Source organism: Dermacentor albipictus, chromosome 8 (assembly GCF_038994185.2).
Source record: "Dermacentor albipictus isolate Rhodes 1998 colony chromosome 8, USDA_Dalb.pri_finalv2, whole genome shotgun sequence".
NCBI lineage: Eukaryota > Metazoa > Arthropoda > Arachnida > Ixodida > Ixodidae > Dermacentor > Dermacentor albipictus.
Genome location: NC_091828.1, coordinates 117,628,226 through 117,700,314, shown reverse-complemented (window position 1 = coordinate 117,700,314; position 72,089 = coordinate 117,628,226). Strand labels below are relative to the sequence as shown.

Here is a 72,089-nt window from a genome sequence, read left to right as displayed (position 1 = left end):
CCTCCTGGAGTGCCGGAAAGCCAAAACGGAGAGAAAGAAACAGTTTCCTCTTGCATACCGTTACTACATTCCTCTTCACCCGGCTATGTTTCTTGGCACAGAACCGCTTTTTAACATCAAGGCAGTCAGTCTTCAATTTCTTTAATGATGTTGTTCTGCATGTCATAAGCCCATTAAACTCGTAGCGCATCCTCTTTCCATAGGATGCCGCTGTGATAGTTGTTTTGTGTGGCACATGCCTCTAGGCCCTTGTGTTTTAAGGGCTCTAATGAGGCCGTAGTGGTCTAGTGAATTTTAGAATCTTATACATTTTTATATGGTAACATTATTTCGCAATGCACCTTAATGCTCACAGTACACGTCTTTTGTCATAGCAGAAATCTTATTACATGTAGATTTTACGCAATTTACAGCGACTATTTTAGGCCCTTTTACAGCCACGTCACATCAACTTTATAGGATTCATAACTCCACAGTAAACTCATCAACACTGGCTTGGCGCTCTTTGGACATACCTGGCCCTTGCGCCAATAAACACCACACATTCATTCAAGAGGTTGAACGTGTGGAATTTTCTTCGGATCTATCTCGAATGATAAGCCTCAAGAGGCTCTGTACAGCGCAGCCTCCTGAAAGCAACAGGCATAAGAATAAAATTTTACATGCCAGCACTGAAACCAGCTATTATTACTCTTTTGCGAAGCCTGGAGACGTATTCTCCAGCGATCCCTTTCGCAGATATAACTTTCATTGCACGTGGAGTGGCTGGTCTAGCAGGAGTGCTCGAATCATGGATCGCGCCAGTTTGCATTGTAGTAAATATTGTCACGTATGTTTACGACCATTTCTGTCGAGGAGTTAAGCAGCGAGACTTCGTTATCGCTCTTATGTTGCCGTTTGAGGGCCTACTAGTGATATTCGATTATGAATTTGTCTTGAATGTTGTTGTTTGTTTCTAATGGATACGGACTCGTCGTATCAATTTATGCGCGTGTCTGACTATTGTTTTGGTGTTTACTGTCGCGCTCAGTACGAGCACCAACGCGCAAACCCCAGGCTGCGCGAGGCTCCGGAAAAAGACAAAACAAGTGGAGAGGGCCTCGCCGTTCTCGCGCTGCGAATACCTCGAGCATTCCGTCGACTAACTCCTCAAGGGGATTTTAGAGACTGGCCTGTCTAACGTAGTGCGTTGCTTCATATATATATATATATATATATATATATATACATATATATGAAATAAGATCGTTAGTAGTTGTGGAACAAGGCCAGTGTAGTGCCATGAAGTTAGCACATTGCCATGACGGCGGACACCAGGCTTGCAGCTCGGCGGGCCACTATTATCGAGCATCAAAGAAAATAGATGGCGGAATGTATGGTGGTGCACGCATTGCTGGAATCGCAGAATCCCTCTCCACTTATTTCTAGAGCGTCTCGCTCAGGCCACAGCTCGAGCGATTGCATCTTAAAGAAATTCAATGAGAGGGAACAATCACCCAAAACTTGCAACAGGAAACACGACATGTCTAGTGTTCGCCCCAATCCGAAAGCTGACACGAACATAAAAAAACAAGAATGTGAAATGAACTTACGCACACTGCTTTTATTTTATTATTCTTTCCCGCTAAAAATATATAGTTTTGCGTGTTCGCCTGTGCGGCAACCCGTCATTTGTTTTCTGAATTTAGCCTGGTTTATTGGATTTCTGGCGTAATCTTGAGCTCCTTCTGGCACTTCAACAGGGCACCACAGCATTATTATACTACGGCAATGTGAGAAATTTTGTTTGACTCTCTGCGAATCATTTAAAGCAATTTATGCTTTTACGGCACTGAACCAAGACTTTTGACGTAGTTAGCGAAAAGCAGCTGAGCCATGTGACGCAGTTAGTTTCGCGTGCACTGAATCTTACGGGGACAAGTTCGGGACGCTATCTCTGACCACCCACCATTATTGTAATTTGTTTCTTTTTTGTAGTACTTTTGAGGCATGCTTGCAAGACTTGGCCTTGTAAAGCAATTAACGAAAAGCAGCTCAGCCATGTGATGCAGTTAGTTTCTCATATATAGAACCTTACCGGGACAAGTTCGTGACGATTTCTCTGACCCCCAACATTATTGTAATTTCGTTTCTTTTTGGAGTACTTACGAGGCACGCTTCCAGGAGCCTGCTTCGAGGCGCAATTAGTAAAAAGCAGCTCGGTCATGTGACAGTTACTTTCGCATGTACTGAATGCTACCGGGTAATGTTCGTGACGCTTTTTCTGGCCCTCCAACATTATTGTAGTTTCGTCCCCTTTTTGCAATACTTTTGCGGCACGCTGGCAACACCCGGCCTTGTGACGAAAGTACCGAAAAGCAGCTCAGCCACGTGACCCAGTTAGTTTCGCGTGTACTGGATCTTACTGGGACAAGTTCGCGACGCTTTCTCTGTGCCCCAACACTATTCTAATTTGATTTCTTCTTCGAGTACTTTTGAGGCACGCTTGCAATATCCGGCCTTGTGATGAAAGTACCTAAAAGGAGCTCGGCCATGTTACGCAGTAAGTTTCGCGTGTACTGAATGTTACCGGGTCAAGATAGCGACGCCTTCTCTGACCCTCCAACGCTATTGTAATTTAGTTTCTTTTTAGAGTAATGTTTGTTCGCTATATCCCCGAAACTGTAACTCCCTCGAAGCTGAAGTTTTATTTGCCATTTCTAATGCCGATGATCAAAAGGCAGATACAGGGCACCATGCATTTTATATTCACCTTTTGCGCTCAGACAGGGTTGCCTGGGGTGTTTTTGAACGTCAGCTGTCTGCGAGTTCCACTGCGAGTGTTTTGTGTTGCGTCGAGAGATGGCGCCACGCTGCGTGGCGCCTCCATCAGGCTCTTTTACTGCTTCTAGCAGGGCACTGCGCACTGTCTCCCTGACGCCTTTCGCTGCCCGTCGCGCCACCTTTAGCCCGATTTCTTCTTCCAGTTGGGCAGCGTTCGTATGGACCAGATCACAGTATGGCGTGATGCGGTGTGGTCGGGTGTGGTGGGTTGAACCATTGCGAACACGCACTACTTCCATTTTAAGATTGTTGCTAGTAGCACCTCCAACAAATCTGTTTTGCCCGTTGCCATTTTATGCTTACATCTATTCTCGATTACGCTAGAGCCAGCAATTCGTTTATTTTAATGTAGAGTTCTACAAAAGTACTTGAAATGTTTTAGACATGGAACAATGAAGCATTGAAGAAATCGGGCAAGTAATAAAACTAGAAAACTGCCAAACAATGCATAAAGCAAGAACATTGGACACTGCCACATGTGTTGCCGGAAAATTTGGGGTAAGATTAGGACAGAAAAGCACGAAATCTGTAGCGATTGTTACGAAGTATCAAAGTCAAAAGTTGAAGTAGTAGCTTAGCGCAAATAAAACCACAAACACAAGGAAGACAGACAAGGACAAGCGCTTGTCCTTGTCTGTCTTCCTTGTGTTTGTGGTTTTATTTGCGCTAAGCTATTACTTCAAATATGGACGAACAACTAGCCCAACAGTCAACTCTTCTAGAATTCAAAATTTAAGGCCGCTGTTTGGAAATCAAGGCTCTTCGCTTGCTACGACAAAGAAGCTCGCGAGCCAATTGTAATGCACAAGTTCAGCACACTTTCGAGAAGAATTTATGAAAGCAAAGGCAAGCTGACATGCATGCCCAAGAAGCCAGAGACGTTTACAAGATGTCCGACATGTTGTGTCCGCCAATTAATGTTTCTTCCTGACTGTTTTGTGAATTTACTGACCATTACATATAGTACATAATATGCAGCCTGTTACTGACGCTATAAGTATATTGTCATGTTCTGGATAACAGGCGATCTTGGAAGCGCTGAGCTCGCCTATCTAACCATCGACTGCACAGACAAAAACTCAATCGCCCGCACATAGGTCGAACAGTCTTCGTCTGCCTCTTCTCCTGAATCCATAAAAGCAGGTGTCGACGCACAGCGCGTAAACTGGCGCGTGCTTTCTTCTGGTTTACATTTCTGCGGCGCCTGTTGAAAGGTGTGGCAATAATTCCGCACCATAAGCTATAGAATGGTTTCGCCCCTCAGTAATGTTCACGCTCGTTAACTTTGTCATATAATTTTTCCTTTTTCACATTGTTTATATATACATAACATTTCTATAAAATATAGTTTTATAAACATACCAACTGCAAAGAATACCATGGAATGCAATCGTTGGTGTTTATTACTTCCATTGTTATCAAATTTTGATTTAGTTTAAGAGCGTGGGCATTAGGCACCCGTTCTCGCAGCGAGCGTCGACGTTATCCATCGGCGTAACCGTGTGAACGAGCACAGCAGAGAATGAAAGAACGAACGTGGAGCGCTGCGGGCGATGAAAGATGCGCACGCATCTGCGGTAGCGGCGGGGCCGGCCAAGCGGGAGCAAGAAAAATCATGGGGCTGCAAAATTTATATGGTCACAGAATATTAGCGCAGCTGTTTAGAGTGCGTACATGGGCTGCCTACATTATCAACTCATACATGTTTTTTTTTTTTTTGTATGGCACCACACTACGCCGACACAGGCGCTGCCGCTGCGCCCGCACAATGCATGTGCCACAACGGCTGCTGCAGACGTGCCGGCACCTGCGACGCGCGTAGCATTGTAACCACAAAAGCACAGGCCATGTGCAAAGGCGCACGTGGCCTGCATCTTTGTCTTCTGCATATTAATCTTCAACCCCACTCTTACATTCACTCTGTTATGGTCCTCAATCATTCGTTACCACTCGTCTGCATTGTTGCTAAATCGAACAATGTCCTCGACAAATCGAAGGTTGCTGAGGTATTCGCCGTCGATCCTTACCCCTAAGCCTTCCCAGTTTTAATATCTTCAATACTTCTTCCAAGCACGCAGTGGATACCATTGTAGAGACCGTGCCTCCCTGTCTGACCCCTTTCTTTATAGGTATCTTCCTGTTTTTCTTGTGTAGGATTAGGGTAGCTATCGAACCTCTGCAGATATTTTCCAAGGTATATGCGTAAGCGTTCCGTACTCCTCGATTACGTAATGCCGCCGTGGCTGTTGGTATCTCTACTGAATCAAATGCATTTTCGTATTCGACGAAAGCCATCTACAGAGGCTTATTATACTCTGCGGATTTATTCAATAACCTGTATAATGAAATGGATATGATCCATTGTAATGTATCCCTTCCTGAAGCCAGCCTGTTCCCTTGGTTGACTAAAGTCCAGCGTTGACCTTATTCTATTGGAGAATATTTTGTTAAATATTGTATATAATACTAGTTGTAAGCTAATGGGCTGATAATTTTTCAATTCTTTATCGTCTCCCTTTATGTGGATTAGTATAATTTTTGCATTCTTCCAGTTTTCTGGGACCCATGCAGTCGATAGACACTTCGTATGAAGAGCCACCAGTTTTCCAAGCATTATGACTACTCCACCTGTGATTAAATGTGCTGTTATTCCATCTTCTCATGCCGCTATTCCTGGTTTCATGTATTGCAAGGCCCTTCCGACATCAGCGCTAGTTATAGGAGGAGTTTCCAAATGCTGTTCATTACTGTTTCTACTTTAGGTATCCTGACTCCTCTGGCTATTGTACAAGTCACTATAGAATCCTTCCGCTGCTTTTACTGTATCTTCGTGATTGCTGGTGATGTCGCCCTGCTTATCTTTCAGTGCATAAATCTTGGTTTTTCCTATGCCAAGTGTTTTTCTTACTGATTTCAGGACGCGTTCATTTTTTACGGCTTCCTCAGTTTTCTCACGTTATAGTTTGCAATGTCACTTATCTTCGCCTTGTTGATCAGTTTTGACAGATCTGCGAATTCTGACTTATCTCTTGATTTGGACACCTTGATTTTTTTCGTTTCTTAATTAGGTCCTTTGATGCTTAGGAGCGCTTGCCTACTGGTTGCCTTTGTGCCTTGGGTCCCACTTCAATAGCTGCCTCTGAAGCCAACCTAGTTAGGGTTTTATTGATTAGCTCTATGTCATCATCATCTCTCTGTTCTAAGGCTGCATATTTGTTTGCAAGTACCAGTCTGAATTTTTCAGCTTTTACCCTTACTGCCTCTAGGTTGACCTGTTTCTTCTTACTAATATAGCTTATTCTTCAAATTGATGAGGATCCTAGGCCTCACAAACCTATTATCATCACACTTCACCCTCCCTATCACTTCTACATCCTGCACTCTGCTGGGATCAGCGAACGTATGAAGTCAATTTCATTTCTTGTTTCACCATTAGGGCTTTCCCAAGTCCGCTTTCTCTTGCTACACTTCCTGAAAAATGTGTTCGTTATTCAAAGCTTATTCCTTTCTGCGAATTCTACCACCATCTTTCCTCTAGCATTCCTAGAATTGACGCAGTAGTTGCCAATTTCTTGTTCAACAGCCTGCTTTTTCACCACTTTTGCATTGAAGTCGTCCGTTAGTACAGTATACTCAGTTTACACTTTTCTCATTGCTAATTCAACATCTTCATAAAATTGATCTGCTTCCTCATCATCGTGACGGGATGTTGGAGCGTAGGCTTGTAGTATTTTTAATGTATACCTCTTATTATGTTGGGTTATGACTACAGCTACCCTTTCATTAATGCTGTAGAATTCGTCAATGTTGCCTTATGTCAATGTCAATACGTCAATGTCCTTATGGATTAGGAATCCTACCCCTTTGTGCTTCTTATCTAGCAGACCTCTATAGTTGAAGACATGTCCGTTATTCAGAAATGTATAAGTCTAATCAGTTCTGCCAATCTCACTAAAGCCGATCATATCTCAAACAATCTCTGATAGTTCCGCAAAGAGTCCTTCTAGGCTATCCTCACTCGAGAGGTTTCGGGTGTTGAACGTTGCAAGGGCCAGTTTCCATTGGCGGCCTGTGCTGACCCAGAGATTCTTAACACCCTCTGCTGCGTTACAGGTGGATAGTTGAAGACATGTCCGTTATTCAGAAATGTATAAGTCTAATCAGTTCTGCCAATCTCACTAAAGCCGATCATATCTCAAACAATCTCTGATAGTTCCTCAAAGAGTCCTGCTAGGCTATCCTCACTCGAGAGGTTTCGGGTGTTGAACGTTGCAAGGGCCAGTTTCCATTGGCGGCCTGTGCTGACCCAGAGATTCTTAACACCCTCTGCTGCGTTACAGGTGGATAGTTGAAGACATGTCCGTTATTCAGAAATGTACAAGTCTAATCAGTTCTGCCAATCTCACTAAAGCCGATCATATCTCAAACAATCTCTGATAGTTCCTCAAAGAGTCCTGCTAGGCTATCCTCACTCGAGAGGTTTCGGGTGTTGAACGTTGCAAGGGCCAGTTTCAATTGGCGACCTGTGCTGACCCAGAGATTCTTAACACCCTCTGCTGCGTTACAGGTCTGACCGCCGCCTTGGTTAAGTGCTCCGCAGCTGCTGAGGACTGAGGGCCAGTGGGTTATTGAGTGAGCCATTTGGGAGGGGGTGGCCGAATACTGCATTAGGGAGGCCAATTCCTGTTCTGTTGAGGGAGTGTCTTGTTGAGGCCTAGTGGGCTTTGCTAATTTCGTTGTACCTGAATTAGTACAGCACACTTACTCTGGGCATCTTTTGCCGGGGACAGGCATCACTCTAAGCCGGCAGATCTGCACTGTAGAAGGTGAATGTCAAGGTCATCATAAAAAAAATAGAAATAAAAGGAAACATCTTATAGCGGGATTCGAACTTCAACTATGGCAACCGAGCATTCGACATAGCTCCGTCAGATATTCTTACAGGCGGTGAGGCTACCTTGTCACCGACAAGTAGAGCCCCGAGGGCTCTGCATACCTAAAAACTTATTTGATTTATCCGCAATAGAAGGAACTCCATATAATATAATATAGATGGGTAACTCAATATACAATGATTTCGAAATGGTTCTTGCTTCGTAGTTCCGGATTCGCACGTGCGCAGACGGCCGTGATCTCGGCTAGGTAAACCCTACAGGCGTACCAACGACAACACATATGGAGGCGGTCATGAATTCGGCTAGGCAAAAACTATACAGCCGACTCCGACTCCCGTTAAAACTAATATCTTGCACGATGCGCTAACTTCGAGTCAGTCAAAGTCAATATCGTATATCTCAAATGCTTGAAAACATGCTTGATATTCTCCGCGCAATAGCGGTTTTGCTAAACGCTGCAGGTGACACGGCATAGTATTCCTCAATGGTTCTAACATCAAGGTTTCGGAGTCACCCGTACGCATGCAGCCATGAATGCGGCTAGATATACGATACACGCAAGTCTATTACAATAAAATTAATTCTTTCACTTGCAAGCCCTCTCACATTGGATATTGTGGCTTTGTAATTTGTCAGGTTGCTGGGACGAAGTAAGCAGGTGCCGACTTGGTCGTCGTAGCCAGCGCGGTTCTCTCCCCCACATTGTCTTGTAGTTTTGTTTCGGACATTGTTTCGCGCAGAGCCGCAAAAGTGTGGCGGGATACTGTCGAACGTTTTGCTTAATATAGTCTTCTCAGAAAAAGAGGTCAAGAAAGCGTGATATTGCTTCACTTTTTTCTGGAATACCTGTCAAGACAAGAATACCTGATAAGAAGGGGTCTACGAAAGAACATTTAACTGCCGAAATATTTCAGCTATAATATAAAGTGGAAGGCATGCAGTACAGAAGAAAATGAAGTACAGTTTTATTCAGGCATAGAAGTTGAAGTTTGAAAACACCAATAGTGGTATATTGGATACTGCTCCATTTATATAGAGAAACATTTCTATACCTGCTCACACCAGCGAAACCACTTCCGATGTCTTCCTTCCCGGTAAAAAACGACTCACACTAAAAATGCAAATGAAGTCGTTGTCTTGATGGCGTGGAATAATACTTTCAAAGGCGTAACTAAACAACGTTAAGTATTTTTGTATTTCTTGGGCGAACCTGTGCTCACTAAAGCATGTGACACTCAAGGAACAAGACTAACTTCGAGCACAGTCGTCGATCGCTGAAGTGTGATCTACGGGTGAAACACGCAGGCATTTTTACATGGATCTTTGAAAGTTCTGGAATAAAGGCTGGTGTATGCGTGCCTTCCACAAAGTTCTGCACTATTCTTCTACCGCATACAATCTGATTGCACAAGATTCGGTGACAGAAACAACGAATAGAACAATCCATCACATTGCCGAAACTTCTCATACAGAAAGGTGCGTGTTTCACTAACTGGCAAACTTACAGCTTTTCACAACATTTGTTATCCGGTGAAATGCGGTCATTGGTAAAAGAGATGCATATACTCCTGTCAATATGCAGAAATTGGGACCATGTGCGTAACCTCTTCGTAAAAGAAAACGAAAAAAATTACTGACGATTATGATATTCCCTAATTCGATTTGTGAGCGCAGATGTTTAGGCATTTTGAATTCTCAATATATTCTTGCTATATAACGGCCGCTAAAGAGGCACGGCACAAAGAAAGAGGACGATGGGCACTTCGGCATGGCACGAGCTGGTTTCGATCTTGGTCTCTGGTTACGTTGCTTTTGTTGATGCATTGTAGTTAGCTCCTTTGTTTGTGTTACTTTCACGTAACGTTGTGGTGGAGGTGTGCGATCCCCGTCCTCTCCACGGAACTCTGCAGCAGTGGCTACACTGAGCTGTCTACCATACCTCCCGGAGATGAGACCCCATCAGTGTCGCCTACGACTCGTCAGATTGCTCTAGTTTCTAAAGTTTTCCATGCTCGTGACGCTGGTCTGTTTTTTTTCCGCAGTAGAGCTGTGGTTTCTGCTAGTTGGTGCATTCTTGAATACATACCAGGGCAGCGTGAAAAAACAGGGATGAATAAGCGAACATACATGGGATGCGCGCAAACTTTCAACTATGTTTCGGAACCTGAAAACGGACCTATATGAATACAGATCAGGTGAATGCCTGTCACACAACTTTGATAAAAGCCTCAAGCGCTTCCATATTATACCTATCAGAGACACAGACTCTATATCGAATGCATCGTGTCACAGGTATGTGCAGATACGTATACGAACCCATGGCATGCTAAAATTATAAATTGAACACTATATGTCAGGTTACAAAACCATCTAAAAACTGCAGCTCGTTTGCAAGTAAATTTGCAGAAGGCATGCTTCCACAATCGTCCTTATATTTAGCAATAAAATAAGCTTCTATTACTTCGTTTTGCAGTTCGTTGTTGGATCTGGACAGGAAGACATTCACAATACCTGCAATGAGTATTAAGGTGGTTGACAGTGTTACTGTGCACAGCCAAGCTATGCATTCGCGCCCTTTCATTAAAAGAGGGCCCCGTTTGCCCTGTGTATCTTTTACACAGTTCCAACGGATGATGCAAGCGAAACCCAAAGTACACTCTCTGGCCCGTTTGGCGCGTATTTTTGCATTCTGTTCCCACAGCTACTATTTTGTGCCGCCACTTTTATTCTCTTTTAGACAGGCGATAGTTCGCTGACCTTCAAGAGAGCACATAATCCCCCTCCTCCCCCTCTCCTCCCGTCGTTCAGGTTTCTTCTACGAAAAAAAAAAAATGAACCTACAATGACACGTCAACCGGCTAACACGCGATGGTAACTCACACTCCTCCACCGAAGTTGAATAGAACACCAGTCTTGTGAATTCTGAGCCCTCACCACTAACACACCCTTGCTCGTTGACTCGCCTACCCGCCTTGTACCCCTCTTTCCTTTAGAAGAACCGTACTTATGTATATTGCGCCCAGCAAAGCATGGGTCGGCTTGAAAAATACAAGTCCGCTTGTCGACAAGTACCGCTTTGTATAATATTGGACACCCACGGATAACGTCAGCACGTCTCGGCTATTCTCTGTCGTTGGGACCAGGGCACTTTTCTCGTACATTGTGGCTCGCGGTAAAACTGTCTAAAGTAGTGCCTAGCATAGCTTTCTCGAAATAAAGTTGCTAAGCAGCTTGCCTCAGCCGTGCTTCTTTTTCGAATACCTTTTCCAAGAAGTTGGAATAACTGTTCTGCGAAAGCGAAGGTAAAAGCCGAGATTTTACAACAATGGCGCAATGTGCAAGGCAATGTATAATACATTTTAGTAAAGCTAAAGGGAAGGAAAAAAAAAACGTTGGACGTCTGCTTTCCGCGAAGTGTACATTAAACATAGCAGCCTGGCCTGAATGGTAAAGTAAGGCTTTATCCTTTTTACCTATCCTTAGCTTGGAACAGAGATCGCCTCCGCACCAGTTCGCGCTGCGCTGACCAAGGTCATGTAGGACGCACGCGGAACCTCTTCCCTTAGCAACGGCTGATATATCCCCACAAGCTATGACAATGCAGCCTGGAATGACACGGGACTTTCTCTTCTTTTATTGCTGCTGCATTTTTTTAACCTGCTCCAGTTTCTGCACTTCATGCTTTTATCAAGTTCTTTCCTTTCACTGCTGAATGACATCTCATACCGATTTCTGCTCCTTTTATGACCAAATGCCTGCGAGGTGCAAATAACAGAACCAAGTGTACTGAGCATGTTTGTTTAGCTAAATGCTGCATTCATGAGTTTTTTGTCCAAATTTTCTCCGCATGAAATTTTCATAAGTGTCATCATTCCATAATTCGTCCTAATAGTTTATTCACTCATTCGTAGCCAGTTTTCTGTAATACACGCGGACATTATGGCAAAGAAACAATTTTGTTGTCGAATTGCTTTGAATACCAGTATACTTGGGCATTAGGTTGTTGTACAAACAACAGGCACATATTTGTACTCAAATTGTAACTCAATGTTTATAAAACTTGAACCTTGAATTTTACTCCTTTTATTTGTCACTCACTATCGCGTGTAAACATTATAAATAACAGTGGGATTCACTCGGTATCTTATGTATACTCCACGCGCTCCTGCAAACTCAGATAAACGTATAACACTAAATAAAATCGGCTGGAATTTTTTTTAAGTGTGTCTAGCAGACGTGAGAGTGCGGCGCTGGCAGAGCTCCTGCAGTGACGTCCACCTGCATGCACTCATATTAATATACTACACCGCAAAGATATACCAGGTGATATTACGTGGATGTTACGCAGACAAAGGCCGTCTAAAAATATTATTTTATTCAGTTTACAGAAGTTTCTACAGGTTGCAAACCCTTCAGTTCAATTATTTGTGTTCATTGAACGTACATACCAACATTATTCGCATGTCCTCACCTGGGTACCTTGTTTGCTATAAAATTTCGCTCAAGACCCCGCAGAATGACCCATGCGTGTAGTTGATTAGCCCAAGTAATGAAATCAGATGCTCTTCAGATATACTTTTTATCACTGACACTCACACTCTCCCCAATTCAGTGAAAATCACACAGACTAAGGTTCATGCATTTTAAATATTTGCTCGTGTCATTTTTGCACGGATTCATCTCTCCATTACTGAAACTTAGGCTTAACTAGACCCCGTCGATGCACTTTAAATAGAAGTCTTCCCGCCTCGCTTCCATGAAACTATTGTGACTTACTTAAACTAAGGCGGTAAGTGCGTCGGTGTGAATCTGGTCGGTCAGGCACTCACCCATACTCAGATTCCATGTCTTTTTATTCGGCACCTTCGGTTCCACGACGTTCTATGCCACCGAAAGTGGGTATTGTTGGCCCACTGTGCCCCAGCATGTGCGTAGTCAGACTCTCGCAATGTGAAAGTGTGTTTTAGTGTCAATTAAGTACTGGTACTGTGGGTTCGTTTTGATAGATACCCGAGGAATCCACTCTGATGTTTCGGCAAACTCATGGAACCGGTGGGGCCTACAACAGCAAATTCCAATATAAGGTAAATCAACTCGGCTAAATGGCATTGTCTTGCTTTGCTTGAGAGGCAAGCACGCTGTGGTATTTATTTTGGCTGTGCCTTTGTCTTTGCATCCACTGCGGTATTTTGGCTGTGCATTTTGGCTGTGCATTCCCTAGAGGACATGATTTTTCTTCGCTGAGGTGTCACTGCGTCACTATCACTACGCCACAACTCAACCACGCTGCAGAGCGCTGCTTGAGTTGTGTCTGCTTACGCGTGGTTCAGCGTATATTGTGGTAGTTTAGTGGTTCAAAAAAGCATAGCACATGCACAAGAAATCACCGCAAGATCTATTGAAAGAAGCACCAGGAGCATCAGTGGATGTGGTCCCACAGACCTACCAAACGCCTGAGTGGGTCGCAAAATTTCTTAATAATACGAGAACGCATGAAATGCAACAAGTTCAGGCGCAGATGCAAGTTATCAGACACAGCAAGTTTTAAGCAATGGCATCAAATACAACATGCACTGCAGGATATGATGCAACAGTTCATGCAAATTCTGCTGAAACAGTAGAATCAAACGATGGCCATTTTTCCCAGTATGGGGAGCTCACCCAAAAGCAGCAGTCACAATGCAGTGCCTGAACAGTCCCCGGATGTCTTGCAGTAGAGATGCCGCTCGCTCACCCAGTGCTCCGCCAAACTCAAAGCGCTTTCTGAACATATGGGCAAGCTGGTGGAGCTTCTCTTGCAAGAAATGAGGGGCTCCCCTCCTGGCATCCATGGCTACAAGCGATATTTTAAACCAAGCATATTACCCGTGCACACTGTAAAGTAAATTGGGACGAGCCGAGAGGAGAGACAGTTGAAGCACAGGCGGCTGCCTTTGCTTGCAGGTATGTGCCTCACGCAAAACTCGACACAGCTAAGTACTGTAGTAATATCCAAGAGGTGGTGGCAGTGTGGTGTAAACTCAGAGGTCGTCAAACATTATTTGTGTAAGCCTACCTTCGCTCAGAAATCAATTACTACAAGAATGGTCATGCGAAAAAAAGCTAATTTCGGATGGTTGCGTTAACTGCGAAACATTTACGTAGGGATCGAGTATTGGTTGGAGGAGTCTTCAATGCTCCGCATAGAAACTCGGGATATGAGAGGAATTCCGAGAGGGGACGTACACTTCTTGAAGAAGTTGGAGCAGCCGGGGTTGTCTTGGCGAATGACCTGGACTACCCCCCCTCCCCCCCCGTCCCGCACTTCATTCGGGGCTGCCTGACAGCACGCCTGACGTGACTTGGACGGCTCCTTGATGTGTGAATGACTGGAGGTGTATTGCCTACCCCATGGGCAGCGATCACTACTCTATCTTGATCGAAGTCGAGGCGAACGCCACCGGGAAGAAGAAAAGAAGGGCGTCAGGCGTAGATTGGGACTTACTCTGTTCCTACTTCGAAGCCTTCCATAGGAACGCACTGTTTTAGAGGACCTGTCAATTGTAGCTCGGGAAGCCACTAGAAATATTGAAGTGGTCGAGCATCTTTCTACACCTGGCCAACATCTCAATCTATTGGACACGCGAGCCATGCTACATCAGGCATACATTGAGAATGGGAAGCAGCAGATCGTCTTGCTCAATGTTTGTAACATGACGGCGCAGGCACGTTGTTTCGCTATGGAACTTGAAAAAGAGCAATGCTTCAACCACTGCGCCTCGTTTTCCAGACAGACTGGGACGTAGAAGGTGTGGAATACTTTCGAGGGCGTGTCATGAAAGAGGAAGAAGTACAATGCCGACAGAAATGTAAAGCTGGCTACTGGTTGTTCACCCGCCGAGTTCGAAGCGAAAGCGGCGCACACTTTCTTTCCTCCGCCAGACATACCACCTGATGCTAAATTAATCCAACGCATGGTTCCCACGTCAGACACATAAATCGAATCGTGATTTGCTATGCAAGAATTGATCCTTACTCTCCATTCTGTGAACGCCATGTGCGCACTGGGGCAGGATGGCAGTTGTTGCGGAATGTCAGTGAACAACAAAAAAGAAAAGCTAAAGGAAGAGCTTAACAAACTTTGGTTGTCAGGCGAAGTTCCTCCCGAGTGAAAGCACTACGTTGTGAGCCGTATCTCATTGACGTCTACACTTTGCAAGCTTCTCGAGCACATAGTCCTCACACGGCCCACCTACCATCTCGAGGAAAGTAATAGAGAACCCTACATTCACCCAAGTAAGACTGAATTCATACGAGGGCTCTGTACTCAGGACAGACTCTTTTTGATCCGCCGTTGTGACAGGAAGCCTGTGGGATAGGCAGAAGGTTCCTGGCATATGGTTCACCGTGGATCTACGGAAGGCATTCGACACTGCCACACACGAAACCGTACTCTCGGCGCTTGTAAGCCCGCCCCGAAATACGAATTGTTATTTTTTGAAAATCATTCCTAGAACATTGAACATTCAAGATCCGCAGTGGCAAAACGTATCCAAGGACATTCACAAACAGTGTAGGCGTTCCTCAGGGCGCAATTTTATTGCCTATGCTGTTTAATATAGTCATGCGAGGGCTGGCTTTTCGTCTCCAACAGCTTCACGGTGTCCGATTCACCATATATGCAGACGACGTGACATTGTGGATTGAACAAGGCGACCGTCTCAGGACAACAGAACTAGCTACTGAAGCAATGCAGAATGCGCTCGACACACTGACAGATTATATCTAAATAATAGGCATGCAGCCGTCTCCGGAGAAAACAAAATACATCCTTCCCGCTGGCACGGTGCAAGAAAAGGAACAAGTCGAGCTGTACCTGCTGGCAAGAAACTCGAAAGAGCTTCGGAACGCAACGTGAAAATACTCAGCATTCCAATGACGAGGATGGAGGGGAGCTACCTGGCTCAAACAACGGGAGCCTCCATGAAAGACACTCCTGTTCCTCTTGCAACGCATATCGCAGCAACGTGGAGGAGCTTGCACCAATACTGCTCCCACTCTGACATCGGCAGTGTTTACGTTGAGCGCTTGTTATGATGCGGTTCGCTTTGAACTCACCAAAGCACAATACAAGAAGCTCGAGCGGATGCACCGAGTGTGTCTTCGAGTGAACACGGGTCTTCCTCGCCACGCGCGAGTTCAACAGCTGCAGTGGTATGCAGGACTTCCTCCACTCAGGGACATCATCTTAGAACGCAAGGAGGTACATGACCGCCGCCGTCGTCACACACGCTCTGGACTGCAGCTCTTAGAGTTAGACGGAGAATGTTCGTCGAGCAAAGTGGAAGTACTTTCTGCTGTCGCTCTTTGGGACGATGTGCAGGTTCAAGCCACAAAATCTGTCACTAGCCGGCAAACGAAAGAGTACCGCAGCGATTATAGAGTCAAACTCAAAGAACGGGCGGACTTGAAAGAAAATGCCATTTTTGCAGATGATCGTGCTACCTGCGTAGCGGCACGGGCAGTCGTTGATGGTGAGAAGTAAGGTGTCCAGATCAGCTGGCAACAGCAAGAACCGACCATTGACTCCCTTGAACTTCAGGGTATCCTATTTGCCATGGAGAGAATTATGGGAAAGGCGGAAATAATTGCTGAAGACTACAGAAGCAAAGAGTTCGCAATATTCACCGTCTCCTGGGATGCCCTAAAGGCGCCCACGGTTAAGGTCGCATGCGCACCCTTTAATCGGGTTTATGGCAAGAGCGTGCGAGAGGACTGGGTTCCGGTGCACTCGGGCAGCATCGGCTACGGTGTGGCCCATAGTGCAGCGAGCGAGCTGTTATTTTCCACCTCATCTGCACCCCACCTCAACTCTGTGCACGTGGACCCGGAGGTGGAACGCAGCCGACTCAAGCTTCAAGCAAAACGGCAGCTGGAGGCGAAGGTACTACACAATGCCCAACTTTTGCCCAAAGGGATTCCTCGGGCCCCGCAAGTCCTGGTGCACAAAGCAAGCACGGGTGCAACACTCACCGAAGACGTCCTCACTAAGTGGCGCGCACACGCCGCTTCAAGGAACACGCCTTAGTCGACTGCCTCAGCCGACTGCGCCTGTCAGACATTTGCAACAACACATGCAGATATCGTTTCATGTTGTTTATTTGTCCGATTGTACCTGGGAAGTGTCTCCACAGGTTTCATTAGAAGAATGTTTCGACGGTGCGCCCCCCCCCCCCCTTCGGGGAGATATCAGCTAGTGGGGGACAAGAACTTTAGATAAATGCCGAATTTTCCGCGGCTCCCCCAGCGACCCACCATGGAGCCTAATGCGGAACGCTGCAGGACCGCGAAAAGACAGCATGCGAAAGCTGCTCGACACCAGGTCTGTTATAACCGAGGTTGGCTATTCCCCACAAGATTAATCCTTGCTGGCTAGAAAAAAGTGGAAGCAAAAGGAAGCCAAGAGAAGGCAGGAAAGGTGAAAAGTAAGAGAAAGTTGAAGAAGATAGAAGACGATAGGAAGGGGCAACTAAGCGTTTTCCCCGGTCTGGGTAAGCCCGGAGGTAATGTCTAGGTGAAGGAGAGGCCAAACAAGTGTGTTGCCTCCACCGGCAGGCCGCAAAGGTCCGAGCTCTTGGCATTGGCTCAACCCCCAGAAGGCCCTATTCGCCGGATACGGCCAAGCCCCACATGGTTATTTGCGGGAGGGTCCAACCCCCGTGTACTCGGGTACTTGGTGTAGCAACGCACCAAACACCTGCTTGCGCAAATGTCCCTGGGGGCATAGTTGTAAATCAGTACAATTATTAATGTAAATAATTATATAAGTCAATTGAATTAATAATTTTTATCAATTAAATAATTATATGCTATATATTAAATAATTAATAATTAATAATAATTAATTAAACAGTTAGTTAATTAATGTGTGAATAAGTACCATGTATTATGTGATACACTGACGCAGAAATGCTACGAGGACTAAGCGACCTTTAGTACTAGTCGAGTGAAGAATGACGAGGAGAGGTGCACACATGGAAATGTCTGGCATATCGTAAAAAAAACGTAAAGCCTCTAGAACTCTCATGTCACAGTAGCACATGCCCATTCTTTGGCGCTAAACTAAGGTAGGCGAAATCTAAAACCGCAGCAGATCCAGTGAGTTGGAATCTATCAATGTCCCGGGAGGCTTCATTTGAGTGCATAAAGAGTCGAAACACGAGTACACGCAAGCATATACACACGAAAACATGCATACACAGACACACACAAGCACGGGCGCACGCAAATTACACCGAAATTTTAAACGGGTCTCTACTAGCGACTGCAACGGGCACCTTGAACGCATCATGGTTTCAAACGCAGCATGTGCGTACCTACGTGGCGCGATTCGTATACATGATGTTTGCAAGGCTCTATTCAATGCAATAATGCCCTCGTGGCGCTGCACGTCCCTCTATAGTTAAAATAAAGAAAGTCTAATGGGGCATATTGAACAGTTTAGTTGATAGCGCAGGTCGCGCGGAGCAGAAACTGGTTGCCCGAAAGGCTCACACTCGAGCTATGCACTGACGATCCGGCTGGCCCACTGGTTGCACTGCAGGCACAGAACAGACGATCTGGCTGGCCTTGTCCTTGGGCTCTTCTTCTCCATTACAAAAGAAGCGTTTATTTCTTCCTTACACTGTATTCGAAGACGCGCGACGGCATGGTTTCTGCTTTTTTTTGTGTGTGTGTGTGTGTCTTTGCCCCATGTGGGCGCCTGCACCGCTGCCACGGATGCGCGGAGACCAGAACCATCCTGCGGTGACGCAAGGAACCCAGCGACGCTTATGGCGCCTAGTCCGCTGTGATTGGTTGGCTTATTAAGAAAGCCAAACGCTACGGAGCTCTAATGGGCACGAAAACTCAGCGATGTTCGCAAAGCTTCGGTTTCAAAACAAGATACAGCAACCATCTACGATACATCAAAATGTTAGTGTAGTCCGTAGCAACCAACTAATGTGCGATCAAGCGACATTGAGCCCTCGATCCTTGCCGTACCACTGCGCCTTCACTCTGTTCCCTTCGGCTGCTGCGGAGAATGAACACGTCCACTTCCTGCTCTCATTTGAGTCTCAGCGTCACCGCTATCAGCATTGGATGGGGAGATTGCATGTGCCTGCGGACTATTTTTCGTGAACGAGAATCCGTCATGGACAAGCAAGCGAGGGAGTGAACTAGGGAGCAGCAGCATCCCCTCACCTGCCTGCGATTGCTCCCGCCACTTAGATTGCCGAGAGTCCTCGACCTCTACCACGCCGTCTCGCGACAAAGGAGCAAGCAAACTAGTTACAGTGCACGCACCTGCTCCTTTCCATCCCTCCCTGGCAAACTGTTACGTGAAAGCTGCGACACGATGCCCCTTCACTTCCGTTTCCTTTTCCCCGCAGTCATTGCTCACAACTAGGCTGCCCTAGAGCATCCGCCATCCCCTTTGCGCTTTTCCTCGCCTTCCGTCTATCCAAGCCCCATTGCCGTCGTAAGACAGACCTGCCACGAATACGCCCGAACGACCCAATTCAAGCTATTCACTATAAGATCTCAGGAAATAAACAGAATTGTCAAATATTTTGCGGTTTTTCGTGAAGACATCTCTGCGTACTAGATATTTTTGCGGGCAAACGAAATATTTGCAAGTCTTAAGCCGGCGCTTAGTGTTTTTTTTTTATGCACAAGACACATGCGCACTAACAAATGCCACTTTCTCTATTAAATCTGCATTATATACGTTCTTTTGTTGTAAACTTTCAATCAAGGAATGTTTTAAAAATTGGAGGACGCTTAAGCTTCGCCTTCAAGAGTGGAGCGCGACAGCGTTCCCGTCGACCCGCCAAGGGGTGTAAGACAATGGGCTACAGGGCAGCCATCACTTACGAGGCGCCCCGCATCGGACGCGGTGAGCGTCGAGCCATATGGTCGAGCAACGCGGCGTTCGGCGCAGCAACGAAACGTGCGCCTGAGCAAGCGGAGCGAACCGAAGAACTCGGTGCACTCGGGGAAATGATGCACGCCAGCCAAACGTCGTGATCGGCACGGGCAGAGAGATAGACAGATAGTGATCTAAAGAAAGGAAGGACGCTTGATTCTGCAGAAGGAGCAAGGCGAAGCGTTGTCAGGGGAGAGAGTCCGAGCCGCGACAGCTCCAATGCGCGCGTGGCGCTATCTGTCGGGGCAGCGCCGTACATGGAGAGGAGAGGGTCTTCTGTGTTTGCCGCAAGATGGCTCTGCGTGTGCGGAAAGCGCAGAAGAAATGCAGCGAAACGCACTTCGCTACTCGTTTAATTGCGACTTCTGTAAGTTACATGTTCATAATTACCGATATACACCGCAGTATAACATTCCATGGCTCGTTTCGAAGGCAACACCGCATTCACTAGAGGCGCGTTTGTACCTCTTGGAAGCATCGAACTCGTGGCTGAGTGGTAGCGTCTCCCTCTCACACTCCGGAGACCCTGGTTCGATTCCCACCCAGCCCATCTTGGAAGTTGCTTTTTATTTATGGAGTGCCTGCCGTGATTTATCACTCACGGTCAACGCCGCAAACGCCGACACCGACACCGACGCCGACGACACCGGCTTTTCTGCGACACGAGCTCCTTAACGCTATCGCGTTAAAATTCCGTGCTCTAAACGGGCTGTGCGCCTGCGACCGCCCGCCCCCCGCTGCAGCTGAGTTCATGTGCAATTTAGTAGGTAATAAATAGTTTTAAGATTAACCGCGATCACTTTTATTCTCTCACCAGTCTTTAAAACTCGTGTGAAGCACCATTCAACATGCCTTCTTTTTAACGCGAAACCCTTATGTGCCCCGTGAATCGACACTTCTTGCGTGCCTCCGGTTTTGTCATCCGATGGTACCACAACTGAAGTGACCTAGTGATGACATCACATTCCCGGCACTGGACCTTCTGCGGCTTTAACTGCGAAATCAAGTGGTGAAGTAAATGACGATGAATTGATTAAAGTGGATGAAGGATGGCACAAATTCGATTAAGATCGACGAGGCGGATATACGTTAGTACAAATTAGAGCACGGTGGGCTAAAGTGGAGTTTATGGAGCTAACTTAGGCAAGTCCTCATGCTTTCGCCTTCAAATCACGTAAAGATACTTTTTTCTGATTTATTATCTGTAAATAAACCGCTCACGAGGTTCGCCACGAGTTGAACACGATCACGGAAAATTACTTAGTGACCATCAGTGCCCCCTATACCTAATGGAAGCGTACATTTTGTACACGTGGAAATTAAATAATGAACGCCGAAAGGCTACGCTGCGAAGGAAAATGTTCTCGCCTACAGTTGTCGTAAGAAGCGACACGATATTCCATGTTGCCTTCATGTACGGCTGACATGATGCAAAGACAGCATGGATGGGCATTGCAAGGCCGGAGAACGTTGTTTTACGCTCCCCACCAGTCGCGTGAAAATTCGCTGTCTCTTAACACAGAACAATACACTCACACTTCATGAACTCCGAAGCCATCCTATAGCGCCCGTCTTTGCTTGCAGCCCTAGAAATGCTGTGCATTTGGCAATGCTTTCTTCACATGCATTGTTCTCTTCCATGAAATATTCTGTGAAACCAACAATAGCCTAAACTGTGGAGGCCACACTATAAAACGTGACTTGAATCCTCAAAATAAATAATAAAATGAGCGTTGAATGGCTGCCCAAGCCAGCAAAACCGTTATTGAAAAAGAGGAGGAAAGTCAAACACGTAATATGTATCTTTAATCGACTCGTAAAGATTGTTTAAACAAGTATTTAAGGTAGCCTCCCCGCAGGGAACTAGACTAGTTCACGTGTGTTTGAAAGCTATGGAAAAGAGCCACACGTGGACTATCTTGGTCATTTTGACCGTATTGGCCCTTCTGCCCAGAGCTGAACAAGGAGTGGATGCAGGTAAGCTTCGAGGCGGACGTCGGGGATCGGGTGCAAACGTACTGGGAAACAACTCGCACTCTACTGCACGTACGACTTCTCTATGTAACACAAAGCGCACGTATTTCTTGTCCTCCTCGTTACCGAAAACTTTTTTTTCCAAACACGCGACTCGTAGCTTAATTGTAAACTTGTTTGATAAAGTCAAAACCATCATTTCTTTATTTCAAATCAACGAACTCGCGAAGTGGTAATCCTAACTTCTAGTATGCCGGATTGAGGAGGCGATTATGGTGATCTGGCTCCCGGCATGCGCCCGAACGCAGATCTATGCGCCTGCTTCTAGCTCAAGCAATCTTGCGTATTTATTGTTTTTTTAAGTTCATGTCTTCAATAAAGATAAAGCTTTCAGCCTATGCTCTTAGAGTGTAAAGTTTAAAGGCTTTTTTGAAGCAACACATAAGAAGATCTGAGCAAAGTTAGGCAAGGTCAAATTCAATTTTTCAGTTTGCTTCCGGATTTCCCGCAGCGAACCCTCATAAGTTCTAGATATCTTTAGCTTTATTAGGTCTACTTCCAAACTGTAGCCTTCTTTTCCGGATTTCCCGCATACAAATCCGGAAAAGAAGGCTACAGTTTCAAAATAGACCTAATAAAGTTTAAAATATCTAGAACTCGGGATGCTTCACGGTTTATGCTTTAGATGTTACGTTGGCTGGGATAACACATGAACAAAATAATTTTCTTCATTTTTCCTTTCAACGATCACTCCATAAAATGAGCGTTAAGGCTTTAAACGAATAACTTGTTCTCTTTATAAAAAAAAATATGATGCGTGGTAATGAAGAATGAAGAAAAATCTCTCTTGGGAGAAGTGTGGGGAGGCATCATTTTTCTCTAGAATCCTGGACTACATGCGAGCATCTAGAGCAGCTGTTCGTGGAATGACAACGGCGGCAAAACGATGTAGGATGACAAAGCTGGAATGCCGACGATGCAACGACCACGAGTACATAAATATCACTGCAATACTACTACTACTACTACTACTACTACTACTACTACTACTACTGCTACTACTACTACTACCACCACTACTACTACTACTACTACTACTACTACTACTACTACTACTACTACTACTACTACTACTACTACTAATAATAATAATAATAATAATAATAATAATAATAATAATATAATAATAATAATAATGTTAATAGCTTTATTGACAGTGACAGGTAAACATACATTTTAATAGCCAGCCCGCTAAAGCCTTAATGCTTATGAGCGCGGCTGGGCAGTAAAGCGTTGTCGAATCAGTTCAGAGGCATGCTCAAAAAGTCGGGTACAACTTCAAAAAGCAGCGGCATTTGCCCCTCAAGGCGGATACGTAAAGAGCCACCACCAATGGGCGCGCCCTGTTTATTGACGACGTGGCTCAGAGGGCCGGGGACTCCGCCAACTGAGAACATACCCGCCCGTGCTTCGAACTGCGCAGAGTCGCGTAATCCGTGTTCGTCTGCCTCTCGTCAGAGGGAATTCCGAAACTGTTTGCAGTGGTCTATCATGCCCGAAATATTATTGTGAGCTTGCGATGCACCATTTACGCCACTTGCAGTTTCCTCTGAGCTGTGATGTGGCAAAAGAAAAAAAAAACATTACACGCGAGCATCGGTCGCTCACGGTGTGTGGCCGTGAGCCACCACAGTGGTGTGTGGCCACGAGCATGCTCTAGCTCACGGCCCCACACCACTACAAACATCCATTCACGGTGTTATTATTTGCTCCAAGGTGAAGTTACGACGGGGAAAGCTTCCCGAAGTCTGGTGGATACTTTGAGCGACAGGTGTGTATGGGTACTGTGTCACTGTTTTTCGTCCGACATGGTGAAGTGAAGGAGCAAAACCATTCTGACGAGATATAATGAAACCATACGCGAATGAAACAAATATACGCCTCTCTACACAGAAAAGTTTTCCAATAGTAACCTCGAGCGCAACGATTCGTTGCAGTGTTCTCAGGGCGCAAACGATCGTTCGCAGCAGTGGTAAAAAAACGCGGTTTTTGCCGAAAGGAGAAGTACCGATAGAGATATGTAATTTTTGGACAGCTATACGATTTACGCATAGCAGTGTTGTCGGCTGTATGAGCGTGTAAGCATGGATATACTAATTAAAAAGCACGGTCTCACACGCCCACAAGCACACACGAACACATCTCACTCAATGACAGCGGAAACTCGCTGTGAAAACACTGAGTGAGGAAGGAAAGCCGCAGGAGTGGGCGGGTTGACCCTCCTGCAGCCTCTCGCAACGGTGCGAGCGAAACCGCGTAATCAGAATGCACAATGGTCTGTGCACCGTCGCAGATTGCTTTCGAAATGAAGTGACCCGGCCAGGCACGCGTAGCCGCACGTGCCGCCAGCAGTAGAACGCACCCACCCTCTCGCCCTTCCTTCGCCAAGGTGGGCCTTGTCCGCGTCACAGATGTCTTTCAAGATGTAGCGGCCCCGGGAAGTGCGGCCGCCCGGACCGCCAAGAGTAGAACCCGCCTTTCTTCCCGCTTTCCTTCCTTTCGTGCACGAGACTGAGCCGCGAAACCTCCAATTGGAGCGAAACATCCAATGAGAGCATAAGTGGTAGCACAGCCTCCATAACCTCCGTTTAGACAGTTCGAGAAAACAAAAACAAACATAACTTCTTTGGCATCGAAGGGATTTCCATTAGAATAAGTTTTTGCCTCGAAAATCACAAGACTCCCTTTTAGCAGTATTTAAACAATAGGCACATTCGTTCCACACGACTGCATATCCTAGGCCAAACTTCGTCGGCCAACTGCTACGAGGTTCCGGGAACGAAAATAGAGCACAAGCCCATCCACACTTCTTACATATTGTCACGTAGTAGTGGCGTTGAAGAAGGCAGCAAAACTGTGATTAACGAGACTAGCGGTTTATTCCGCAAGCTTGTGCCCTCAGACGCAGGCTACGCTCAAAGAACTACGATAGCGGCGAACAAACTCGGCGATCGTGGAAAATCCGATTAGCGGGTAAAGCGCGTCGGCTTTTATACATCAGTCGTCGAATGTTCCAGAGTAATCGTTGGGATCCGCGTGTGTTTCACAAAGTTCTACAGTGTTCGCGTCGCGCGTCATACAATCAGATTACCCGAGGTTGGGTGACATTTAGCGGTTGAAACCATCGATAATATTCCAGAAACTTGGTTTGCAAGCTTGTCGCATCCTGCGCTGTGTGATAACATTTGTTAGGCGGTGAAACATGGTCTCAGGCTTAAGATGAACAAGTAAACTTGTCAATTTAACTGCAAGAAACGTTGTTTTGGAGCAAATTTACTATTATTACGCTGTGTTTTCCATGCACTTCTGGCGGAAGGGTTGCGGTTTATTGGAAGCATTATCGTTTGAGGCTGCAACATACGCTACTTTCCATAAAGCAACGGTGTATTTGTGTACAACGCTCACATTTTATGTAGTATAATCATTTCACGTGTGACTTTTATTGGCAGAAACATGTCCTTGCGGTTTGTTTAGGATAGCAGTTCTCTCGATTCACCGTAGTGCAAACTTTTTCTAAAGTTTTGTGTGGGTCTTCCTTGAAGTTTCGACTGCTATGATAGAAGAAGCAGAGGCTGGCGGGCTGTGTATCAATATGTGTCAAAGGGTGCCAAAGAATCAATGATAGCAATGAGGAATAGAACATTGAGCACTGCATTTTTCTGGCTGCCCAAGAGGCTATCAACAATGGCTAGAATTGGCTGGTAAAATACAGACGGATTCACGTTGAAATCCAGGCTGCCTAGCTTGGTCATACACTGCGCGGTTTTCCGCGATTTTCTTGCGCTGTGTTAATTGTTAAACTGATGCATCTTCAATTTTTCTCGAATGTAGTTAACGCAGCACCTCGTCGTAGGCATCTTCAAAGAAAAGCAATTGTCTCACTCAATGTGATCTAAAAATTGATTTACATCAGGCACTCTATATATTAGTGCACGTGGTAGCTTCGAGGCAACGCGTGAATAAGAGAGCGCCACCTGTATTGATCACAACGCATATCTAAGCGTCCGTCACCAAAAACCGATATTATCAGATGTTTCAAATTCTCGAATATCACGAAAGTTTCCAGCATGAACGTTTTTCTTATTGTGCTTACATTTGCCTTTCTAGGCTCTATGGTGCAAGTTCCAGGGCGGGGATCTCTTCCTGCAGTTGTAAAGCGCGTTATAATTGAGGGAAGACTTCTCGGACCCCCTAAAAATCCACGCCCTACTAAGGGACCGAAGCGGCCAACTCCTACAAAACGTGAGCGTATTTTTTCTATTGTTTAGTACACGATTCATATGCGACACTGATAACCTTAATCGGAGCCGGGTACACATTTGCACCCAGAACAAGTACGAATAAAAAGAGCGACGTGGCAATAAAAAAGACAATTGAGAAGAACAAAGAATTCTGCAAAACCAAATAGAAGACAGCTGGCAAAACATGCACTGGAACGTAAATTCAGCTCACAAAATTTCACTGAGAACACAAAAAAAATTAGAAGAGGGATCACAGAAAAAACACATGAAATAATGGCCAATAAATACACCTCACACTAGATTGGAACTGTAATATTGGTGGCGAAATGTAGATTTTCGATCTGTTTCTATTCCATTCCTGCCAGTGGCCCTCAATCATTGGTGAGAAATATTCCATCCACGCGCACTTCGCTTGTCTGCAACGTGACTTCCCAAAAACTAGAAAATCTTTGGATTGTATATGGCGTCTACAAACTAATTACGCATCAAAAAGATTTAAAAAATACGAAAATGTTCCAGGTTATACACGTTCCTGCCAATAGCCCCCGCGACCTGTCATAATTTTCCTGCTCCTCCCACATTGCCTGTCACCAATCTAACAAAAGACCACAAAACGTCACCACGCGATATGGATGGGTAGATATTTTGAGCATTCGCCTGCAAAAGTGACGATGGCCTTGGCAACCAAGGTCATTTCCTTAATTTACTTAGCGTGGTAGCTATATTATTCTTATTTCCTCACAGACTAAGCATTTCCAGCATCAAACATTGCCCACCATTATATGAAACTATTTTTGGACGCCTCGATTGTGCTGGTCTTCCAACTTTTATGACGCGAAACCTCCAATCACAATTTACTGATCTCGGTGTCCGACATTTTTGCTTTCACACGTTTATCCCTGCATCTGCGTCTAACATTGAGGTGTGAGGAAACCTTTACAATGTGCTCGGAAAGGTTCGCCTAACGCACTTGCAGTAGCAATGTTGCCGCCAATTACAATTCCAAATTATTCTAAAACGGCGTATGTATTGTAACCACACATCCCATTTAGAGCTTTTTATGAATTCGCATGATCCTTATTATCTTGTCAGTAACATTGCCGCAATGAGTATCAATCAAGCTGCTCCTAATGATGCGAAGACCTCTATCACAAATAAAGAGCTCGCAGTTGCCGCCCGCCCATTCCTTACAGCTTGATTTGATCCGCGCACCCACCAACGAATCTAATGCTTTGCTGCCCCCCTGCTCCGCACCTCCATTTTCTCTCTCCGTTCTGAGCTCTACTCCCCGTCTTCATTGTGCAAGATCGGCCAACATTCATACAAAGTGGGCGAAATAGCTGAAGAAAGATATCAATTTCAGACGCTTTCGCCAATCCCCATTCTGAGAATCTGTTTCAACCTAAACGAACCGACATTAACCAAATCTATCCTACTTAGTTACAATGTAGCATTACAAACGAAGCGTGGCGTTTATGGCACTTGCTCTATGAGTGACACTACAGCATAAACATAGGTACACAACAGTGTGATTGGTAAGGGTCTTTAAGTTTTCTCCATAGTTCAGCAATTTCTTGAAATGCGCTTCCTTTTGTCAAGTTATTAAAAATGGCGGTGACTGATGCTGCAGACATGCCAATGGTCACAAATTGCGTTCAGATCAAATTTACGCAGTTTCTGTTATTTGTCCCAGAACGTTTCACTGTAAATTGTACAGCTGGCACACGGTAATCGAGGTTAATGTTTTTTTAATGACGCATTGTTTATAGAAAGAGCGACCAATATTTGTCTGACGTGAATGTCATACTTGTGGACGCGACCTGCAATGCGCTTTGCGACAGCGTTTGCTGCAACAATTATCAAATCGTCAAAGAAACCCCTGAACAAGCTTTCTAAAAATTACCTCGGCAACACGCTACTTAATGTAGAAAGTTCAGCTGTAATAGAAGAAAGGAACACTAACAGAAGACTTACTTGTAAACACAATAGGCGCAACGCGGAGCACCTATATTGTTTTTAGCTATAGTCGTCTGCAATGGATTTCAGTTCCATTCACTTAGTGATTGCCTGTGGTAATCATGAAGTAACAGCCCGAGGCTTTCATTCATTGAAACTCAGTAGGTGTCACCCTCATCCGCCTGAAGCTTAACAATGATGTACAGTAATAGCCTGAATTTGCGGGAAAAAAGCAAAATAAACCAGCCAGAAAATGGTAGGTTCAGAATTGCGAACAAATTAATGAGTTGTTATTGCGAATTATGCAGTGCTGTTGACTTTCAGCTTAGGCTAAATGAAGCTAATACTTTTTGCAATATGGCACCTGGCAGAGCTCTGCCTTGGCAAACAATAGCTTTCCTGATTTAGACTTTTTCTCATTATTTCCATCCCTGATATTCCTTGGCTTTAGTATAAAATACGTTTTCCCTGACACAATGAGTAGTGGAAAAGCGTTCAATATTGGACTCGTAAAATGACTGGTTTTATCCCGTGTGCGCATTCCACAAGTACAAACTACCTAATTAAGCACGGCATAGCACAATGGGAAATTAGGTTTTGTTACAGCGCGGGACTTTTTCTATTTGGAATAGTAGCTAAATAACAGTCAATTATTCCGCAAATCATTTTGAAAAGGAAACAACATTACGAGTTCACTGGCCAAATTGTTTCTGCTAATGTAGCGAAATATGTTAGAGCAATAAAGAACACGAAACACATAATAGAAAGTTCCAGAATGGGCACTCGTACGGTGGTTTCTTTAAGAATAATTCAGCTATTCAAAGAAAGAAGCAGCAATGCGCACGAAAATGTGAAAATAAGTATCTAGTTTCGGCGCCATTGAGAAACCAACGTGCCTATGTGACAGTGAGGAAGTTTAAAAATTGCAGCGTCTTCAAACTATAGTAATTCTATCCATACTAGGTAGGTCACACATATCAATTGAAAGGTCAATAATTTGCAACATTACACCCGGTTTTTTAAATTTTTTTCAAGAAAGCTCTTTTCGAAACATTTCAATTTATCTGCTTTCTTGTAGCAGCATCTCTAACCACCCCTTGTCAGAAGAGCAACAAAAGTATACCTGTGTCACACTAAAAAAATAATGCTTCTCGCTTGCTGTAAGGTAGTCTTAAAATTCTGTCAAAATATAATTTACTCTGGCCAATGCGCAGTTTTATTCTGCATGCCTGCTCTGAGCATATGGTGTCTCTATCTGCGGAAATATTGCTGCAATAAGGACAACTATGTTATTTTTTACCGCAGCGTTCGGCCGCAAATAGCACCTGGACATGGAGAACAATGGTAAGAAGAATACGGCGAGAATCTCCTCGAAGCAAACTCCAACTGGACAAGGAGAATATTATAGTGGAAGGAACACGCCAAACGCGCTGCAGACTTTGCGAAGAATGGTTCACACATCTTCGCAGCCACTCCAGGGAAAACTGCTCCTAAGTGCTCACCTAGTAAAGCCTAACTACGATTTACTTCGTGCGCATCCGGTTTGCTTACATAATTTTGTATGAAATAAAAGTATTTCCTTTAATTTCTCCAATCTTATTAGAAGCTAAGATTGTTTAATCAGAGACATCGTTATTGAATATGCGATTGCCATCGGTAGCAGCTTCTCCTTGCAACATTTTTTTTGCCAGTTTACTGAAATTCTACAAATTAGCAAACTCCCACACGGCTGCTCAGAAGACATTTGAGTGCAATCCAGAAAAGCATGAGCGGCCACAAGTATGTTTGTTTTATTGTTGCTGGTGTCGTTGGGCCCACGTGAAACCTCCACATGCAAGTTCATTATTATTGATGGATATGCATCTGCTGCGATTTATTTTTTATGCGAAGCATATTACGAGGGCTCAACCCAGCTCCTCAGGCGCGGCGGTGACCATGAAATCACGTGACACCGTGACGTCACGACAGAGGAGAAGTGGCTTTGGCTCAACTCTTGCAAGACGGGCTGGGTGGGAATCGAACCAGGGTCTCCGGAGTGTGGGACGGAGACGCTACCACTGAGCCACGAGTACAACGCTTCAAAGCGGTACAAAAGCGCCTCTAGAGAATGCGGTGTTGCCTTAGAAACGCGCTGTTTCTAAGGCGGGCGTCTCTTGCTCAGGCGCACATTTCGTTGCCGCGCCGAACGCTGCTTTGCTCGACGCTCACCGCGTCCAATGCGGGGCGCGTAGTCGCTGCCCTGTAGCCCATTGTCTTACACCCCTTGGCGGGTCGACGGGAACGCTGTCGCGTTCCACTCTTGAAGGCGAAGAAGTAATGCATGAGTTGTTTCTTCGTCTAGCCGAACCAAATATAGCGAAGCAACAGCAGTTCACCAGGCTAAACAGTGGTTCAACAACTAAAATAAAGGCTAGTATGCTTCGCATCCTGGGCTTAACCTTACCTAAGCCACAGCCATTTTTTGTTTCTGCGTACGAAGAATGTGACACATTTCAATGGCTGCAAGTCTACCTTTATTGCTGGGAAGCAATGAATCAATGGAACTACCCTTTAATTGTGTGTTTCGTAGAAAATAAGAGACTTTCCGCTCAACGTTGTAGATGCTAGCTATCTGGATTTATCGGGCTGGAGGCGCGCAGCTGTTTTTCGAGCCTGCCAACAGTTATTCACTCAACGAGACTCCGGTTTCTGCAAAACAACTGCAAATATACCCCTGCGGATATTGAAGAACGGTATGTCTTTCAATGTCCGCCTGCAATGTAGTAATTGCTATGCTGCCTAACCTGGCCCACTTGGGTATTGTTGACATAATGAAAATATAGGAACACGTTAAGATATCCTTACAAAACAAACAATTTGCGCCATCGAGGGAGAGAGAGAGAAAGAGAGAGACTCTTTAGCAGAAAAACAGAATTTTGCCGGCACGTATATAACCGCTAGTATGCTACACTGTATAGGAATTAGGGATGGGACTAAAAGATTCCAGAGGATAGTAGGAGAAAAAAGAATAAAAATCAATATGAAATGTCCAAGTGGACCTGATACTAATATTTACAGGTGACATGGCGGGTAAATTTAGGCTATTGTATATGAACTGTGCAATCATTAAAGCTTTCCCATTGGACCAATTTCTGACAGGTATTTGAACAATAAATCCAACACCCGCCGCATTTTTGAAAGGCCAGGCAATGGACCTAAGATTTTCGGTAATGTTGACGGTTCCTGGCCATGTCCAGTTGTTGCTGGAAAATTGTCTCTCGTCGTGGTACGCGGGGCATTCTAGTTGTGACAGTTATCACAGTATGGGTTAGTGGTAAGTCATATGCGGTACAGACAGTTGTTCGTGTATGCCACATTCAGTCGACGACGATGGTACAATTTCGAGGAAGTGGTCGTCAAATTTTTGGTCTCATTTCTGGGCCAAAGTAGCGGAGGAAGTTATCCTGGTGAAGCGGCAGATTGCAGATGCGTTTTTTTTATAGGCATATTTTTTGCCATGTTTGAAGCGTCGGCTTTTGTAAAGAAATGTTCTTTTGAAATTGCGGTATTGGAGTCCATTTATGGCAGCTTCATCCGCTCTTTCATTTCCCGAAATGCCAGCGTAGCCAGGTATCCACTGGAGGTTGATTCAATCCCCCTTGTGAAGTTAATCAATATAAAATGCTGCAGATTCATTATTGCAAGGCTTGTGCCTGTTCCACATACTTTGTAGGGCTGCTCTTTAATCCGTGAAAATCACCCATGTCTTTGGCGGCTGCTATCGAAGTACATGCGCAAGGGCCTCCTTAATGCCGTATAGCTCTGCTGAAGCAGATGATGTCGCTCGCTCAAGACGAAAAGAGAATCGTTGCCCTGTAGAGGGAACAAAAAGTCCGCGCGATGACCGATGTGGAATTGTAGAGCCATCTGTGAAAATGTGCGTTACAGTTGCGTATTTTTTGAGCACATATTCCAGAGCTATCTGATAAGTAGCTGTTTGAGGCATTTTCTTTTGCACACTGATTCCAGGGATATATGGCACGGTTTCCTGCGGGGACAGTGTCTATGGTGAAATGTTTCGTGGCATACTTTGCAACGCCTGAGCAGGAATCGAAATAGATATGCTTCCGAGGGCCTGCCCAATGCTAGACGTAGCACGGGTTCTAGAAATTTCCTTTGAAAAGTGAGTCTTCTGCGAAGATAGCACTTCAAGAGGCAGTTATCCAGTTTCTGCTACAGTTTCTGAGCGGGACGACCCCTTAGGAAGGCCAAGACATACGCGAAGGCAGTTCTTCCGTGCTACCTCAAGTTTTGTCTTGGCTGTGGGAGACATATTGTGCAGGATCGGGAGGTAATATCGTAGTGTTCCGTCGACGTAGGTAATATGGAGGAGCACCATTGATCGACAGCTACTGCGCCACTGTGTTCCGGCTAAAAATCTGAAAAGGTGCGACGCTGAGGAGATCTTCGCACTCAGGTTTTTCACTTGAGGCGACCATGTGAGGTTCCTATCGATCGTCACTCCAAGAAACCTGTGCGTCTTGACGTATGAAAGGGTACGTCCACCCAACACTAGTGGGTATTTTTCCATACGCCTTCGCGTGAAAGCGATGGCAACGCTTTTGTAGGGAGACAGTTTCAGATCCTTTGGATTTAGTTAGGCCAATATATTTGCTAGCGCTCTCTGGAGACGGTGTCCGCTCTCCAGAGAACGCTAGCAAATATATGGGGTACAGCGGGAACGCGCCGCGCTCGAAATGCAGATCTCGTGCGCATAGAGTGTGATTTTGACGCCACGGGTCAGGTTCCTTTTCAGATGGATGAGAACTGAATTAAATAATACGGGGCTTAACACAGCTCCTTGTGGCTCTCCCTTCTCGAAGCATAAAGCATCGTGGGGCCATCCCGGGTACACATGAAAAGTTGGCGTCCTTGAAAATAGTCTTTAATCCATGCGTAAAGCCGTCCTCCAAGACCAAGGGTTTCCAAAGCGTAAAGTATTGCTCCCTTATTGTCCAAAAACAATGCAGTAGGTGTGTTTCCACAGACCAATTCCCCTACAATTGAGGAGACCAAGGCAATGACATTACGAATTGGGGGTCTATGTTGCCGGAAGCCATTCACTTCCTCCGTGTAAACTTTTGTAGTTTCCATGAAGAAATGTAGTCGTTTGTGAATCATTTTTTCAAATAGCTTCCCTATGCAGCTAAGCAGAGAAATGGATATGAAGGTGGCGTAATTTGTCGGCGGCTTCCCTGGCTTTATTATAGGAATAACTTTCGCCGTAGCAAAGTAAATTCGTCGTAGCAAGGCTACTGCAATGCACAAATTGTGCAGTGCCCAAATACGAATGCACAAGGTGAACTATATTCAGCACCATCCACGTCTCATGAAAAATTACTTTCGAAAAATCTCACCGATTTTTTAGCACAATCTGAAGGAATGTCTTACTGCGGCCGTACCCTTAAAGTGAAGTTTCACCGGATGCCCCTCGTGAATCCCGACACTGACGCTGTGCGCAGGAGGAGAGCGTCTAATGAAGTTATTCACTTCGATGTAAATTTTGTTTGGTACTCTGCTCTGCAAGAAATTTCGCATTAGTGCGTTCATGTACCTAAGCCAACTTTACAGCCTTGTTTGCTTCATGTCATTGGAGGTCGGTCCGAAGTCAATTATCGTATAGGTGGGAGGCGCTTAGAAGCGTAGCTCCTCCTACGTGGTAATGGTTGTGATGCCTACCAGCGCTGCCTGCGCATATGGTAGTTCAGCAGCGACTCCTGAGAAAACTCGAGGCTGCAAAATATACGTTAGCTTCAAATCAGCAAATCAAGTGCCACAAGAACATAATTTCCTTCTTTATAAACGGAAGTATAACAGTGATGTATTTAAGGCTACTCAGCGATGAGCTTTAATGAGATTTAAGGATCTCAATCAATGAGCAGTTAACTATTCAGCCTTCGTCGTAGTTTTAAATTATTGCTTTGAACGTCAGCTAATATTCTATATAAAATAATAGTTGTAATATGAATAATTACTAGAACGCAGAACAACATCATTGTGCTGTTTACTTTTATTCAGTAATCCAAACATTTTTTCACATGTAGCATTTCATCGGCTCCACGTCGGAGATCAGGTTTACAGCTGTGCATGCTCCTTAACACCTTTCTCTTAAAAACACGATGATTCAAATCAATATACCAAGCTATTTGTATTCTGTTTGTCATTCATTCTATGTGGTCTCCGTATAATAGTAAGCTGTAACGTTCTTAGGCCTACGTGACAGTGGCCCGCAGCTCTGCCCTAGGACAAAGCTTCTCAGGAACATGTAAATAAAGTTCTTTGTCTGTCTGTCTGTCTGTCTGTCTCCATGGCGTTTTTCACAATGTGGAAACTGTTTATCTTAATACATATTTTGAGTTTTGGGAAGAAAACGCCTACTGGATTAGTGACTGCTTATATGTGTACATCGTTTTCTGTTTTGGTCACTCCTCTTTGCAAAAAACTGACAGCAGTGTTCATACCCGCTCCACCGCAATCATCACATCTAAGCACACCCTTCGTGCCTTCATTTACCACTTTGGCTTCTCTTGACCTATTATATTATGCACCAACATCCCTTATTCCCACAATGTTGGTGTACCTCCACGTTTTTCTAACACAGAAGCTACCGCACTGTTGTGTGCTTTGGCTATCCTTTTTGCGGCTTTCTTTAGGATGGAAATTCACGAATACTATTTGTTTCTCCTAGCAGCACCAAGTTTATCGTCGCAATGTGTTTGGGGTCAGGAACCACTTTCCCCAGGAAAAAATGCAAAACGAGTGATTGACGAAAACAAAGTTGCTTCTGTGATCTAAGAACTTGAGGGCTGAAATTGTGCACCTTTTTGTATATATGCTATGCAAGGCATTCATATCACAAACTGCAAAGTGTTTTATCTCTGTAGCCATATGTGAGTTGGCAAGACAATTTTCTCAATGGTGACCTGCTACTTCGGCTATGAGCTGCCTTCATGACATTTGCATTAAAGGAGATGTACTATCGTGGACAAAAGTACCCTGGAAATGCGAGCTTCGACCCAATTGCATCTCGGTGTACAAGACCACTGGAAACAGTGGGTCACGTATGCTCAATCCGAATGCAGATGTTAGCGCGGCTGATCCCAGGAAATAGTGCACCAGTTAATATCGGTCGACTCACGCGCAGCCTAGGCAATTTTGTCCCCGATGGTACATTCTCCAAACAATGGATATGCTCTGCAAGACGAAATACAGGAAGCACTTCTACTTTAACGGATGCAGTACAGATTCAGCATAAAGAGTCTTTCATTCTCCGAATACGGGAAGCACCTGTATTTTAACGGTTATAGTAAAGATTCAGCATACAGCGTGTTCAGTTATTTCAATACGAGAGGCACCTGTACTTTAACGGTTATAGTGCAGATTCAGCATACAGAATCTTCCGTTTCCTAGATACAAAAGCACTCGTATGTTGTATTCCGGTCACCTTGTTAGAGCTGTCCGTTCTACGGAAATGAACGTTCTTCATTTACCTAAAAATGTTCGGTGACACATTACCAGCACATTTTCTGTAAAGTAAGGCAAATTTTTTTTTTTTACAGTGTACGTCCACTGCATGAACAACCACCTAAATCTACTCATCGTGGTTGTCTGCAAGGTGATAAAACCGGTGAGTGATTTTTACTCTCTTTTATAATGCCTCTGTTTTCCTTAGTAGATCTGCAATTCACTCTGTGTGCGTAGATGTGCAGAAAAGATTGTCTTTGCCAATGATAGATCTGCAGCATCTTAACGATACACGATGGGCCTGCCAGATAGCGTCTTGCACAGCGGGCATGAAAAACTTTCCTGTTATGGTTGTATATCTCGCCGAAGTCATCGCTACAAAAAGCAGGTGGGCTACGGAAGCCAGGGGCATGCTTGAGCAAACGAACTCGTTTCTCTTCAATGCAAGCCTATTTACCATGGTACCCAGCAGTCTTAAGGTTCTTTTTGACCTATTCCAATGTAGAGACTGCAATATTAGTCAGGCATGCCTGATGGCACGCACAGTCATTGACGACTTCGCCAAAATGAGAAATGCGCAGAACGCATTTGACATTGTCTGGGCGCAGACCTGCAGTATGTATGAGGAGAACGCGGTGTCCCAAAGAAAACAGGGGGGAATGACACCCCTTCCGCTTCATGTAGTACAGAATCTGCAGAGCGAAGGGCGGCGTGTTGAAGAAGATTCTCCTGATTCAAAGGAAACATTCAGAGTCAAATTTTTCTGCCCGTTCTGGACCACCTGATTGCGGAGCTAACCAGGCGCTTCGCGGATAATAATCACGTACTCTGGGGAGTCAGCACCCTCCACCCTCGGAGTGAAAATTTTATGAACATCTCCTTACTCAAGCTTTTTGCCAAGCAACTATGTATGCGACCTCAAAAGCATTGAAGTTGAGTGCAAGCTGGTAAAGAAACTTCTTCAGCGCATCGAAGCCGAAATGAAGTGCAAGAGAGACATAGTGCTGGAATTGGGGACTGTCTTGGAAGAATATCGACTAGCCTTCCACAAACTACAAAGGCTACATGTTATCACCTGGATGATACACGCATCGTCATCTTACGACCGCACGTTGTTGCGCCCTCGAAGATTGAAGACTTCGCAGCAAGATGACCAATAAACATCTGAGCAACGTAGCTTTGCTTGCGGTCGAGAGCCCTTTGAAAATAAGATAGATATTCATCGTGTTGTATACATGTCTGATTCCTGCGCACAGTAATCGACTTATGTGAATTCACTAGTATGTCTGTATAATGATAGCCTGTCGTATCTCTGCGGTACTCTTGCAGGGGAATTGGGCGGCACGAGTGTAGCACTGATACATATACCGGCATCAGAACCTCGGCTGGACCACTAAATAAATAAGTAAAAAAACCCTGGCGCCGCCCCTGTGGCCGAGACACGTCTATGTTCAAATCACCCACAATTACGATGAGAGTGGTGTCGGTAAGGGTGTTCCAATCGAAGGTGCATAATCTTGGCGTTTGGCGCAGGATCTTCTTCCATATTTCGTGCTGCTCGCCGTAGTCGCACACATTCCCGCTTCTGTTCACGACGATGTTCTTTTAGGCGCACCCTCGTCACGTTTTTTATCATGATGCGTTTTGACACTGCTCGCAATTAAACGTAGCTGGGGCATACCTGGTCATACGCATTTTGTTTATTCTATAGCTCCTTTAGCTCATAGGTGGTCACCACCTTTTTTGCCTACGCACACAAACCACCAGAACCTAGCGCATAAGAGCTCAACTGTAATATGCACGTTCTGTTGCACGTATTACCACGTACGCCTGCGAGGCGCAATTTCGGGAGACAATCGTCTTGTGAAATTATGCAAACATGGCTATAATGGCTTTATAGGCATTCTTTATACACAATAATCTACTTATCTGTGAAATGAATCGTGTATTCTTTTGCACCATACCGAAATGGGCTGCCTGGGCTTTGTTGTTTGAAGCAGATACATTATGTCGTACAAAATGTGCAAGAAATCTCTGCACCTATGGCCATAGGCTAGCAGTCGTTCACTTCTTCAGATTTGTTTTCATCCCCTACGCACGGGGAAGGGTCGTGACACTTGAACGCGGCTCACTTTATGAAGCTTGAGGGTCTGTAAAGTGAAACAGAGACTTGTCAGTAGCGCTCCTCCTCGTGCATCATGTCTTCTTCGTGTGTATGTGTACTGTATGTGTACGTGTATGTGTAAATTGCTTGCCTCAATATATGTCGAAATGAACACACGTACCGAGCTGCGCGCCGATGTCGCACTAAGGAGTATCGAAATCGTCGGATACTCTTTTTTTGTTGACTAGCTCTCGTTTTCACATTTGTGACATAACGCTAGCCAGCGGAGGCGCCATTCAAGCGTGGTTGGTTGTCATTGTCGATTAACGCATGTAACCCGCACACTTTTGAGCACAGCATATAACTGGTGAGATGCATGTGTGATATGTCAATCTGGCAGATATACTCAATGTAACATGACTAAAATGTTTATGTAAGTGTTTCTGTTGGTCAATGTTTTAGTATACTGTATTGCGATAGCGCCAGTAAATCAATGCAGTTCTTATTAATGCATGAGCCAGTAACCGTGTAGCGACTATAGTGAAGGTATAAAACGGAATTATTAAAGACGCAATATCTTATTACGCACCGCTAAGAGCTGAATAAATAATATACTGAGCTCCCCCCCCCCCCAAAGAAACAAGAAAAGGTTATAATTACAGAACCTCAGACGGCCAATAATGGCGCAGCCTGCCTCACGCCATAATTAAGCCGAAGCTGGCATGCACGTACTGAGCTAAACCTGCGTCGGGCAGCGCTTCCACCATTAGTCCACTGTAGGGTGTGGATGTCTCAGATATTCCTGCTGGTTTTTCGTGGACAATACAATGGTCCATAGTATAATATCGGGTTGTCAAGTGAGAATGTATTGCTATATGCTGTTGACTATTTGTTTCGCACCCTTAGAACATTTTTCACGTCTTTGCTCTCGCACACGGGCTTCGTGTGCCTTGGATAACAAAAGAGTTAAAAAGAAAGGATTACGACGCACTCCCTAAAGGAACTGCGTACATGAAGTAGCATGAAAAACTCCAGTCGGAAATACGAAATGCCGGGCAATTGTGCTCGAATATATTGAACATTTTGCACAATTCTGCACTGAAACGTCTGCGAATTTAGATATGGTAAAATATCGGAGCTCAGTAATCTTGCTAGTTTCTGTGACAGCCATGTTTCTCATATTAATAATGCAAGATGTAAATCACTGGTGTGCGCTTGGAGTCGTGCATGGTCAGGCAAACGGACCAAAGCATCGGCGCCACCAACGTTCCCGACCAACAGGTAATATACCTTCAACACCACCAACACGCAGACCACTTCGTCCCATGCCTAATTACAGTAAGTAATTCGCGCTTTTTGTTTTCATTATATTGCCTGCATCACTTTGTAAAATAAAAACACCGACAGAACTAAGTTGCGTATATGTGCTGGTATGTTTTCGCTAGGTGAAATTTAAAAAAAAGAAGGTTACACAAGACAGTACGTTTGTCGCGTTTAAGGTCATTGACACTGAAGCACATGGAAATCCAAGTTCGCGCTCTCGAAAGACAACCTATGAGGCTCTCGGGCTTCAATGACGTTCAGGTTTAGCGGGAGTCTAAATGCCCTCTGTGACTGCCCTGTTGTACCGAGTTCTTTAATATAAAAAGCATGTCATTAGAGGTTTCTTGCAGGAATAAAATTGTCATTCCTTACCTTCGGAAAAGGAAGCCCAGTAATGCAATGAAAGCTTCCTAACGGAAATATGAGAACTGACATCGTTCACATTACGCACAACAATAGTACAGTTTTATGAGCATTTTAAGGCTGAACCCAAGGCAAGAAAAAGTATTCAGTGGCGCTCTATTAATTGCCATCGTGAACAATATCCAATTTGCTACTTATTCAGAGATAAAAAATTACATTACTCAATAAAACATCTTTCGACATTTGAACAGGTTGTACCGCATAACTTAAGTTCTTAAAATAAAGGCACTCCGGATGCGAGTTGAACCGTATGCATAATGATGGCACTGGTCTAGAGTTACTCAGGTTGTTACTTATTTTCTCCTTAACTAAATGATTAGTTATGTTTAATTAACCATTTTTGGACCCCAAATATGACAGGCGAAGTTGTAGAGTAACATGGGGAACCTATCAAGAAATTGTTTCCAACACGACATATCTGACGTGGTCCTTTCTTCCACGTTCCAAAGAAAGCCCGCGAAATGTGGAAAAATAAATACCACACGACGGGGAACTTGCGTACTGCTACTGTGCTGCTCTCAAGCGGGCGATTTATAAACAAGTTTGGCTGCAGCGGGACAGGCCCACGACAGGGCGTTATGCCTGGTGTAGGTATCTGGGCATGCGGCTCTTATCGCATGATGGTGCAAATGCCCTGTCATGGGCCGGTCTCGCATGGGTGACCTTATTCACCCATGGCACGCTTGAGAGCAGCACAATAACAGTGTGCAAGCGCTGTGTCACGTGGTACCTTTTTCATATTTCGCGGGCTTTCTTTGGAATGCTAAAAGAAGGACAACGAGAGATATATGAGGTTCGAAACAATTTATGGAGAAATTTCTCAAGGTGCCCTACAACTTTGCGTAACACACTTCGGGTCTGCAGCCAATACTTAAAAAGTTGATTCATTGAACATAACTACTCCGTTATTTAAGGGGAAAATAAAGAAAAAATAGTAAGGACAACTCTAGGCTAGTGCCAGCATTACGCATTCGGTTGAACTCGCGTCCGGAGTGTCTTTCGTTTTTAAAACATTGGCTTACCTTATTTGGGACAACCTGTATATTGACACGTGGACTTGTTTATCTTTATCGTGTGAGCACTTTTCCCCGTCTAGCAAATGTTATCGCTCAGCGCGGGACGCAGCCGCATGCATCGGAAGTTTCCCGAATGTTATCGATGGTTCTGTTGTCACCGAACCTTGTGAAATCTGATTGCATATGTGACGCGAATAACGTAAAACTTTCTGGTAGACACGCGGGCACCCTTCTGGAACCTTCGATGACTCGTCTATAAAAGCCGATGCGCTTGACCGGCAGATCAGATTTTCTACGATCGCCAACTGCGTTCGCCGCTATCGCCGTTCCTTGAGTGTAGTCCATTTTTCAGGGCACATGTTCGCCCAATAAAACACAAATTTTGTCATTTTTAAGCATGAAATGCTTTCAGCCCCTTTGTCGGCGACCTACAAGTTACCTTGACCGAGAAGCCAGAGCCGTTATCCGGGCACACAATCGAGAACGTCCCGGCAAGCTGGGAGAACAAAACGAATCATCCGGACAACCACTCAAGACATAACAAAATGTGGTCTCGGGCCCTCAGCCCGCTGTAGAAGGACTGCGACATACGCTTTACTACCCAAACAAGTTACAAAAGATACTGCTGCTTAGTTCTTCCTACTAATTGTTCACTACATCACTCAAGCTGTAACTTCTAGTAGGCTGAAGTTCTATTTGTGATTTCCAATACCGATGTTTAAAAGGCATATACAGGGCACCGTACACCTTACTGTCATCTTTTTGGCGCTGACATAGGGTTGCCTGTGATATTTTCAATGCCAGCGTTCCACGAGTTTCTCTGTGCGTGTATGCGTCACTTCGAGAGATGGTGCCACGCAGCTCCTTCAAGCACTTCTAGAAGGGCAGTGCGCTCTGTCTCCCTGTTGTTTTCGCCGCCTGTCGTGCCACTTTCAGCCGTCCTTTTTCTGCCAGCTGGGCAGCATCCATATGGAACAGCGCACAGTATGTATGGAGTGACGCGGCGTGGTCTGGTGTGGTGGGTTGGGCCATTGCGAACATGCACTACATCCATTTTAAGAGTGTGGCTAGTATCATCTCCAACAAATCTGATTTGCCGGTTGCCATATAATGCTCACATCTACTCACGATTACGGGATAGCCAGCAATTTTTTTGCTTAAATGTGGAGTTCTGCAAAAGTACTTGAATTTCACCGAACGTCGCCGCTCTGCCAGGCTGTGCTGTGATCGGTGGGATGCCTCGGTATATAGGAAAATGGAAACACCTATTGACCTTTGCTCAAATTTCGCAATAATGAGCATCGTAATCGTCGCTCAGATTTTACGGCTGTTTGTCATACACGCGTACTCTCCGTATATAAAGAAATATCAGTTTGCCCATTGTGTAATTCATACATGGAATGTAATTCACGGAAGTCGGAGGTTAGTGGAGGTAACAGTATGGGTGGGTTATGAAAGGGATTTCAGGGTACTAGTTAGTGTACTGAAAGTTGCACTAACTTCAAAGAAATAGCATAAGAAAGCAGGAAGCTATCGTGGCATCTGCGACCCGTCCATTGCTGTATGCTAAAATGTGACTCCTCTCCCGTGCTCTCTACTGGCCACATCTCTCGATCTTTTATTTCCCACACCCTGCTGTGGACCTTACTGAATGTACGCCTGTTTGCATTCAGAGCACCTAAGCTTCTTTATTTCGATAACAGTTGTTGGACCCGTCAGGTGCATAATTGCCGTCGCCGTCACCGTGGTGTTCCGTATAAAGTCCAAAGGCGATAACACCGTCGCCGCGCGCGGGATGCTGCAGTTTCGGGTGAAAGCGCGCGAGGCGAGCCTACTATCGCTGCTAAATCTTGCATGCGAGGGAGAAAGGCATGGAGGAAACGCGTCTTCTTCAGTCGTGCTAAAGCTCCCGGCGGAATGTGAGGGAGAGCAACTACGCATTGCGCGGCCGTGCGCGTGCTGTCATGGAGGCGACTTGCGTTGGGGGATGAGTCTAGGTGCGACCTCGGCTCGCAGCATTGCGGATGCTGCGTTCTCGCTGCGCAGTTTGCGTTGAAGAGATACACAGCACGAAGGTCAATTCACTCGCTGACGCTGCCGCACTTCCTCGTACCAGCGTTTGACACGTGTGTCTGCGGTCATCGAGTGTAGTATGTCCATGTTTGTCTGTCCGTGCTGACACTATGCTATTGGTTTACATAGTAAACGAATGTGTTCTAGTTTATGCGGCTGATAAATCTGCTATCTTTACTACTACTTTGCTATCTTACTTCGTCTACGCATTTGCTGTCTCTACCGATAGTGCGCCTTTTTGTGGGTTTTTGTGCGATAGTGCGTTTTTTTGTACATGAGTTAACGTATACGCCTGTTGATATTCATTAAACCCCACGGTTTTTTCTGTAATATGTTGCAGCTTATAGAAAAAATGGATGAAGTGCGCTCATGGTGTTTGCAATCGCACAGTTTATGAGGATCGGACCCCGGACTAAAGCCCAAATTAAATGTGTTTGGCTTTACATGTGCGCGTGTACTCCTTGAATTTATGCAACACCCGATCCGAATACAACGCCCTTAATATATATATATATATATATATATATATGTCTGTCAAAGCTTTTTTTTTGCGAAACAGCCCCTATGTGCGAGTTGGCCACTATATGCACACGTGTGCGTTTTCTTTGTCCGTGCATAATGGGAACACGTGTTTATTTTGTTGTAGCACCGTAGTACCCCAACTAAATGAAACTTCATTGCAGCTGGCACGTATGTCTGAAGAATTTTCCTTTATCGGGGATTGCAATCACACCTTGGATTACGGGCCACAAGAATGACGTTTGGGAACGCTTTCACTTGAAATGGAAGCTCTGAATAAAAAAAAAATCGACACTACTTTCATTATATTTGATTTTTGTAGCAGTCAAACACCTAGCGTCGAGTTGTTTTACTGCACGAGCAAATCATCTGCCTTGCGCAGAGTGAGCGCAATGAGGTATGTATATATTTTTCACGTTTACAACCTAGGTTCTTGAAAAAAAAAACGGAATTTTCTGCGAATGGAAATTTCCGAACGAATGGACAAATTGGAATAAGTGCTCTTAGAATAGCCTATCGGCAACTTGATGTCGGAAGAAAATAATACTAAAGAGCTCACAAAATGCCCCATGTCAGCAACTTTGGTCAACCCTGTGCTATCGAAAGAATAAGGGAAGATAGCATCATGACATCTGCTTGAATATAATTTAATTATGGCTTTAGAAAAATACCAAGTGAGCCGGTTCATTTGCAGCACTCGAGAACGAGGATAGGTGAGACTGAAGAGCGTGGCAGTTCTTAACATAGCCAATCTGCTTAATTTCTTTGATGTTGTCAGCGCAAAGACCAGATGAAAGCAGCTGTTTTGCCGAAGAAACATCGTTGATGAAAGTTAGGAAGAGAAGCGGTCCTAACGCGTAGCCTTCGGGCCTACTACTAAATACCGCATGCACAAAAGGACGTTCACCATTGGCGTTCACGAAGCAGAACATATGGAATACCAATCGAGGGGCGATTTTAAAGATAAAAAACGCTGTGCATTAAAGTGCGACTACATAAAAATTCGTCATTTAGACAAATTCCCCCAAGGTACTAGCAAAAGCTTTATTGATTGAATTTCTTCTGATTATTCTTGAGAAGCTCATATATTGGAGTCAAGGTTATTCCACCTCGCTTAAGAACTCGCTTGCAGAAACACCGTATTCACTGCGCTCATCACCTTTTCATAAAATATCTATATTGTTTTAAATAAACACCTCGTATACACATTAAGAAACTGGATTAAACACTAAAGATGTTATGGGATAACGCGTACCATGTAACACACAAAAACGAGATTGAGATTTCCGTAAATAGGTTGTGAAGTGGAACTTATTCGGACTTGGAAAGCGGGTATATGTTTGTGAAATAAGTCCCTTTCGTGTGTGTGCAGGCCCTCTTTATCTCGGCAAACGAATCCTTTTAGACGCCACAAGTAGATACATAAAAATGGCTCCACACCTTAGATACTTTTTGCTGCATCTTTATAACATTATTACATGTCAGTCCAATTAATTAAACGAATTAAGGTTTTCTTCTTTGTCACTAGTGCACTCATTTAGGTGTTCAAACAATGAAAGTATTTCAAGTAATACAATAAATAAATATTCTTAGGTTGTCTTGTACGTGTTTTCGCCAATTTCGCGTTACTTTTGTGATAACCAATAAACATGTATGCTGTATATCTTCATGCTGGCGGGAAACGTCGAAAACGTGTTGAGAATGCAACACATATTGCTGTTCGAAAACGTATGATTCTTAAATTTACAAGCGTCGACAGTATGCATATTTCCAGAAATAAAATTCTCCCTAAATTCACAGCTTGTGTCAGGTACATATGTGCGCTAGTCAAACACAAAGGAAACAAGTTATTTTTTCACTTTTTGTCGTTTCTAGCAAAGGGAAACGTACGTGGCTTTCGGCGTGGGCTGTTGAATAATTCATAGATAAGCGAATGAAGAGCCTCTCCGGCTGGATATTCATGGCTCAAAAGTTTGAGTCTTTTATTTCTTTCTTTTTCTAGTGCAATGGCAAGAAAGAAAAAGACAGTGTTATAGCCTAATGTGACAAAAAAATTGCTTCTTCGCCCGGAGGTGAAATGTTGAAAGCCATAGCAAGCTTTAACGTTTCTCTCAAGCTCCTGAGGTGGTATCCTTACAATATGTAAAGGCGACACAATGGCGCGACGCAGCTGGCATGATAACTTTGGCTAATCAGCAGGAATAGCTGCTCGGCGGATAGCCAGCGTTACACAACGCTGGAGCGATGAAGAACGCTGGCAGCAGTGCTACTGGAATCGTACCTCGTGGTTGCACGAGATGAGACCGACTAAGAAGCCACCGGCATTAGCTAGCGCTCAATAAAATGACCGCATTTTCTGTTCAGACAAATGAGCTCATCACAGTGTGCTTTAGCATACAGCTGCTCAGCGGTGTGCGTGCCACAGTTGTGCCTGCATTGAAAAGCCAGGACGCTATACTCTGACAAATATGTAGAGCCGATTGAGGACAGGTTGGATGGATGGATGGATAAAACTTTATTGGATCTATTTAAATATGGTTCGGCCCCTAGACGTCCGTGAGCCCTCTGGCCGACATCTCTAGGCAAGCACGGTCCACCAGCCAGAGCTGGTCTTCCGAGTAAGCGGCTCGAAGAGCAGCCTACCACGAGGAGAAGAAAGGGTTGGGAATAGGTTCAACCGTCCTGGGTGTGGGGCAGCTCCACAAACAGTGGAAAAGATCTGCCCGGAGCGCTTTGCAGGTGGTACAATGTGGATTATGGAGACGAGGGCAAAATAAATGTGTCAGATAGGGTGAAATAAATGCTTTGGTTTGATCTGGCATTACATTGTACTCTGATGGGTGGTAAGGGAATGGCGAGGGGGAGGTAAATTTTGTGTATCATCCCTGTAACGCGTGGTAATCTGGTGGTAGGTGCAGATGCCCTCTCCTGGTTTTTTCATGGGGTCGGTTGAGTGGCCGTCCAGGGTCCGGAGGAAAAAACCTTGGGCAGGCGCATTAACCCGCTCTTTCCAGGGACACACCCATGCCCTGGGATCCACCTGATAGTCACCGGGTGGGGAAGCGAAGTAATGTTTTGTAAAATGTGTGTGACTGCCTTAGGTGCTACTCCTCGAAGAAAGTAATGGTAGGCACAATGGGCATCGGGGCAGGTTTCTGTAATGGTAGAATCTGCAGCCGCATGCGCCACTGCTAGGGCTGATGTAGCCCCCTCAGCCACGTCGGTGCGCGCTGTTTTAATCCAGACAGAGATGTTAATGCGTCCGTCCTCCGTCATGGCAGCCGCCGTGACAGCTCCTTTGAGCGGACCAACCGCAGCGTCGACATAGAGGACACATTCGCGATTTTGATAACGTCGGGTGTAGTAACCAGCCAGACCCGCCATGGTTGCTCATTGGCTATGGTGTTAGGCTGCTGCGCACGAGGTCGCGGGATCGGATTCCGGCTACGGCGGCCGCATTTCGATGGGGTCGAAATGCGAAAACACCCGTGTACTTAGATTTAGGTGCACGTAAAAGAACCCCAGGTGGGCAAAATTTCCGAAGTCCTCCACTACGGCGTGCCTCGTAATCAGAAAGTGGTTTTGGCACGTAAAAACCCATAACTTTTTAAACATCAGCCAGCGCCTTACGTCCGCCCGGATAGCGGTGCGAATTGATTTTTCGTTGCAACGGTTTGAGTTGCATGTTAGCTGCGAGTCTTACAGGAATGGGGAACCACGGTTCTTCTATCGGGATCGTGCCGCTTGGCTCCCACCCCGGAGTTCGGAGTATGTTTTGCCCACTGGGTGTTCGGGTTAGGCGCAGGAGTTGATCACTCCTCTGTGCCTCTGTGAGTTCCTGGACAGTATTATAGATACCAGTCTGTAGGAGGCGGGTAGTGCTAGCGCGCATCGGCAGCCTCACTGCGTTCTTAAATGCCCGCCTAAGTAGACGACTAGCCTGAGCCATTTGTTTTTGAGTGAGGTGAAGATACGGGAGGTGGTAGGCGAGGCGACTGAATCCCAAAGCTTCAATCATTTGTACGGTATCATTTTGAGGCAGGCTGTGATTGCGCGACGCAATCCAGTGAGCCAGTCCTGAGATTTGTTTTATTTGCTTATCGAGAAGGTTCAGTGTAAAATTCTCATCTAGATGAGATTAAATGTGCAGACCCAGGATCCTGGTTCTATGTACCTCAGGCATTTGTTGACACTGTATGAACAGGTGTATGCCTGGGTCGCACTTGTGGGGTTCCTCAGTGAGCAATTCGGACTTTTCTGGCGAGCAGAACAGCCTCACTATGCTAATATTCTGTTCGACAATGTTCATAGCAGTTTGTAGGACATCTTGGGCCTCCCCAATACCCATAGGGTCATATCATCAGCATAAAAAGCGTTGTGCAATTTAGTGATACCTGAGAGCTCTCTGGCGAGTGGGGCCATGGCTACGTTAAATAATAGTGGCGATAGGACTGCTCCCTGGGGTGTGCCCCTGTTTGGAAGGGCAAAAGCGACCGATCTGACTGGACCTACTTTAATCTCGGTGGAGCGAGTTTTCAAAAACGCTTTGACATGCAGCCAGATCCTATGGCCGCAACCTGTGGTGGCAAGGGTCCGAGGATATGGTCGTGTCCTGCGTTGTCGAACGCCTTTTGTATGTGTAATGCTAGGAGGGCTCTGGTGCGGGCCATCCATCGTTTGGGATTTAATAAGGTTTCGTTATTATGCAAGAGGACATCCTGCGCCAATATGTTGGGGCGGAAACCAAACGGAGTGTTGGGGAAGAAATGCTTAGCTTCTAAGTACGGTTGTAGTCGCCAGACAATCACGTGCTCAAGAAGTTTGCCTACACAACTCGTGAGCGAGTTGAGTCGTAAATTTTGAGGCAGTATGGATTTCCTCTGTTTGGGAATAAGATTATTCTGGGCGTGTTTGCAATTGCCAGGCAGTATGCTCTGTCGCCAGTGTTCGTTAAAGAGATCCGTGAGCTTCTGCAAAGGTATGTCATCTAAATTTCGGAGGACTTTGTACGTTATCCGGTCGGGTCCTGGTTCGGTGTCCCTGGTAATATAACCAACGGCCTGTTTCACCTCCGGGAGTGTGGCATCTGCACCCAGGTTTTCATCTGGACCACGGGGCGTTAAAGGGGCTGCGCTCGGATGTCTAGGTATGGGCTGCGGCATATATAGATTTTTGGCGTCTTCCATAAGATCCGGGCCCTTTTGCTCCTCTAAATAAATCAGCTTATGAGTAGTAGTGTCCGCGTGGGCTTTGGTGGAAGTGGGATCGAGAAGAGCCTTCAGGAGGTTGCAAGTAAGTGTTGTGCTCAGCGTTCCTTTCAGATTGCCACAAAATTTGCCACCCAGTTTGTTTGAGCAAGCTGGGTGGCATATTGTGCAGCCTCCTCCGTGACTGCAGCGATACGAAGGCGAAGTTTGTGGCACGTCCATCGTTTGGAGAGGCTTCGACGAGACTTCCACAGATGGAGGAGGGGGAGTCTACTGGGGCGGGGGCATTCTTAATGTTCTTAATCTTTCTTCCAGCTTTGTCGAGGGCATGCTGTATATTTTGAGTCCATGGCTCCAAGATCTGCGGTGTGGTATTCTCCACGGCGACGTGAAACCGTAGTTTATCCCAGTCAACGAGAGTTTCCATTTCGGGCCGATAAATTTTGGAATATTGCGTTAGGATTCTTTGTTTCACGTGGTTATCGCTGCCTAATGTGTGAAGCAGGACCTCAGTGTTTTCAATATCATATGTGTGATTTTCATCGGGAGGTCTCGCGGGGTGTCCCTTGCCATACTGGTGCACACTCTCGTTGGCATAGTAGGATCTGTGATTAAAGTAAGTGCGTGGAGCATCATAGCGGTATGTATAAGGTTGCCATTTGGTGCGTTATTTATATCACCCCATGCCGTATGGCGGGCGTTAATGTCGCCCACTATGATGCGATGTGCATAGCGCATTTGAGAAAGAATTTCCGGAATTCTTGTGCCCTTGTCTTTTGGGTGACGGTATATGTTGAAAACCAACAGTCCTTTTCGCGATGTGGGGTTGCACCGGATCATCTCGAGAGCGGTGTACTCGGTTCCTCCTTGTGAAGGACCCCCGGTAGGGTTTCGGTTTATGAAGGGGAGGGTTTCAATAACAACAATAGCGGTACTCGATGTTACGGATGCCTGGTAATATCCCTGCAAAGATAGAGACGCGGAGCCTGTTTCCTGCTGGGCCAGCATATCTGGCGGCTTCGGGCGCTGTTGAATGTATGCGGCCAATTGGGCAACTTTTTTTTTTTGATGTTTCTACAATTCCATTGCCATATGATTAAGTCAAATAAAGTTTGGTTTCCAGATGGAGGAGGTAAGCCCGCTCTACCTGAATTCTGTCGCTTATTAGAGTTGGTCATGTTGAGTCGTTACGGGGTCGAAACCCCCAACTGTGGGCTGACCACCTCCTCCGTGGGCTACGGGGAGTGAGCGGCGGCGGCGGGTTTGGGCTGTTTATGCTTACGGATGAGTGATGATTGAGGATGCAAATCGAAGAGCTGATTAATTGCAGATTATATTTCGCGATGCGTTGATCAAACGCGTTCTGTACTCTTTGTAGAGCCTGTTCGTGTTCCTTAAGCATTTGTGTTTTAACGGCCTCGAAGCTGCCACTTACAAATTTTAGAACTGGTTGCGTAAGGCCTTGTGTGAATTTTAGGACTTGGAAATATCGTGCACAGGTCTGTTCTGAGAGGACTGGTGCATGGGGCGGCGCTGGTTGGAAGGTACTGGGGAGGCCTGTTCAACGGGTGACTTACCAGTGTCGGCCAGAGGGTCCTGCCGTTGCTGCAGCAATGGGTCTGGATCCGGGTACCCTCCGGTTGCCAAACCAGATGAAATCTTCAGACCCCCTCTTGCCGCCGAGCCAGGTGCATGGGGGGGGGGGGGGGCTCTTCTTGCGAGTGCCGGCCACGTGGCGTCGCTTCTCGTGCCGCACTGCACAGGAGGGTGCGGCGGGTGGTTCGTGAGTGGTGTCGTAAGGTTCCGTATGGCAGGAGGTAATCGGGGTGGATCATGCGCTTGTTTGGTTTTCTTTTCGTAGTGCAATATTTTCGGTTCCTTGGCTCGGGGAGTGCGGTGAGATCCTTGGCTGCAGGCATTCATAGGAATGTCGTCAGGTTGTTGGTTTGTCGCTGATACCTCGGTACCCTACCTCGGTGGATTCGTATTGGGACTCATTCACAGCTCAGGGCCCGAGTCCCCTCTGACGATCTGGGTAACTCTAGTCGAGGGTGGGATGTCATCAGGATGTCGAGACGCTACGGTCAGCGGGTTTTTGGTGCTAACTTCAGTATTGTTCAGCATGCATCAGCCAGCTGAACAGCAAGGGATATTTTTAGTGTTTTTTTAACCCACAAATATACTAAATCACTGTTGTGGCAGCCAAATGATTTCTTCCACTTCAACTGAACTACTTCAAGATCATTACAGTTTTGGGGGAGGAATTGCGACGTAATAGACGAAGAAAATTACCACAACTAGTATTTCGAAGACCATCAGATGAAGTTCTGATTAGCGAATTTTTATATGTGGATTCTCAGAACGTTCTTCAATGTAACTTTGTCAGTTGGATTATTTTAGGCGAAGCGCTTGTTGTTTCTAAAGACATTGGATGAGCTAAGTCAGGCAGGACTACAGTCTTTCGAGTTCAGGTTCTTTTATCACTATTCACGCAAATTAAGCCCAGCTTGCGCATTGCACAAGACATCGACCAAGTTGCCTAATTTTACATCATGTTATGATAGTTTTATTAGGGTCCGGTATATCAGCCGCTGAAAACTTTGTAGGTTAACACTAGATACAATAGCTTATCGAGGCGTAAAACATGCCAACATCTACAAGGAGATGTTGTGAGAAGAGATGCACGCGTATTTTTCGCATTAATTTATCGAAATCGCGCCCAGCGAGCCTAGGCTTAGCTTTGAGATGTATCTTACTTGATGCCGTGGGCACTGAAGAAAGGCAGCAAAATTGCAGTAAAAAAAGCCAAATGAAGGCAATAATTTTTTGTTCCCATTAAACTTGTCGCCATCATTAGGACCGAACAAAGTAAGTATAAAATGCAGAATGAGAATACACATCAATGTGGCGCAAGAATCGTTTCACGTCGTTTGTACATTAGAACGTCGCCTTTTTTTCCAGAGCTAGGTGATCACGTCGAAGCGTGACATGCTACACTGTGCAAGTTGTACGTTGCATATTGTAACAGCACTCCGACCTCACTTTGCATGAATGGCTACAAACAGACCCAGCAACATCTTGTTCTTAAGTTACCTCACTTACATATATAGGTCAAACGCCGCAAAAAATTACTAAATCATTGCACCTACAATTTTAAATGTAAATGCTCTCGATAACTGGGAAGTATGGCGGAATGAAGCCATCACCAATAACGCTACCGAGCTTCGAGAGCTGCGTGTCGTTGGGAAGCCCTTTGTACTGACCATAAAGGCTAAGTAATCGTTCAGGCAAAGAAAAAACTTTTATTGAATAATTAGGAAAGCATTGTTACCCATAAATTTGCATACTGTTTGTGTCGTGGAGGTAACGTCTGTATACTGAACTTTCGCCAGTTGAAATATAACACAAGTGATTACTACTGCTGGCAATGACATGGGCAGCACGCAGTCAGGAAGCCGCGTTGACGAAAAAATGAAGTAAAATGAATTGGACCAGTGTTCCATTCATTTTGTGTCCTGTCTTGGTACGTCTGGTTTTTCGAGTTTAGGCTGTCACTATGAGAAGGAAGTTCTAAAGCCAGAATAGATACCTTGTCTACGTGTGGTGGTTGTATGATCGCTGTTTAATCTTGCAATATGTTTCTTCCATAATGTTCTCTCTAACCGCCACGACTCATTACACAAGGAGAATTCATCATATCATAAAGAAAGGACATAGCACATGAAGTATTCTATGGTAAGAAAAGAACTATAGTTCCCCTCCATAATAACACCAAAAAGAAACATGACAGCTGCCAGTGCAAGCACAGAACCGAGCTTTATCCGCTCAAGTTGCATTGTGTCCAGACATGAATATATAAGTGGCCTGATTCAAGCAGAATTTGTCCATTTATGAGCATTTGAACTACGCAAAATTTTTCAGCTTCAAAATTATGAAAATTTTTATTGCTCTGGCCTTTTTCCTTTCAGCTATTCTGTGGACGGGTTGGTCATCTGCCCGTGCTATTGGGGCATGTATGCAAAAACAACCTAGACTAAGAAGAGACCCACGTCCTGTTACCCCATCCACTACAACTACAAGGGCTGCTGCCCCGGGTAAGTAAATATTTCTTTGGCCAGAATTTTCTCGGTTGATAGTAAGCCGTATTACAAAGGCATTGTCCGTCCGTTCTGAGATGAAGAAGCGTTACGCTGGAATGGCTCTAGGCAAGCCCTTCTGGTAACTTAGGCGTATTACCGCCATCAACGGCAGGTAAAGGCCTAGTAGGCGTTGAAAGCATACTGCGTCTCTGCGCAATGCTATTGTGAACAGGGTGAGGAACAATATACTGTTTATGCATTTCTTTGCCGTATCAATGGTTCATTCAGCAAAGCATTCCGATGGTAAAATTTGCCCGGGCGTACTTGCTATTCTAGGTTAAGGTATACAGAAGTTGGTAATTCATTTACGTCTTCTGTGTTAGCGGATGTTACGACTGGCCTGTGTGATGAATAAATTTGTCGCACCACCAAAGCCACCGTGAAAGCCCAGACGTTTCGATTACGCTGTTCCGCCTGCAAGCTTTGAAAAATGCCTAGCAGGCCGCAACGGCGAAACGATGTTAGCCTTTGTGCGCGCATTCTAGGCTCCTACCCCACGACTAGCGCGACGCCCTGATGTCTGCATAGGCTCCCCAGTGCTGCCTCCCTTCAGCAGGCGGGGTGATTAAGCTTCGCGTGGGCATTCGCTCCTTCCCTTCCTGTTCAGCAAGGGGTATACCGGTGGTGTCTGTGTGCGTGTGTGCGCGTGAGTGTCCTTCCATCCACTGGGCCACTGGCAGTTACAAAATTCGTTGAACTGGCTTCCGTATACCAAGTGGCGACCGCATGCGCGGAGAGCGTTCGCTTTCTACCTCTCCTGAGTGAGGTCGTTCCAATTACTTTATAAAGACGCCCCCATCAACGGAGCACGATCTAGAGGGTGTGTCGCTCAACGTCACTAAGCTTGTATAGCTGACGGCTCTCTAATGACGTAACTAAACATCTTTCTTCATCGCTACGTTGCCACCATGTGTTCTGCCTAACCCCCGCTCTGAACGTGTGAACCGCTGCGAATTGGAGTGAGCGGCACGCTCTCTATCACACAGCATCCGTCTGTAACATGACATGTGAAAACTAAATTACCTAATGATTTTTGTGCGCGTTTGTGTGCGTGGTGTTGAAATTATGTTTTATGCTTCACGCTACCTGCGTTCAGCTAGCTCGCAACGCTAGGAGCAGTCAGATGTTCTCTGTGGACTCTTCGCAGCTGAGCACTATGGCAAACAAGTCCTTTATTAACCAACTAAAGTGCAATAAACACAAACTCAAACGTCGCAGTTTCACGTGAACGCTGAAGCATCGATTGGGATAGCAAATTAGTGGATAACTATAAAAAGTTAGGATAGTATGTTCATCAGCCGTAATAACTTACACAGGCGTACTAATTAAATTAACAAGCATAGTGTTACGCTCGCAGAAGCCAAGATGAAATCCTCACTCGATGACCGCCGAAACTCACTGTAAAAACGCTGGTGTGAGGAAGCGTGGCAGCAGCAGCGAGTGATTAACCATCGCGCTGCCTCTAGCGTCAACGCCAACTATCGCGCCGCCTCTCGGGTCAACGCGAACTACGCCGCGAATACACGGCTCACGACGGACTGTGTGGCCGTCGCAGATAGCTTTCTATATAGAACGGCCGGCGCCACCCAGTGTAGAACACCCCCCCCCCTCCCCGCACCCCTCTCTCTACCCATGGCGGACATTGTATTCGTCCCAGGTGGCTTTCAACGTTTTCCACATACAGCGGCACGGGCGGACGCGTGTGGCTACCCGGGCTGCCCGGAGTGCTACTTGTAGCCATATATGCTACTTGTAGCATATGTGGCTACAAGCATATCTGGCATATGTGGCTAGCATATGTGGCCCGGAGTGCTACTTGTAGCCACATATTTTAGTACATGACCTCTTCGTAGTACATCGTTTTTCTATAGCATGTGCTATGCCGCATTGTCTAGTTTTATTACAAATGTATTTACACACTTTCCAATGAATAATTTTTATGCCTCTATGCAGCCGTGTTTCATCCATGTCTCAATATTCATTATTCATTTACCAATATCAGTCTGTTTTCATAGCCTTGGCGCTCTTTGGCCACTTTTGTCCCCTGCGGTAATAAATCGCGATCATCACCATCATCATCAGCTTCATTACTTTTTAATATGACAAGGAATGACATCGCTTAAGTGTGCTGAATATCGTCATTGTTACTCCTAAGGATGTTTTCGGAATTTTCAGTAATGTGCGATTCTGTATGAATAGATGACACATTTGTCGCAGACCAAAATGGCAATTTTGTCGTTATTTCATCAGCGACCAGATTTATAATTGCTATATCATGATTATGAATCAGCCCAAAGTTCTCATTAAACCCATCTATTCTATCTGTACCTCTTTTTTTGCACTAAGTTAAACGATTTTCAAGCAAATTTTTATTGATGTTACTTTGATATATTGCACTGATTTTGAATGTAAAAAAAGGCTGTGAGAAATTCATTAAATATTGCAGAAAAATACAGAAAGTCAATGTTAAATAAACTATCGCTGTAATTGCGCACTCTCCGTGCTTTTGGAGTAGGTGTATTGCAGTGGACACAACCAAATCAAATTTCTGTAGATAGGAGAGTCCTGGTCAAAACGAGCGTTTCCCCACTATCAAAATAAACGCCCTATGTGCTGCTCCACAGTCCTGCGCTGAATTCCCACTTCAGACAGACTAAAACCATATTCTTTGCAGCGCCTAAATTGCCCTGTAGACGAAAATTAAAGGAGAGTGTGAATATAAACCACACACACTTTATTTGTGCGTAGTTCTTTTTACAAGGGAGCCGTAATACTACATAGGCAGGGGTACTATCCGGCTGATTAGCCAGCCAGCTGCCAGCTGGTTATGATGATTATGTGTGATTATTATGATTAGCTAGACTAGCCAGCTGATTATGTCGCCATGGTGGCTTGGCGAAAGCACTTTGTTGTGTGCTAAGCATACCCTCCGGAGCAGTTTCTGGTGATTGTTTTCGTATTGGCGCGCTGTACTCAGTATGAGGTGCCATCTGCTATGGTTCTTCTAAATGTATCCATGTGACTTAGCTCGACATGGACAGAGTGTCTGCTGTACGATGGGTGTGCACTTGTTAGAGGCTATATACTATGATCAAACGGAGTGTATAAATCAGGAATTACCAAACACTGACTGGGAGCTTGCCACTGTAGTTGAATTAACACGCCAATGTGCAAGTTGGTGATTGAACATGTTCCTGTCGGTGGGCAGTGCAACCCGGACGACAGACAAGAGAAACTGTCATTGAGCATTAAAGGGTACAAGCATTCCATTCTACCACTACTTAGAAAAGGGGCAGAAACTTGGTGGTTAGCAAAGAAACACGAGAACAAGTTAAGAATAGCGCTAAGAGCGATGAAAGCAAAAAAAAAAGAACTCAAGTGTCAGAATCACATAATAGATGATGAGCCGCGTTGCCACAATGCGAAGCTCGTGCGTAGCTTTCGCCACATGTGTTCCCATTTACAATGCGGTTACATAAGCTGCAGTTGCCGGGAAGCGGCAATTATAGCATACGAAGCGTCGAGTGGCATCACTAAATTTTTATATGTAAAAAAATATGTAAATGCAAAATGTATATGTAAAATTGTATATGTAAAAAAAATGAATGTTAAAAGGCCTTGGATTGAAATGATTATGTTGCTCAGTTCCTGTCGAATATTTTGTCTTTGTTTGTATGGCTTCATATCCTGGCTGAAATTGATCGTTGGAAATTTTAATCTCTGTACTATGGAAGAACTAATAACTTGCAAATATTTGGTAAGTCAAACAATTTCAGTTAACGGAAGGAAGAAACGTGGAACTAGACACTGCAAAACAACTTGCAGGTGCAGTAAATAGGAGTCCAATGAAACGTACACTAGGTTCTTGCAAATGCAAATTACTCTACACTGAATGTCATAGGCATATGGAATAATATGGGCAGTACAATAAAACGAGAACAAGAATTGGTATATTAAATGCAGGAGGATTATACCTGTATAAAGCTACCAGTGCCAGCGCACTTCAGGGCGATAATGTCTTGCATTGACTTTCTCTTCCTCTGCGCTCCTCATGTTTCGCAAGTACATTGAACATGTTACTAAAATATATCCTTTTCTATCCCAGCGTGGGCTGGAGGCAGAAGAAGTGCAATCCAGTAGATGACCTTCCTCTGATGCCAAGTGACAAGGTTATGAAGGATTTCAGCACTAAGCACAGATCATTAACGAAACAGAAGAATAAAATGCATCAAATCTTTCTGTAAGTGCGTTCCAAATTTTGTTTAAACCAAAGCACTTTGTTATTATCACCGCACCCTATCAGTGCACTGAAAGCGTGATTTCGTTTGCTTTTCAAAAAGGGGTGACTTCTATCACATTACGTATGACTTCTATCATCATTAAAACAGGTAAGCGAATATTCGGGAGTATCACGGTGCTCTTATTAGATAGGTTTCCAAACCGCCACATCTTGGGGGACATTCTGGAAAGGGAAGGCATAGGCAACGACTGTATACAGCTTCTGAGAGAGATTTAGCTAGAAAATACAGTTTGTGTTTAATGGGAAGTGATGAGGAGCTAGCAGCCGGTTGATATCAACAAGGGACTGAGACAGGAGTGCCCCCACTGCTGCTTATGATGTACATGGTAAGGATGACAAGGCCTCTAAAGGGAAGTAATATGGGGTTTTATCTCTCCCACAAGTAGCCAGGTGCAGTAGTAGAGCAGCACCTAGCAGGGTTATTTTATCTAGACGCCCTTTTGTTGCTAGCTAACAAGGAAACTGATGTTTAATGTCTGTCTGACATCTGTGGACAAGAAGGCGTAATTTAGGCCTCAAATTTTGAGTCGAAAGAAAGGATTTAATGAAAAGAGGGAACAGACAGTGTTGATAAGGGGCCAGGAAATACGTCTAGTAAAAGAATATTAATACATTGCTATATGGATAAATGAAGGCTATAGATATGTAGAAACACATGAAGAAAGAATAACAGCAATGGGGAAATGTAATGGGGCCAATGGGGTACAGTAGGTACGGGGTGCTCCTAGGTATGGGGAAAGGTGTAATGTTTCCAGGACATACATTCGTAAGTGTGATTGTTTGCTTAAAGCTAGGGGTGCAATCAGGACTAAGTAGCCACCAAAGATCAGTGGGGTGCCTCGCAAATAGTGCTCACGGGAAGGGTACAAATTAAGCTGTGTAGGGGGATGAGGGTTGCACAAGTTGGGAAGTGAGGGAAGCTCCCAGTAAAATTGATTATGAAGAATGACTGAGTGATATGGAAGAAATTAAATTAGCTAGGATAGTGTTCAGATATTTGTGAAGGAAAATAATCCATTCACAGTGGAGGAAAAGACCTAAGACGTTTACCAGCAATTAGGCGACCGGTATGACGAGCAACATGGCAATAAATAACTGCAAGCGGGAACTCCTAGAGGCTGAGGAAATGTCGTGGGTCGCGGCAGTGAAAAAAGAAACATGCTATGAGTAACTAATAAAGGGGAAAAAACAGATTCAGGAAAGAAACAATTCATGATAACTCAAACAGAAGCTCTTTACTTTTTGAAGCGAGATTAGGACGCCTTAGAACATGCACTTATTAAGCGATATACAACAAGAAAGAAGCAAGTGCTTGCTGCGGCAAAGGTGGGAAAATGGAGGAGCATGTTTAATTAGAATGTAAAGATATCTGCCCAGCTGTCGATTTAGGCACCTCTAGCTTCGTTGAAGCCCTTGTGCTCAGTGTAAGGAGGGAGAAAGTAAACGTGCCCGCAGTAGAGATTGGTAAGAGGCGATTGGAAGATGGTTGGGGAAGAAAAGTAGAAGGTTGTTGGAAGAAAAGTAGGAAAATGACAAATACTTGCACCGTTTGTAAATGTTAGGTTTTATTTCGACTTCCTTTACTGTTCATATTACGTAAAACTGAACTATGATGCGCGATCAGTTCCTCTGTTTTGGACATTTTTGCATTGGCTGGCTATTTTCCGTTAAACACGGGATGCTCTACCGGAACAACAATGCATCGTAATTCGCTGAAATACCTATGTAGGTAGCTGTTTTATATTCTATAGACTGCTTCCTTGTCGTTATCGTTGCAGTTCCTTGTCATCAGTGCAAAATTTCTTTCTAGTATTTATTTGTTAGTTTACATGCGCTGTAGATATCTACGTTTGCAGAACTTACTATTTTTTCACGTGTAGTATATACGGTCGCATTTCATCAAATACAAATTGATGCATAGGAAATACAATAGGAAGATGGCTTATGTTTGTGCAATGAGTTCATTCCGGTGGTGTCAGGGAAAATGCTGTTCTTACTCGAGTAGAGCCAATTAATCAGACAGTGCAGACGTGCCAACATGCCACCGCGGACGGGAAAGTCGAATCCAGTTTCGGGCATTTAACTGCTTTCGCAGTAAAATTAACTTGTAGGTTTCAACTGCACAAATTCGCAATGTTGGTAATTAAGGATATCGTGTACACTCATAAACAAATGTACACCCTTTGGGGTGTATATTTGCCACACAACGATAATCGTGACCTGTCTTGCTTGCGCTTTATTCCTTGAAAACGCTGCGCTCACTACATTCCGGCCGAGAATGCTCTGTCTTGCTGATAACGGGCATGCCATTCGGGACTTGGAAGTACCATGCTCGCCGCGTTAAAGAAACGAAATGGTGACAAGACAGATGACGATTATCTTTGTGACAAAGGGGTGTAATTATGGGATTAAGGGCGTAGTGGTTGGATCGGGGATAGTTTTGACCATATTCGTTTTTTTTTGCCGTGCATGCTTTGGAGAGTGCAGGAATGCTATAAACATTCTTTTATCTTCAATCAATAGAACTTAGTTCTCAAGAACACAATAAATGTACACAAAAATAATTCGACAGATAGCCCATTGCGGCACTTGGCCGATCCTATACAGTAAGAACAAGATATGTGTTGGTCAGCAAGGAGAGCAAGCAAAAGCACACAGAAAAAAATATATATATATATATATATATATATATATATATATATATATATATATATATATATATATATATATATATATATGTGTGTGTGTGTGTGTGTGTGTGTGTGTGTGTGTGTGTGTGTGTGTGTATGTGTGCTATACAGACCTATTTTTTAAAATAACCTAAGCATAGCCTCAAACGATATTTGCACAACATGCAAGAAACTTCACAGGTCTTAGACAAAGAAAATAACTTGCATGTTAGTCCAAATTTTCGAGCAGTTCTTGTGTCATGGGGACCGTGTTTAACATTTATTTGTGCTATGATTCCTTTACGACAAGCGTTAAGAAATTGGGACAATTTAAAGTTTGAATTTGAAGCAGCTCGCGGATTGCTTATAGGAATAGAAAGCATATTAACTGAAAGAACGGGTTTTGACAGGAATATGCTACCTCTAGGTTGATTATTCTTTTTTACTTAGAGTATTAGCTTTTGCGTTTGTTCTAGAAGTTTTAGATAACTAATGTACGTCACAGATATTCAGTAATTTATACAGTAACCTATGTGACAGTGACATAATTAACATCACAATGTACGAAGTGCAGATAGTGGAAACTAGTGGTGAGCATTTATTAAAGAACAGCAGCCATATAGGCAACCTTTGCACATAATTTTGTATTTGTTAAGGCAATACTCATCAGAACTTCCCCCTAATTATTGGAAAGAAGGAACTTGTTGAATGAAAATGTTGTTTATTGACAGGGCAACTGCGGTATTAATAATACGTATCCTGCCATAGTGAAATACAAGGTATGTTCTTTTTACACAGTTGAGAACCAACTGATTCTTGGCACAATATGCTGTTTTGCCAAGACAACTAGGCAAAAAAATACGTCAACACGTCATTTTGGACAGCTGCCACAGTGTACCCTGCAAAAATTAAAGTATTATCGTTTGCGTACGCCAATGCTTTCGACATCAGCAGTGCGAAATCATTTATGGAACAATGTCGGACCTATATTTATGCCCCGTGGTATCCCGGAATAAATACTACAGTAGGATGAATCCTAGTACCCAATCACTATCTTTGGTTTAGGTACCGATAGGTAACTGGAAAAAAAAAACAAAGGAGCTATCCTTGATGCCTTGGCAGCGCATGTTGTCAGTAAAATGGAATGACCAAGTTAGTTTTATGAACAGCAATCAATTTATCCCGCCACCTTGAGACAACTGTGAACGCTACCAATAAAAAAATTTACAAAAATGAAGAGAGAGAGCGTGAAACTTTGGCTAGTTTTCTGGCGAAGTAACATGTTTGTTGATGAATTCTAACTTTGTGGCAATTTATTAAGAAGTGCTAGGAGGCGTTACATGTGGGTGCGCTCAACAAACTGGTGCTCAACTCAACTAACGTTACAAACTGTTGCGCTTAAAAAAAAGCCTTCTTTGGGATGGCGGAGTATAAAAAATGATCGAATAGCGGCTTTGCAGCTGTGATAACGGTATAATAGTGAATGATTCGTAGGAAAAAAAGAAGATATTGGCGACGTCACCACATTCACGTAGTAACGTAAGAAGGAAATAAAATATGTGCAAAGGAAGTACTGTGTACTGTGTGCTCGAACCAGCCAGGGAGATGAAGAAAGAAGACAATGGAGACGAAGAACAAGCAGCTACGGTGACGGCGAAACATCGTGGCATTCAAAACGAAGGAGAAACAAGTTTCCATTCTCCATAGAAAAAAATGCAGGATCTCCGATTCACAAAAATAAAATTGTAAAGAATGTAGCAATAAAATAAAATTGTAATCCTGCGATTGTATGGAATCAAATGGTTTGGACCATCATGATATCCACGTGCAGGACAGACATGATAAGCAACAAAAATGGTGCAAATACTCTGAGGATTGTCTACTCACGTGTAAGCATTCCTTGGCACTGGAAATGCGATTGGTTGATTTGCATAAGATAGGAAAAAGAAGTAAGCAGATCGAAGTAACAGCCGAGCTATACAATGCTTGTGCATTAGTAGAAAATTCTCCGAATTACTGTAGCATTTGTTTCCGCACGAATCTGCGTGGGTGTTTTGCATGCTAAAATGGGCGACAAATACCAAATCAACACCACAAATGGTTGACTACGGTTAGCGCTCTATAGTTTATAAGGTGCCCGTTGTAATGTGGTTGCGTATATTGCACTCACCAGGTAGAGCGCCCACTGTGGCCTTTGGTTGTCAATATGGAATACGCGATGCATTGATGCGTCGTAAGAACCATCAGTAAGACGCATTCTTGACAAACACAACAATATTTTGATCAGGAAAATACATAGGGCCTAGAATACTCGGTAAGACACTCCACAAGTTTTATGACGAAAACAAATGCAACAGTTTTTAACAGAGTTGCTTAGAAAAACGTGGAATGACCAGTTCTTATGACGAAACATCCTTGTATTTCAAATAGTGTACAAATAATGTCAAACTCGAGTATCCGCCTTATGGTGGTGTTCTGCGACTCCCTTTTACAAAAGGTACGCGATACAAGCAGCATGGACAGAGCTAGTCCTAAGCGTCGACAAAGAGAACCGGCGCAACCTGTCGGCGAACCATCGCTGCACGTCGCAGTTGTTTTCTATGCGTGGCCCAGAAGTTCACAGCTGCTAAGAACAACACCTGCGACATGCAAAAGGGCTCATGTTGCTGAAGTCGAACACGTTATCTACCTCCGATCATAAAAAAATACATTTTTTCCATAACACATATGCCTCCTTCTGCATACCCCTAATTGCCATCATAATTAAATATCGCCCTGTTATTTATTTGTAAAGTTCTGTGCAATGCTCAAGAGACATGACCTTTGTTATTTCATGTACGTCAATATGTTATGAGAAAATTGAACTGTCTTGAAAATTTTAAGTGAATATATTTCATCTGTAAATAAAGACAAAACTCTGGCTTCCCCGAAATCGGTGAAGTGTCATTTGTAACTAAGATTTGCTTTCATCTAAAGATTACACATCATATTCAACAAATATCATTCGTGCATCAGGTGTTCAATTGTAAATCGTTTGTTCCTTCAAAAATACGGAGTTCGTTTCATCTGTTTCCTATCTCTCCAATTTTTTATGAGCTCGCAATTGCCAGCACCAACATTGAAACCACACCTTGAGTTCGGACACATCGATGCTACATATCTTCCACGAAACTTATAAAAGGCTGACGTCACTTGCTATTTCTAAGGTCTCCTGACCTTGATATTTGTTCTATACAAAAATACAGCCATCGTGTTACTATCCCAGCTTGGTGACATAGCACATCACATCAGACCTTTTCTACAAACACTTATCGTCGGTGCTCGTAAATGTAGAAAAGGCGGACATCCTACCTTCCTTTGCATGATGCGTTGAGTATTGGTCAAAATCAACTGCACTGAAATTTCTACCGCAATGCAAGGTGTATTTTGCAGTACTACAAAATTGCGCCCACCTCTTTTCTAGAAAAAGATTTTCACTTCTTCTGAACCAATGAATGTGTAGAGATAAAAAGAAAGTTAATTCACACGTAACACGGTTCCTTATCTGTAGACGTTTTGGCGCTGCCATTTTGTGACGCCCAAGACGATGTGCAAGCGGACATCCCTACGTAGCCTGGAACTGGACCTGCGCACTGCACATGCGAACACCATTGAAACATATGCAAACGCAAAACCGCGTTCTGTGTGTGCCCTTTCTATCATGGAGCGTTATGTGCACTGTTCTTAGTAAGACCATGAATCACAAACTCACCCACACTTCTCCCATGGTAATTGAGGCGCTTTTCATGCTGATTCTAACCTCGAAGACGCTACTCATATTCGTTCACTTCTTTAGACTCTATTGTCTTTGTACGTAGAAATCAGCAGTGAATGTATCGCAACTAAAATAACAAAAAGGGCCCCAATCCTCAGAAGGTGTATTTATGAATACATTACCTAGAACCTTGATTTGTTTGTTTATTGGACTAACCTTTGTTTCACCATTATTTGCTTGCATGTTTATCATGGCTTCATCATTTCTCTTTTATGGAAGACGGACAAAAGGGAGAATATGCGTCTGCAAGCTGCCTAAGTCAAGTCATAAGAAGATTAACGGTCACCGCAACAAAAACAAGTACACTTGATCTCCGTGCGCCGCGATGAAATGTTTGCAAGCTTAGAATAGAGGGACGTCTGAGCACCATCACAAAAGCAGCATTCCACAGTTTTGTATTGTAACGAGCAAATTTGGCATAGAAGTTTACTTGCTTTATGGTCGTCTTATGACAAACACAAATTGAGTGTTGAGTCCCAACTTGTTTGTTTTCAAGCTGTTACAACGATGACGACCAGAACAATAACAGGGTAGTAAGCTCGTAGTAACCAATGCAGAAACTCTATTATCTGATGTTTGAAAATCAGCTTGGCAGGCAATATCACCCTCTATCACATGCTCCATCACAACAACTATCTGTTGCATTAGAATGCAAAGAATTTCAAAACGATGAAAATCGCTCAATGAAATTTTGAGGGAATTATACATTCATGTAAAAAGATCTCTAGCAGTTATTCTTAAATGGCTCATGAATAGTTAGTTAGAAATAAATAACTGGGCTAGCCCTGCACAATAAGATAACATACAGCCAGAAAAGGCTAGCTCACACAGCTGGCCGACTTGATATTTCACAAATAGGACAAATCACGCAGAACAACTTTTCTTTCTCTTCAAACACAAGATGACAAACCTGAGTACAGTGTGATCCAAAAATTGTTTTGAAATGTAGATGGAGAATTGTTAGTTTGGCTTCACAATCAGGCTATCACCATGCATGAACAAGAAAGCCTCATCGTGGGAATTCTCGTTCGTCAAGGCCCTCCCAAATATGTTTGGTCATTCAAATGCTGGCTCCGGGCTGGGGTTTGCCTTGGTCACCACTGTTACTCAAGGGAACGAAAATTGCGTGCATGTACTCTTTCATTCGACATTGACGATAAACAAGGAGGAGCTCAGCGTTTGAACTTGTCTTCGTCATGGTCCTCACAAATATGTTTGCTTGGTCTAATGTAGGCTGTAGCCTGAAGCTTCCCTTGGTCAACTCTGTTACTGAATTGAGTGAAGATTACGGTCATACACTGTTGCACTTACCAAGACAATACAATATGCGTGATGCCTGGCGCTAAACATTAGCGGTTGCACGCTCTCCCACTCAATATGTGCCAAGTCACAAGCTTCTGGGACAGACAATCAACCGACTAATGACGTGGACATTTCATATTACACAACGAAAATTTAAGTCATACGTGAGCTCCTTCCGTATGCTAACATGCAACATTGGATGCTTCTCCGTTGTTTCTCTGCTACAGATGTATACGGCGCTCTGTTAAGGTGTACAGGCTTGCTATGCTACAGGGCATTTCCAAAACGAACATAAAAGCAGTCACTCGTACGCGAGCAAAAACACATAAAGCATAGGAACTCTTGCAGGAACCAGATGACTGTCAGTTCTAGTGCTTCTGCAGGAGGAGTTCTTTCGAGTACACATGCGCTTAGCCACCCGAGCCCCGCGTCATCCGTTTGCTTCAGACAGCGGTCCTCTGATGTGGAGCTTGCTCCCGCTGAATTATCAAAGCTGTTCTGTGCCGACGGAACCACTGTGGAAAATTCCTTCGTGTTCCATCGTTACTTCCGTGCATGTCATCGAAAGGAAGAGCAGTACTCCTAGGCCAGCGCTCACATGTTTTGTTCTAGAGCATATTGGCATCAACTACAAGGCTCACCGTCATATTCACATTGATGACTCCATTACGCCTACACCACATGAACATTTCTATTTAGGACGCAGACAATTCCCATTGCCCCATTCAAAAGTCAACAGCATTACTAAAATATTAATAACACCAGTAATACCACCATTAATAAAATATATCCAGAGAGGGTGATTAAGATGGACTGCAACGATTGTAATGGCAACATTGGAATTGGACATATGCTGGTGCGGTGTCCCGCGACTCTCCCCAACATAGTTGAAAATGTATGCAGTGGGAGAAAAGGATTCAAAGCCCATTCTTTCAGGACCAGCTAAGGGCAGTCCAGAGGGCCCATGATGTCGCTGAAAGGGATGGCCTGACTGTGCCAACGTGGGAGCGGCCCGCCTTGGCTTAAGAGGTCGAGCCTCCAGACCTCATTACTATACAAGCTTTCACACACGCACACACCTGTCATTGGTATGTGAATTCCGGCTGGGAGTGTTACCATGTCTGCCATTCTCACTCAGCACACTTCAATCACGGCACTGAACTAACTGCACTGCTGGCATCTCTGATTTACATCATTGACCCGACATCTGTGACTTGCGTCATCTTCACCGACTCAAGAGCGGCCCTGCAGTCGCTGTAGTCGCCACACATGCCGGAACAATTCGCAATGGACACCGGATGCATTTGCAGTAAAGCTTGCAAAGTGCATCACAGCGTCGTTCTGCAGTGGTTACCAGCCCACTGTGGACTAAAAGGCAACGTCCAGGCTGACCATGCTGGCAAAGCTGGACAAGATGCTTCGAGAGAAATTGTCCAGCTATCATTGTCAAGAAAAGACTTGACGACACTGGTATCTGCACACGTTTGGCGTCTCCAGCGATACCTCTGAATAGATGCCAGATATACCAACATGGACCGTTATACAAAATAGATCCATCGTGCGGCTTTAACATGCAGCGAGATATAATTTTTTTATCTACATTTGAGATATGAGTTTGAATTCATATATTTTTTTACTTATGGAGAAAAAATACCGGAAAGTATTCTGTGTGACGCATATTTTTGATGCCGTATATTTATGTGCCTCGAGCAACTAACAAGGACAGACGACAGCACTTGATAAGTGTAGTTAAATTCATAGCGGCATTTTGTCGTATTGTGGATTCGTTACATTCTCAGATAATCAACTTTTAACTATCTATGCCGCAGCAAAATATTACCGAATATAGTAGCACTCGTGCACAAACCATAATTGGTTTCTTAGATGACCACTGTACAAGTGCATTGCTTACAAGTGCACTGTGTGCATCTGACGGATCCCACTTCTTACAAGGGCTTTCTCTGTGCACTGTGTTATGATGTTCTGTATCAAATAAGACAGGAGCTTACTCTGGTTCATATGCACTTTGTACATGACCATAGGAATGATGTTGATGAAGCAAGTGCGTTGCCAGCTTCAGCACCCAATTACAAAATTTCGGCTGCTGCACGTAACCATAAATTCTATTTATTCTATTTTCAAGCTAGAAAGAACATAGAACGAGGAAACAGTGTCGTTCGAATGGCTGTAGCAAGAAATTTGGTTGGCCCGATTCCATTACTTTTTTTTCTTTTTTTATCGCACAAGCTACTTTTCGCAAGGTGTCCCAACGGCTTGCATTTTACAGATACTACGTCATTACCCGACAATATGGTATTGAATCTTTTATTATCGATATTCGTTTGCGACAAAGATACAGTACACATACAAAGCAGACCAGCATGGGCTGAGAAGAAACGAAGTGGATTGGGCAACCTTTCAGATACACGTTGACGAACGCACCCAGAATAGCATTATAGTAGAGACCGTGCAGAAGGTACAGAGGCGCTACTTATGCGTCAGCAAGCCGCCGCTGACCTCTAATAATGAAGTAAGACTGCTTCCACGAACATGAGTTGACGTAGACTTGCTTTGTCACAGTTCAATATTTTTCCTTCGAGAGACAGCTTTTGTATGAAATATTATTTGCATTGTTCGAGGGAAGTTGTGGTAGGTCCGCAGGTGGGCAGGTATTTTCTGTCTCGCAACACTTCAGACCACTGCAATAAAAATTGGGGCAGAACCTCCCCACTGGCAAATTGTCATATAGTTCGTTGCATTCATTGTAATCCTTACTTTTAAATCTTATACTGTAGCCTTGAAACAACGACTTCTATTTTTTATAGGCGATAAGCGATTCCAAAGAAAACCACGCACAGTATGGCAATCTGCCCTCTTTCCTGAAGGATCCCTGTTGCTGTATTGTTCTTTGTCGCACGCCATTGGCGCATTGACGCACGCGCGTCTGTTCCAACGCGTTCTCTTCAGTAGCTTTTTTTTTGTATTGTCGCAGAAATAATTGTCTCGCTCCTTGCGTTTTGCGCGCCTATCTTGCCCCACGAACTAGTAGCAGTAGTAGTAGAAAACTTTACTTGTTGTTTTGTAATGAAATCCCAGAAAGTGGCGCCCTCAGTTCAGGGCCTCATTTGCTCCTTCTATCCGGTTTGCCGGTCAATAAGGTATTGCTGGTGGTCCGAGGCTGCGCTGGAAAGAGCGGCTTCCCACCGAGATGGGGAGGCGCTGGGTATTATAGGGACGCCAGGTGGTTTTGGACATTGCCTCGCGCAAGCTGTAGCCTGCGCTATAACTGCTCCTCCGCGAGTGCTACGATTCGTCCGCCGATGTTGAGTGCACTGGTAATAAAAATTGGGGAAGAAAGTCCTTACTGGCGAATTGTCATGCAGTGCGTGGCATTCTTTGCAATTTTTACTAATAAATCCTTATACTGTACCCTTGCAACAAAGATTGTCGTGTTTTAAGCGATAAGCCCTTACAAAAAACAGCACGCACATGATGATCACCCCACTTTCGTGAAGGGTCCCTTGAATAAGTGGGTCACCGTCATGCTTGTTTGCGTTCCAACGCGTCCTCTACAGAAGCTACTCTCTATTTTGTAGAAGCAATTGTCTCACTGCTTGCGTTTTCCGAGTGCACCTTGCCCGCGCAAGCTCTCGCCGACGTTCTAACTGCGTCTCCGTACGGACTACGTTTGGTCCGCCGATGTTTAGTGCGCAAGTCTCATGTCAAGAAAATTCTAACAATATTCTGAGCTCTGCCAGAGTTCCATACAATAATATCTAGAGAGAATCTGGTGCTGCGATTGTTCAGCCCCCATGAAAATCTTGGCAATACATGTATTCGTTTTATCGGCAGCTTGCGGGCTTGCCGCTTCATACATTAGTGTGGCGTTGTTTATTACACCCTATCGGCCTCCATTGTCCTAAATTTCAAAGACATGTATAATTTTGTAAGCGCACAACACTCTGCGAACACACATAATCCCTAAATATTGCAGCGGTTCAACCTGACGAGATCGCCAAATCGAAATCGCTCCAAGCGTCTCAACATGCTACCATGCGCGCAGTAAATTCGTAAGGGTGCTCCATGGCACTTGTCGTTTCGTGCGTCCGGGGCATAACGGTATCAGAATCGTGCTTCTGTGATGCACATCTTGTGTTCGAATACTGCCGTCGGTAAAGAATTTATAACACAGTATTTTGTTGTAAGTGAATAGTTTACAAAGTAACGAGGCCGTTTGAAGCCAGAAGGACGAAGCTTATCCAAATCCCTCTACTAACGAGAATTTCCATGCTGGCTGAGCCACCCCGCTTGAAGCCCCCGTAGACTGTAGTGACACAGTTCCCTCTGGTATTTCTAATAGCAGAGCATTAAATGTTCCGTGTGGCAGAAAAGACAGCTTTCTAGGCAACGAGTGGTACCAAAAAGTCAATGTGACCTCATCGGCATCTTTTTGCCTTTAGAAGCAACACAAAAGATAATATTTGGTTAAGTGACAGGTTAATTAATAATAAATATGGCTAATTAAAGCGAAGTAAAGTGGTTTAACGGAAGCGTGAGGTGACTTAAAGTGGAGTAAAGTAAAAAGGATGGATTTATGCTTGGTACAAATTACAGCAAGGTGGATTAATTTAGAGTTGTGAAGGGCACGTAAATATGTGTGACGTCATGTATCCTGGACGGAACCTATTATTTGGAGAAGTCATACTGCTTTTGCATTCAAATAACGTAAGCATACATAAATGACTGTCTATTTGGATGAAGCTCTTTGGGCTGATGTTTATGAGCAGCTGCCTGCTTTGTGACAAAATATCACGTTGGAGGTTCCCGCGCTCACAAATAGGAGGCGATAAGTGCAGAGAAATTGCTTTATTCGCAAAAATTCACCCATTCATGTCTAAATGGCTCTAGGGGTGTTATGGGGCACGAAAAGGAGGCTGGAAGGAAACGTATCAGAAAATGACTCGGACACCTAGTCAACGAATGGTGCGTATTGACAGAAACGCATATCCGCGAGAGGAGAGTAGAACATCTACATTTTAATGCAGCAGCCTGATGCTCTAACCACTACGCAGTGATCGCAGGTACAGTATCCTGCCAACGCTAACTGCTGTTCGAGACTTCTAATGCGTGCGTCACGCGTAAGTTTTTTATATTCTTTCTTCTTAACACCCTGTGCTTTGATATGCTTTCTCATACTGCATCGTCTCCATGATCGACAAGTATTGCCTCACATTAACCTAACGAACTAAACGAACCTTACGTCATACATAGAACCTAAGGCCGAGTAGAATCTGCGACGCTGTACCTTCGTCCTGGTTGGCCAAGGTTGAACAGGTCTTAGGGTTTCATTGCTGGAGCGCAAATTTTATCGATGCCTCATAATGCACCGTGTAACGTGTTCATAGAGGCGTGCGATTGCATAAAACGTGTACTCTCAGATTGCGTCACAATGCGTGCTTGTCTTGCTTAGTCCCTTACAGCACCTATCCCGGTCCTAAGAGATGGCCTTTGAACTCACGTCATACGGAGGGTGAAATCATCTGGCTGGTTTCACAGGATCGTTGTCATTGTTGTCTTGCTCCTGTCCATAAACACATGCTAGCGTCCGGCTCATAGTTGTTCCTCTTATGTAAACACATTTGTCCACCTGGTGACAATTTGAGCTCTCGCAAATGATGCTGGGTGTTCAATTACCATCAGAATGCTACGCTAAACTTCGATGCCCGTAGTGTGCGAGTTCTGCTTGGTTTTTGCACGTTTAATATGTTCTTTTTATTTGATTCATGTTAGGGTTGACGAGAAATGAAAGTTAGCGGGTCTGTTCATAACGCGGACCCACCGAAATTGCTTAGTGGCTGTGGTGTTTGGCTGCTGAGCCTGAGGTCACGGGAGTGAATCCTGGCCGCAGCAGCCGCATTTCTATAAAACAACCATGTACTTAGATTTAGGTGCACGTTAAAGGAGCCCAGGTGTTGAAATTTCCGGAGTCCCCCGCTACGCCGTGACTCATAATCAGATCGGGGGTTTGGCACTTAAAGCCCCATAATTAATTTCTTCCGAAACACATGGTTACTGCAAGGCTATTTCGTACGCGTCTGTAAAATAAGAACGAAATACACTGTGCACGCAACAATCGCAGACCTTATATTAGGTGGGCAATGACGGTTACGTGCGTTGATAAGGATTGTAAATTTCACTCACGTCTTCTTGGCTCCGTGCCGCTTGGGTATCGCAACCACTCCCACGATAGCTACAACGACGACGTGCTAGCGAACACACACACGCATATTCCACAGTTGTTTTAGTAGACATAAAGTCCACGTAGTACACATTACGCTTATCCTGGAGGCTTCACCGCACACGAATCATGGCACAAATGGACAAAACACCAGCAGATATGCTTACAAGAAACGTCGTGACAGGCCATGGCAGCGCCATTTCTAAGATAGCTAAATGGATGCATGGTGAAGGAAGGCAGGTGCTGCGATGGCGCGCCACTTCGGATGCTTAATAAAAGTGACATGGCGCTTGGATGGTCTCGTACGAGTTCTCAGCAAAAACGCAGAACAAAAGGCCATCAGGAGATCTGCTGCCGCTTGCGGCAAGCATTGACATAATCAAATATCTGTTAGACGGCGCATCCGCGCTCATCAGAGCAGCGGTCCTTCTCACACCATGACCATTATTCGCCCCGGCCTATGCCCTCCGTTATCAGGTAATCACGCGTTCTGAGTCGCTTCCATCGGGCACTGTTTGTTTTTAACGCGACAGCGTTAAGGAGCTCGTGTCGCAGAAAAGCCGGTGTCGTCGGCGTCGGCGTGCGCGGCGTTGGCCGTGAGCGATAAATCACAGCAGGCACTTCATAAATAAAAGGAAACTTCCAAGATGGGCTGGGTGGGAATCGAACCAGGGTCTCCGGAGTGTGAGACGGAGACGCTACCACTCAGCCACGAGTTCGATACTTCCAAGCGGTACAAACGCGCCTCTATTGAATGTGGTGTTGCCTTCGAAACGAGCCATTGAAAGTTATACTGCGGTGTATATCGGTAATTATGAACATGTAACTTACATAAGTCGCAATTACACGAGTAGGGAAGTGCGTTTCCGCTGCATTTCTTCTGCGCTTTCCGCACGCGCAGAGCCATCTTGCGGCAAACACAGAGGACCCCCCCTCTCCATGTACGGCGCTGCCCCGACAGATGGCGCGCCACGCGCGCATTGGAGCTGTGCGAGGCGGGTCGCGGCGCGGACTCTCTCTCCCCTGACAATGTTTCGCCTTGCTCCCTCTGCAGAATCAAGCGTCCTTCCTTTCTTTAGATCAATATCTGTCTATCTCTCTGCCCGTGCCGATCACGACGTTTGGCTGGCGTGCATCATGTCCCCCTCCGAGATACCGAGTTCTTTGGTTCGTTCCGCTTGCTCAGGCGCACGTTTCGTTGCTGCGCCGAACGCCGCGTTGCTCGACCGTATGACTCGACGCTCACCGCGTCCGATGCGGGGCGCCTCGTAAGTGATGGCTGCCCTGTAGCCCATTGTCTTACACCCCTTGGCGAGTCGACGGGAACGCTGTCGCGTTCCACTCTTGAAGGCGAAGCTTAAGCGTCCTCCAATTTTTTTTTCTTCTGCGGAAGAAACTCGCTCTCGGACCAAAAATTGCGACGGTGGCATTACTCTGTAGGACGACATCGCGCGATAATTTCTGCTCGCCGATGTTGTCGCGGAACAGAACTTTTCGGGTGTAATTTGCCCTTACAGATTGGTGGAAACAACTCCTACTTTCCTTGTACTCTAGACGCACTTG

At 44.7% G+C, this 72,089-nt stretch overlaps 2 long non-coding RNA genes across 2 annotated transcripts; both read left to right on the top strand.

Moving 5' to 3' along the window:
• The first annotated feature begins 21,422 nt into the window (after positions 1-21,422).
• Positions 21,423-29,481, top strand: LOC135910292 (uncharacterized). The gene is made up of 3 exons (XR_010567000.2): positions 21,423-21,642; positions 25,807-25,941; positions 29,202-29,481. It is a non-coding gene; the product is annotated as an uncharacterized lncRNA (long non-coding RNA).
• Positions 29,482-38,575: 9,094 nt separating this feature from the next.
• LOC135910293 (uncharacterized) lies at positions 38,576-56,442 on the top strand. Its single transcript, XR_010567001.2, has 3 exons — positions 38,576-38,841; positions 52,033-52,158; positions 56,309-56,442. It is a non-coding gene; the product is annotated as an uncharacterized lncRNA (long non-coding RNA).
• The last annotated feature ends 15,647 nt before the right edge of the window (positions 56,443-72,089 follow it).